The sequence below is a fragment of the Indicator indicator genome, chromosome 4, assembly GCF_027791375.1.
Source record: "Indicator indicator isolate 239-I01 chromosome 4, UM_Iind_1.1, whole genome shotgun sequence".
NCBI lineage: Eukaryota > Metazoa > Chordata > Aves > Piciformes > Indicatoridae > Indicator > Indicator indicator.
The window spans coordinates 44341002-44413090 of NC_072013.1; the positions used below are offsets into that span (position 1 = coordinate 44341002).

The window sequence follows — 72089 nt, forward strand, 5'->3', positions numbered from 1 at the left end:
TTCTTTACCAGGATTAAACAAAAGAAACACCAAGTTTTGGGTTTTGTGGGAAGACAATAGCAAGGTGGTTATTAATCCCATGCTTCATCTCCAAAACTTGAGCAATAAGAGGAGTCACCTATGAAATTAGTCAGCTTCTCACCGTTGAAACACCCCCAACCTAATCCATCTCATGAAACTTATTGCTGTGACAAGACTGGTATCAGAGACAGCACACACCCTTCAAGGATAAGAAGGAGCACCAACAGACAAAAGAAAGAAAAAAAGTCTTCTGTTACCCTATAAAAGTGCATTTTAGCCAGTAACAGATTACCACCATGACCCTGCCAACACGGAGGATGGCTTGTTCCCTGCACAGGCACACCACCTTTTCCAAGCTGCTTACATTCAGTTTGCAGCTGAAACTGGCAGGTCCTATATCCAATTTAGTGATTACTGCTCCGTGATTATTTCTGCAACTGGCACATCCTATCTCCAATTTAGAGATTACAGCTCCGTGATTATCTGTCTAGCTCAAGAGAGGTGTTGAGGCTGCAGGGTTTTCCATCGGTTTATTTCATCAAAAGATCCCTTTACAAGATATAACAGCAAAGTCTTTAGGATGATTATTTGTTCTCCACCTCTCCAAACCTTTAAATAACAAAAAAGAAAAAAAATAACTCATGGTCACATCCTACTTACCAGTGCTAGCCAGCGTCTTTACAGCATGAAGGATCTCCAACCCAGGTGAATCCAGAGCGTCCACACATTCCAACCACACAATCTTAGTTACACAGTCACATTGTAGTTGTGGCCAATGGCTTGAAGTCCAGATGGAGACTGGTGACAAGTGGTGTCCCTCAGGGGTCCACACTGCAACCAGTACTGCTTTAATATTTTTATCAATGATATAGACAGTGAGATCAAGTGCACCACCAGGAATTTTGAAGATGACACCAAGCTGAGTGGTGCTGTCCATATGCAAGAGGGAGGGGATGTCATCCAGAAGGACCTGGACAAGCTGGAGAGGTTGGCCCAGGTGACCCTCATGAGGTTCAATAAGGCACCAGCTGAACCTCATGGGGTTCACTAAGGCAAAGTGTTAAGGTCCTACATCTAGGTTGGTGCATTCCTAGATATCAGTAGAGGCTGGGGGATGATGAAATTGAGAGCAGCACAGCATAAAAGGACCTGGGGGTGCTGATGCACTAGAAGCTGAACACGAGCAACAGTGTGAGCTTGCAGCTCAGAAGGCCAATCACATCCTGGGCTGCATAAAAAGAAGCATGGCCAGCAGATCCAGAAAGGTGATTCTGCCACTTTGCTCTGGTGAGACCTCACCTGGATTACTGCATCCAGCTCTGGAGCTTCCTCAACACAGGAAGGACATAGACTTGATGGAGCAGGTCCAGAGGACAGCCACAGAGATGATCAGGGGGTTGGAGCACCTCTGCTACAAGGACAGGCTGAGGGACTTGGGGTTGCTCTGCCTGGAGAAGAGAAGGCTCCAAGGAGATCTAATAGCAGCCTTCCAGTATCTGAAGGAGACCTAGAAGAAGGCTGGAGAGGGCCTGTTTCCAAAGGCCTGTAGTGATAGGACAAGGGGCAATGGTTTGAAACTAGAGAAGTGTAGATTTAGATTGGATGTTAGAAGGAAGTTCTTTACCATGAGGGTGATGGAACACTGAAATAGGTTGCCCAGGAAGGTAGTTGGGGCCCCATTCTTCAAGATGGGCCAGGCTCTTTTCGGTGGTTCACAGTGATAAGACAAGGAACAATGGGTTCAAACTTTCAAACCATCACAAACTTGAACATAGAAGGTTTCACCTTAACATGAGGAGAAACTTCTTTACAGTGAGGGTGACAGAGCACTGGAACAGGCTGCCCAGGGGGGTTGTGGAGTCTCCTTCTCTGCAGACTTTCCAAACCCACCTGGATGCATTCCTGTGCAGACTACCCTAAGTGATCCTGCTCTGGCAGGGGGGTTGGACCTGATGATCTCCTGAGGTCCCTTCCAACCTCTGATATACTGTGATATTCAAGGTCAGGTCAACAAGGCTCTGAGCAACCTATCTAGTGGAGGATGTCCCTGCTGACGGCAGGGGGGATGGACTAGATGATCTTTGGAGGTCCCCTCAAACCATTCTTTGACTCCATGATTAACAGGGCAGTACTATCACCCCTTAAACCAATTCCACAACATAAGGCTCCTAGCTTGGTAACTGCCACATTTACATTAAATATTTTACTTTTGTTTACTATGTTTTGGACTTCAGCACAGGCATCAGCTTCAAATTTGAACACAAGTCTATATTTCCTGTAAATAACTCCTACATTTAAAAAAAAAATAGAAAACACCATTTCATAGAGGTCTGAGTTTCACAGAAACCAGAGACTTTGTAAAAGACTTTTCATCCCTCAGTTCATACCAGTGCTTCTCCAAAGACAAATCATAGAATCAGTCAGGGTTGGAAGGGACCACAAGGATCATCCAGTTCCAACCCCCCTGCCATGGGCAGGGACACCTCACACTACATCAGGCTGGACAGAGCCTCATCCAGCCTGGCTGCAAACACCTCCAGGGATGGAGCCTCAACCACCTCCCTGGAAACCCATTCCAGGCTCTCACCACTCTCATGGTGAAGAACTTCTCCCTCACGTCCAGCCTGAATCTCCCCACTTCCAGCTTTATTCCATTCCCCCTAGTCCTGTCACTACCTGATATCCTAAAAAGTCCTTCCCCAGCTTTCTTGTAGGCAGTAAAACACAGGGAAATGTCTAGGTGTAAACAAGGGTCTCCAATACTTGGCAGGGCTCTTTCCAAAGTATAGCATGCTTCTCTACATTCATATTATAAAGTCTAAGTACCTGATCCATACAGATGTAACTTACATGTAGATCACCACCTTATTTCCTATGAAAATATGCAGTACTACCTACAAAATAAAGTTCAAGCCAGTGCCAAAATCAGTTTGGGTTTGGAGCTGTGTTTTAATCCAACAAGAAGTTCACACGTGGAAAAGATAATGCTAGATGTCTCAGACCTCTCAGAACACTACAAGGTGCAGCAGCAAAGCAACCTGAGCACAATCTTTCAGCCGAGGTCACCTCCCTTCTTTTGTACATTGTGTCAAGCATTTACTGATAAGTTATTGCACAATGTAATTTTCCAATGTACTGAACTCTAAGTAATGGTCACATATGAGACACCTGCTGACACTACAAATAATTGTGAAGAAAAATCTCAGCTTTAATGATAAGCAGATCAGCATCTGAAACAGGTTTGAATCAAGGCCTGTTCAACTTCTACCCAGCTAACTCTGAGGGAGAATGGATATTCATAATTTCTTAATCTTCAATCCTAGAATGACATTTAGGATGGATTGAGAATCTTGTCATCATATACCAAAGGTTGCAAAAAGTACTGGGGCTTCTGATGAAATCCCACATGGGATCTAGCTAAGATCTAGAATCCCATCTCTCCCCATACCATGGTGGTGTAGGTTTAAGAGCCATAGTTCCTTAAGGTCCTCCAGAAGGGGCTAGGTCACCCAGGAAGTGGACACCAGGGAAGAGTAATCTTTTGTTACTTCATACCCATCACATCTGCATCTCCCCTTTATAAACAAACAGCACAGCCTCTTTTGGCCTTCTTCACAGAATCACAGAAACAGTCAGGTTGGAAAAGACCCTCAGGATCACCAAGTCCAACCCCAAACCCTACTCTACAAGGTTCACCCCTAAACCATAGCCCCAAGCTCTACATCCAAACCACCTTTAAACACATCCAGGGCTGGTGACTCTACCACCTCCCTGGGCAGTCCATTCCAATGCCTGACCACTCTTGCTGGGAAAAATGTTTTTCCTAATGTCCAGTCTAAACCTGCCCAGTCACACCTTGAGGCCATTCCCTCTTGTTCTATCACTAATTACCTGTGAGAAGAGACCAGCACCAACCTCTCTACAGTGTCCTTTCAGGTAGTTGTAGAGAGCAGTGAGGTCTCTCTTCAGCCTCCTCTTTTCCAAACTAGACAGCCCCAGCTCCCTCAGTTGCTCTTCATCAGATTCATTCTCCAGGCCCTTCACAGCTTCATTGCCCTCCTCTGCACTGGCTCCAGCACCTCCACATCTCTCTTGTATTGAGGTGCCCAGAACTGGATGCAGTACTGAAGGTGTGGCCTCACCAGAGCTGAGTACAAGGGGACAATCACCTCCCTACTCAGGCTGGACACAGCATTTCTGATACAAGCCAGGATGCCACTGGCTTCCTTCTCTCTCTCCCTTCTCTGCTGTGCAGGGGAAGGTCTGTGGTCTGACCAGGCCTTCGCAGAGGTGTTTTTCACTGTCATTCGCACCTGTGTAGGGAGGTATGGGGGGAGGGGGTGCAGGGCCTGGTTTTGGGAGGGAGGTTGTGGAAAACTTTGGCTTAATGAGTTGCTTTGATAAGCCAAGATTAGAGAACTGGGCTGAGGTTGGCTATGGATTTGTGTATTTTGTTTTGGTGTAAATACCAGTGCATAGTACTTCCATTTAAACTTCCGGTTCTTTCCAATCCTCTGTGGAGCATTTTCTTTTACTCCTTTGGGAAGAGGTAAAGTGCATCTGTTCGCTCCCCAAGCACAAGACATGGAGATGAAGGTGGATCCAGCTCTGGACTGTGATGCCAGATTTTCTCCTTAAACCATCATTACACAGACAAAAGGCAGGAAAGACAGTGACTCTTGTGCTGAGTGATGACTGTTGTTCAAAGCTGGCCTAGCAGATCAAACATAGAAACAACACAAACCACATGGAAAGCTTCAAAATTTTGCCTTTAAATAACTAAAAAACTACCACATCAGCAAGAGGGGAAAATTGGTTTCCTACAATAGCACTTGTAGAAAACATAGGAAAATTAGCAGGTGAAAGGAACTTCTCCCACTCAAAAGCTTTATTAGGGTCTCTACTCCCAGAGCAGAGGATGCTGCTCTGATATTTCAGAGGATGGTTGCTGTCTCCAAAGCTTTGTGCACATTGTCAGATCTCCTTAAGCTGTCTCTCCACTTCAGTATGACCTTTATTTGTTGTTAGCCAACCGCAGGTCCTTCTTCTTCAGTATTTATAAAGCACAGTTCAGTACTGCCCCAAATGAAACAGGGTAATGCTTCACAACATCACATCAGTTGCACCCATTTGCAGTAACACAATGCACATCTATCACACAAGAATCACCTTTACAGTGCTATGATCCTTTCACACCTATTTCTTTCTAAAACTGAAGATTTACACAAATCAGCAAACAAATGGTTTTCTTGCTAAATTTTGCCCAGAAAGTCTCAATTTAGGATTCTCTGTTTTCCTCCCAAAACAACCAAACCACCTACCCACAGCCTTTATCTCCAACCTAACTGCTATGTAATAATTTCTGGCAAGAAATACACAAGGATTTTATATTATCTGCATACACATACACGTGCATATATATATACACACAGACATATATATATGCACACATATAAAATAAATAAACAAGGTGATCCATTTCTGAGTCCAGACTTCTTGCAATACTGTGCCTCAGTTCCCTCTTTTGGTTATGGCAGCTTCCACTGTAAAGGTTTTTAGTGATATTTATCTAGCACCCAGCCCTCATGACAGCTTAAGTGCCTATGCAGAGCCAGCTCTGGAAGCTGCCACAGCTGCATGAGCTCCTGCCAAGGCGACCAGCACAGCAAGTCACCCCACCCAGGGTGGGATGCCCCAGCCACACCTTTTGGCAGCCCCAGGCAGGGCTGGCTGATGGAGCTGGTATTATCAGTTCTCTGTAAGACAGTGAATGCATTTTTAAATGCTTATTTCGGATGACTCACTCTAAACCCCAAGAGCTATCATTATTCAGACTAACAAAAAGCTCCTTAAAGGGCTCTCAGATTTTTTTTTTCTCACAATTATTTCTTCGACTTTCCCTAAATTACTGCTTCAATTATTATCACCCTGTTTAAACAGAAGCATAGCTGACCTTCTACCCCCAAACAATATTTAAACTGCTTTCAATCTCCAGCTTGCACAGAAAAAGCTTATGGTTCCATCACAAGGAGGATATGATCCCCCAACTGTCATGACATTAAAGCAGACTGCAGTAGGAAATCAACTTGGTGGCTTTATGATTTATTATTCAAATTTAAAGATTAATTAAATCCCTACCAATACCTTTATTTCAAAAAATACAACTTACTCTGCTCCATAATCATTGTCCCTTGACTCCTCTCTTCACTATCAACTACACAAGGACGCGTTGCAGAAACGTTCTTCTAGAAATTCAAATTCTAGTAATAGATGGTACTTTATTAATAATATTATTCCATCATTAACAACGGATCCAGAATCAAATAGAACAGTCCAGGACTATGATATTCTTGATTTATAATTAAAATAAGAAATGCTGAAAAAGACTGCACTTAAATCAGAAAATTGACTTCAAGTATGGTATCTATCAAGTCCACTCCAATGTAATGCAAGTGACTGGAGATTATGGTTACTCTTTTATTCCTCAATAAAAAGCAGACAGCTAATAAAAGTCAGTATATCAAAGCCCTTTATAAAAATCTTTCACAATTAAAAGTCATGCTTCACATTCCTAATTGTCACTGCACAGAAAGGCTTCCATGCCCCCATACCACTAAACCCCCTTTTTCAGCAGTGAATGTGTATTAATCACGGTAGTAGCTCAGGAAGAAACATCACAGTACAAATCTAATCCATGGACAGCACGAATTTATGCTACATCACTTCAAAAAGAGAATGTTAGCTTATCGTTATCTCCATGTATACTTAAAACACCTACCACCCTGGATACTAAAAACAGAAACACAACACTACTACCACCCCCAAAAACCTACCTATGTTTACACAGCCAGTTATTAACAACCAAAGGCACTAATTTAGTAGGAGATTGCTACCAACTTCAGTAAAGCCAGGGCTCACCTAAGAAGTGTATGGCCCACTGTTTATAGCTCCAAGATGACAGTGGAGTTTTTAATCAAATCCACTACAAAGTTCTTAAAAACAGGAGTGTTCAATTGAGAAAATTAAATAAATCTAAAAGACAACAATTTAGCTGTAGAACTTAGGTATACTCCCTGATTTCAATAAAAGCTGCATAAAAGTACTTATTATTACTAGGCCATAAAAAAAAAAAATCACAATTCCTTGGTAATTTTTTGCCTTTTGGAAAGTTTTGAGAAAAGCAAGCAGCATTCAGAAACAACTTCTCAAAGAAAGTTCTGCATCAAAGCCCTGCATTTAAACTTTTATTTTTTTTTAAACAACAACAACAGCAAAAACTCCTCCACTTAGGAAAGTCAGGTTATCACCATCTTATATTTTGGAATACAAAACTGAAAACAAAATCCCTATTAAAAAAAAAAAAAAAAACAAAACACAGGACTTCAGCCAAGTACTCAGCTACTTATTGCTGTAGTTGTAGCTCCAGTCCATTTAAACCCCTATATTTTGGTCACTTGTAGCAAGAACATGTTTGGAACACTAGCAGCAATAGAAAACCCCTTTAAAACCTACACATAATTACACTGTTGAGTGAAAAATAACAGAAATCATAACCATTGGAACGTAATAAAGCATCCTGGAAAAGTACAGTTGAATCAATAGCTAGAAAAAGGGTTGATTTAAAGTGCTTATGTGGGCCTACATCAGTAAAGTCCTTTCCCCCTTCCTCATCCCCCCGACTAAATAAAGCCCAGAACCACAGCACTACTCCAAACGCAGCCTTCACTCCACCTCAACGCATCTCCCCCACCCTGCTCCAACAGGCAGAATACAGAAACTTGAAACGATTGCTGATTCCTAAAACTTAGGTCATATGCACAGACTGTTGAGCAAAGGGCTGGACAGCAAAGAGTGACACCTGAGTTTAGTCATACAAACTAACTTTTGTAAATAGTGTCAGACAGATAGATCCACGTCTCTGAACAGGAATCTAAATGTACTTTCTTACAAAAAAAGCATTAATAGAAATATCCAGCAAATACATACCATACCATAGCAAAAGCTTTAAAGCCCCATTTAATAAGATGACTTTTTCCGATTAAAAATAGAAGGCAATTAAGATTCACTCGAAATTACAATTAAGAAAAGCTTTCACAGTGCAATATTGAAACTGTCACAAAGTTAAGAAAATACTGATATCAAAGAACAATCACAATGTTAAAGTAGACAAAACTACTATACAAGGGCGTATCTTGTAAAATTAAAAGGAATGAACACAACATAGGGAACACCTCACGTCCCTGCACTACATAGCTTGTTTCTTGTCTTGAGAGTCATAATTGTGTCTTTCTGACATCAGCAGAAGTCTCGTTAAAACTAAGAGGTTCGTTCTTCTTTGCAGACCAGACCTCAGAGCCAAATCACTTCTTGAAAACACGTTCTTCATCACTGCACGATTTCAAAGTAGTGCAATATTGCCATGATGTGCTGAGGCATGAACACGTAGCCCGTGTACAGTGCCATTCCCACAATGGAAACTAGCATGGAATCTGAATTACAGTTGAGGAAAAAAGCATTTGAAACAGAAGGCATGTTTCACATCACATAACTGTAGCATCAAAGTTTCCCTGCTAACTACCTTATAACATCACATTTTTTAATCAGACAAGATCAACTGTTTCAGTAATTACAGCCACAGGAAGAACTGACTAAACACTGAATAACAGAACACTGGTAGGACTATGGAAGGATGCTTTGCCAGTTATCCACTGCCTTGTCACAGACAGGAGAGGACAGGACAGAGCATGGGAAGGGTGAAGGAGGAACAGAAAACAGACACTGAGCATATACATGCTTTTACATGCATCTTCCCAGGTGTTGTTAAGCAAGTCTTGCAGAAGCCAGCCCCATTCAGCCAAGCAGAAAAACGTCAACCACCACAACAACAAACTAAGGAAAAAACAAACCAAACAAAAACCCCACAACAATAATAGAAGTAGCTGTACCGAATAAGAGTTCTTATTTGTGGATGACCTACTAATTTTTAAGCACACAGCATTGGATGCTGACCTCGACTTCTTGCAGTACTATGGCCTAATAGACTTCATTTATGATGTATGGAATACATCTGGTATGAAAGTTATACTGTTACCATGATAAAGTTAGGAAACCTCAAATTCATTTCTAGCTGCCAGTGTCTTCTATGCTCTAAGTCACTACATTATTTGGTTCATTTCTCCATCTGTGTGTCACTTTCAGACCCTTCCTTATGGGCAAGCAGCTCAATTTATGTGTTGTTTGTCAGTACTCTGGAAAAAGAAACCTTAGAGGAAGTGAAAAGTGTAACATTGTGACATCCACCTCTCTATTTCACTCACAATATGCATCAGTATAGCTGCAAGTTGTGTACTTAAGTAAACATATACCCATCAGTGTAAAACAAACTTCAGTGTAAAACAAACTTCACATCAAGCCAACAGCTAAACAATCTTAAGATGGCTGCTTTATTAACTGAACTCCCAATAGGCACCTTTTGTAAAGCTTATACAGAGGTGAGACAAGATCTTTGTCAAGCTCTACCAGTTCTTGAAGTTTTATCAGGGTCAGACTCAACGATCTCTGGAAGGTCCCTTCCAACCCCTACCATTCTGGGCTTCCGTGATCTACAGAAGGTATGACACCACATTACTGCAAAATTATGACATTCAAAGTTTAAGGTTTCAGAAATTCTAAAGTACTCTGCTGATTTCACCTGCGGAGATTTAGTAAACTTAGACAGAGAGACTATAAAAAGCAGTGGAGATTTACAAGCATGATAACATTGGACAGCAGTACTCAAGTTCCCACAAGTGAAACCAGACAACTTACACTTGCTCTGCATCTTCATGAAGTCACCACAGCACACGTGTAACAACTGCTCTATGACTGCCCCATGGCAGAGGTATTAGTTGTGCCTATTAGAGCATACCATGCTGCTTGCTGTATTTTTAGTCCCAGAAGATTATACAGTACAAGATAAAATGAAGGTCAACAGATGCCTTCATATAAGCATCTACCAAGTTCTTCCACTCCCAGAAAGCCAAGCAAAATTACCAGCTCGGGGTTAAACACTCACCTCATAAAAACCATTTGACAAATGCAAACATGCTTAAGCTTGCAAGGCATTGCAGTGTGCACGTTTATTTTCCACTACACAAAACCACGAAAGAATTCGTGAAAGATATCGATAACACAAAGCTCGAGATTTCTGCGCAAAAGAGAGGAGAAAGAGCCACCCTAACTCTACAGATGAAAACTTAAAGGAGAAATAACTTCGAGAGATAAACTTATGCCCGAGGGGAAACAGACTAGACTGCCAGACGTCCAGTGACAGGATGCGGAACCCCAGCAGGAGAATTCTTTCCCCAGCTTGGGCAGCATGTTAGTTTGTGAAGGTGCGGAACTTTGCCCCTGCCCGCGAAGAGGACATGCCTCAGCCCCGGGCGGAGGCTGCTGCTTCCCTGCCTGCCGCGGGCATCGGCCGCTGCTCGGTGCCCTGGGCCAGCTGTTCCCGGCACGGCCCGGTCCAGCTCTCCTCCTGCCGCCGCTCGGCCCTCACCCCCGAAAAGCCCCGCCAGCTGCCCTCAGCACGGCCACGGCCCAGGCGCCGTGCACGGGGTCGCCGGCCCGGTACTGCACCCTGCAGGGCCGCCATACCGGGCGGCGGCCTCGGGGCAACCCCGGAGCCACCGCCGAGCACAACGCGGCAGGGGGAGGCAGCTCCCGGCCCCCAACGCCACGCGCACTCCCTCCCGCTCCGCCAGGCCCCGCGGGCAGCGTCCAGCCGGCAGAAGGATACTGAAGACGGTGCGCTCCCAGGGCTCCAGCATGTAGAGCGCGGTGACCAGCAGGTACTGGTAGTACAGCCACGACATCTGCTTCCAAGCCGAGCCCAGAGCCATGGCGCACCACACGCTCTCCCCGCCCGGCAGCGGCCCTCCACCGGGCCCAGGCCAAGTGTAGACGGGGGGCGGTGGCAAGCTGGGGCCCACCCTCCGCCGCCGGGCGCGGCCCGGCCCGGCCCCAGCCCCGCCCCGCGCCCGGGCGGCCGCAGCCCCCAGCCATGCAGGAGCGGAGGGACTGTAGGCCTGGCGCAGCGCCTGTGTCTCGTTGCGCGCCCACAGCAGGGCGCCGTCGGGTGCTGCGTGCTGGGGCATGGCGGAGGGGCGCAGCCCCACAGTGGTCCCGTCGCACCCTGCGTTACACGTTAAAGCCCAGCGGTGCGTGACGCTTGGGTGTCCGATCGGATTAGAGTACGTGGAGCTCGGACGAAACTGCCAGTCTGAGCCGTACCAAGGAGATGGTGCTGCAGCCTATTTTCTTTCATCCTATTCGAGTCTAAATGGGCGTTCAGGGAATTAGAGACGGCCCAAAAACTGTGCTTGGCAGGGCCCATGGGAAGTGTACCATGTACCAGTATAGGTTGGGGACTGACCTGTTGGAGCACAGCGTAGGGAAAAGGGACTTGGGAGGCCTGGTGGACATAAGGATAACCATGAGCCAGCAATGTGCCCTTGTGGCCAAGAAAGCCAATGGCATCCTGGGGTGGATTAGAAGGGCTGTAGTTAGCAGGTCGAGAGAGGCTCTCCTCCCCCTCTGCCCTGGTGAGGCCACATCTAGGACATTGTGGGTTCTAGGCCCCTCAGTTTAAGAAGGGCCTCAGGGAACTGCTTGAAAGAGTCCAACACAAAGACACAAAGATGATGAAGGGAGTGGAACATCTCCATTAGGAGGAAAGGCTGAGGGAGCTGGGTCACTTTAGCTTGGAAGAGACTGAGGGGTGACCTCATGTTTATAAATGTGAAAGGTGAGTGCTGGGAGGAGGGAGACAGACTCTTCTCAGTAATGTCCAATGATAGGACATGGGGTGCAAGCTGGACCATAGGAGGTTCCATAGGAACATAAGGAAAAACTTTTTCACTATGAGGGTGGCAGAACACTGGAACAGGCTGCCCAGAGAGGTTGTAGAGTCTTCATCTCTAGACACACTCAAAATCTGCCTGGATGCATTCCTGTGTGACCTTCCCTAGGTGATCCTGCTCTGGCAGCAGGGTTGGACTAGATGATCTTTCAAGGCTTGTGTCTTCCAACCCTTAACATTCTGTGATTCTGTAACAAATGCTCTGGAGTCATCAGTGGCTTCGGCTGTCAGAGGGTAAGGCCCACAGAAAAGCATGGCTCAGATAAACGAGACCTTAACATCAGCCAACTCTGACTAGATTAATCCTGTATGAATGGGAAAAATAAAGAGGCAATAGATCATTTACTGTGACAATTGCAAATTTTGCACTTCCTTAATGCACTTGGGGTTAGAAACCAGAGGGTGTGGGACACCTCGGCCCTGACTGCTAACTGGCCTAGGATACGGAGATTAATTCCCACAGACTAGCCTGGGACTGCATGATTAGAAAGGCTGAATGGCAGCTTATACTGGCAATCTAGTTCAGAAGGCACTAGTTGAAAGCCTGTTGGAAGGGGATGTATGCAGCAATCAGGCACTAAGTGGAGTATAAGGTGCAGCCATGAGGCACTGGGGCCAGGCCACCAGCCAGGACCTCAAATGCCAAGTGTGCACAGTATGGATTAGGAACTGGTATTGACCCAGTAGACTCACCCTGCTCAGTAAATCACTTTGCAATTATGTCACCGAGCACAGTGTGATTCTGTTCTTGCAGCGACCCTGCCCCTACCTTCACCTGTGCTACCAGTACAATAAAAAAATGAGGAAATACAGTAACAGGAGGGTACACATATGAATTATGTACACAGATGCACAATACAACTACACTACCAAACTATAACTGGGGGAAAAAAAGAAAATAATAATAAAAAAACCCAACCAGCTGGAAGAGACAGCTGACTACTGTACTATCAGAAAAAAAAAAGACAGAAGTCCAGTATTCTCTTAGTATACCTACACACATTAAAGATTAAATGTATTACTAAGAATTAATATGCTGATTTAAATGATCCTTGCAGCAAACCTGATAGCTTATCTTCTATTCTGTATAAAAGTTTCCATTTTTGAGGATTTAATGGGCCAAAAAATTTAACCATGACAATTCCTTGTCTGTCAAACCTACCAGTCTGCAATCTACCAAGAATACCTGCCTGAAGAAGCCAAACATCCCAACTCAAGAGCTGCTACCATGTGCCACAGAAACGACCAATGCAGTTATAGAGAACCAATTACTATACAACATTTATTCTTAAGCAGCAGTTCTAATACACATTAAGGTAATGGAGAGTATATACACAGGGAATGATCATAATGCACAGATCTTACCTTATATTTACAAAGTTTAAAACCCTCACACCTGATGCTGTGAAAGAACATTGCTCTCAAACGCAGGCAGTTAACTGAATTAATTTCATAAACTTTGCAGAAGTCCAACCATTATAAAGCTATCTGATGAAAATGTACATTTTAAGAGGCCTTATTTTAAAAAAGGCCAACCTGCCTGCATTTTTGATACTTCACAGTCTGAAAACAGTGCAGGGTATTTTTTTCCCCTGCTTTTGCATGTTAGCAGTGGCTGGCTAGAACATTGAAGAAGTGAAAAACTTCATCTTTATCCATTACTGCCACTTCAGTTGAGCATTCAGTACATAATACTGGATGATACACTTCCTCCTCTTCTTGATTTGATTGTACAGAGGTAGTTTCTTTGCTGGGCTTCATTTTCTTACTTCTTTTCTTTGGCTTTGCTCTGTATTTCAGAATCTCCTCTTTGTTAACAGCGCAGTTCATCACAAACATCGCTCTATACTGTGTTTTGTAAGATTCATGTCTACAGAGAAAGGGAGAAAAATGACAAGTCATTCAACTGGTAAAACCAAGAAATCAGTGTATCATGACTCAAAAAAGGATTAAAGATAGGAAGAACCATGCCAAAAGGCTGAAAGCCAAAAACCTACAAAGACTTTGTAAACAGAACAAAAGTCACAACTACAAAAATCATTTAAAAAATAGAACTGTAGCCATCTGTCTTGTTTTTAAGGTATTTTGAAAACCACACTGGATCTTGCTAAATAAACACCCAGGAATACAATAGTATTGTTACTGCAGAATTATGTACTGCTGCTTATAAACTGATGATAGGCAAAAGATCACAAAGTTCTGAGTGAAAATGGCTCAACTACAGGCGTTTACATCCTAAAATGTCTTTCTTGCAAGCCTGAAATTTCTAATTTCACAAACACTGGCAGACCATAGTTGAAAAAGTATGTCTATAATAAAATGGTCTATATTCAGCTATTATTATACTCTATAGCTGGAGTATGGACCAAAATTCAGGACCACAGTTTAATTCAATTCAAGACAATGTCCCTCATCTGCAGCTTTACAGAAGCCTAACAGGTGGCTTCAGAAGTTCTATTTTGAGTTCTGCGTGGCTTTCCTGCTTGTATAATGCTGTGCTGAGCTGTTTCAGTTTATAAAACCTACAAAAGACCAGTCTGACAATAAAAATGGATCATTTTCTGTCAGGTTAGCAAACTCAAATACTTAATGATAGAACAGGGTCAAGGAATACCAGAGCCAGCAAAGCGAAGTGAGAAACAGCACTCAGTATTTCAGAGATGATTTTAGGCTGCTGTGGAATTTCATCCTCGTAAATGGGAGGTAGTTTATTCCTCATTTCACAAGATTTCTATCTCCTTCATTCTAAATTCCAGAGACTTCTCCTTAGTAGGGGCTAACAATACTAACTAGGTTTGCAGTGCAGTCAGATACTGCAGAGCTGCAAAACACACTATGGACTCTCACCTGAATGCTTTATAAGGCACTTTTAAATGTAACTGTATTCAAACCCACACTTCTAAGACTCAAACCAAGTAACAATATATTGTCTTCATTTTGCTTAATCCTCCCCTAAACAAGGCACTTTTACACAAAAACAACTTGGAATAATTTTATGCCTCTAAACATCAAGCCAATGTACTATTAAAAAAAAAAAAGAAATTAAAAAAACAAACAAAAAAACCTACAAACCCCCAAAAAACCCAGCAGCCTGCACTTCTTGTTTAGTGTCAACAGTATTTTTATTTATTAATTGTTTACTTTCTCAACTATGCTAAAGTTCTACCCTGTTCTTCATCTCCATGTCACAGGTTCACAGATCACAGGATGTTAGGGGTTGGAAGGGACCACCAGAGATCTTCGAGTCCAACCCCCCTGCCAGAGCAAGATCACAGAATCTAGCACAGGTCGCACAGGAACACATCCAGATGGGTCTTGAAAGTTTCCAGAGAAGGAGACTCCACAACCTCTCTGGGGAGCCTGTTCCAGTGCTCTGTGACCCCCACAGTGAAGAAGCTGCTGCTCATGTTGAGGTGGAACCTCCTGTGCTGTAGTTTGTATCCATTACCCCTCTTCCTATCACAGGTTAAACTGATCATCATTCTTACAAACCTGCATTCACTTCTAAACCTGATGCACGCGTACCTGCCATCTCTTCATGAGCACCACCTCCCAAGACAAACTGCCATCAATTGAGTTTCTGGCTGATAAAGAAAAAAGACATCACAAAAAGACCCCTTATTATTCAGTAATTACCTCTGGCAGTCCAGGCACAAGGTTGTCATGCAAGCAGGGCAGTTCAAAACAGCATCACTGTTTGGAACAGCTGAAGGTTTTGCCTGCTGCTGCTGTGGCAGAGCTCTTCTTTGATTACGGTACCTACCAGTTCAGGACAGGTGAAAAGAGAGACAACAAAGTGAAATTGCATGCCCCTGCATATCAGTTCAGCTGTCAAACTTCTTTTTTCCTGTTAATATTAAAACACCAATTTTATAGTTAAAAAAACAATTTATACTTGGTTTCTTCCAGACACCATTTTCAGTAACTCAAAGCACATAAATAAGTAGAAGGGAAAACACGCACCATTATCTTTTCATTTACTATGTACAGAGAATTTTAATTTTGTGAGAAAATACATCTGGAATGAGAACGCACACCTAACACCCCTCTCCTCTGACAAGGCAGATGTCTCAAGCACAGTCTCTGCAGGTAACATACATTAATATTACCCTTTTCAACAGATTTCACACATAGAATTTTAGTTCTGCTGCAACAACCATTCTTCTACTTCACCACTCAAAAAATCCTCAGTAAAGCAGCTTTGTGTTGTTCCTATTTTATCTGAGTATTTTGTGGCTTGCTAAACTCAAGGTTTTTCAAAACTAGAAATACAATATTTAGTAGCAACAGATCTTAATTTAGCAATCAAAGTATCTGCCAACCTTTTCATGAAAGGAGGCTGGAGCCAGGTGAGAGTTGGTCTTTGCTCCCAGGGAACTAGGGATAGGAAACAGCCTCAAGTTGCACCAGGGGAGGTTTAGGTGGAGGACATGAGGAACAATTTCTTCCTCTTGAGGGCTGTGAAGGCCTGTCCCAGGCTCCCCAGGGCAGTGGTAGAGTCTCCATGTCTGGAGGGCTTTCAAATAGAGATATGTAGAGATATGATGCTAAAGAACATGGTTTAAATGGTGACTTGGCACTGCTGCGTTAACACTTGGACTTGATGTTCTTGAAGGTCTCTTCCAACCAAAATGATTCTGTGGTTCTGTGATTCACAGCATATTGATTTAGATGAGATCTCCAGACAAAACTGGCTTACAGAACTAAGAAGCTTTTATTTTAAAAAACTGCAAGTTTGAGAATTGTGTAATTTTGAAGACTCAACTTCCATTCCTTAAAAATTTTATGGCCATCCAAGCTTCCTATGCTGCAAATTCTAAATAAAAATTATCACTGCATGGACTTGACAGCATCAACTTTTTCTCTATATTCATCACTTTCATTTAAATTTTTCAGCTTATGCTAAGTATCACAGAATCACAGAATGTTAGGGACTGGAAGGGACCTCAAAAGATCATCTAGTCCAACCCCACTGCCAGAGCAGGATCACCTAGGGTAGGTCACACAGGAATGCATCCAGACAGGTTTTGAATGAAAAGGAGACTCCACCAACTCTCTGGGCAGCCTGTTCCAGTGCTCTGTGACCCTCAAAGTAAAGAAGCTGCTGCTCATGTTGAGACGGAACCTCCTGTGCTGTAGTTTGTATCCACTACCCCTCAAACCCTCACAGTGAAAAAGTTTTTCCTCATGTTTCCATGGAACTTCCTATGCATCAACTTTCACCCAATGCCTCTTGTCCTGTCATTGGGCATGACTGAGAAGAGCCTGATTTCATCCTACAGTTCAAATCTTTCTGGTTGCTTACCCCCTCCTCTGTGAGTCTACCCACTCTTGGTCTCTGCTGTCTTCTTCTGGGTCATAGAGCAGTTCATCATTGGAAGGAATCCGACGCTGCTGATGTTTTCTGTTTTTCCGGACATCCTGTGTAACTGGAACGATTTGTGCAAGCACCTGTTACATCCATCAGACACAAGATGATTCTCTACTTCAAAAATTTCAGTACTCATTTTTTTAGTTTCCCTTTTATATACTCACAATAAATGTGAACTGTAACAGAAAGGTCTAACTCAGGTCCACTCCAAAGCATTAACACACCTTACACATACTGGGATACATCAGAAAGTTACAGGAACTACACTGAGATGATGCAGGCTGGTAATTCCCCCCAAAAGGATGCCTTCAGGAACAGCCCCTTGATCTCACTAGAAGATTCTACAGGATGCAAGAGAAAGAATACTACTGTAAAGATGTTCTCCTCTCCTCAGCCATTTACCTAGTTTATCTTCATCCTCTGAATCAGAATCAAAGTAAATGTCATCGTAGTATTTTGAAGTGGTGGCAGATCCAGTCTGCCCAGTATTTGAGGAAGTACCTGCAAGGGAAATTAGAGAGAAGTGGTAAGAACACCCCACTGAAAGGTCACCAAGCATACAGCCCAGAACAAACCTTCATTTCCAAGGTGAATCTATCCAGAAGTGCTCTGCTTTATATGAATGTGCTAAGTTCCATCTCTCCCAGTTTATTCCCACACTGATCCACTTGTGGTATTTGTTTTACGGGCACTCTTCAGAGCAAAGCTGCTCACTCCCTCTAAGATGAACCACAGGTACAGATCAAAGCAACGTTTCTCCCAAGATACACTCCCTCTTTAGGCACAGAGAATATCGCATCAAATATACCTGCCTCTGCCCTATGTAATCCACACAGCCTGAGATGCTCCACAGATCTTCAGTCAAATGAAAAAAATGCAGGTGTGGCACACTTTCACAAACTCTGATTACAACAATGCTCACTAAAAAAATGCCCCCAAATTTCAGGGCCACAGAAGTTAAAAAAAAACCCTCAATTAATTCCCAAGCAGATGTGCCACAGCCAGTCTGCCCCAAAAATCCCATTCTGTGCACAGTTCTTGTAAAAACAGTGCTACAACTTCCTAACTGCATGACCAAAACCTAGAGCTCAGATTTGTCCACTAACACAAATGAAACTAACAAACCCACTGAATGCAGTGAAGCCTCTACATTAAAGCAAACATTATACTGATTCTCCAGAAAATAAAGACACCTCATTAAGTGTTTTCTAAAAGGTAAAAAGCATACATGCTCTTAAATGCCAAAGCAATCCATCTCTTGTACCTGTAGTACACCAACTCCAGAACACACAGGTTTAATACAGTTTTACTGTTTGAAGTAATAATTATAAGCAGGCAAGAGAAGAAGAGAAAAACATTTTTCCTGAATTTTCCCCCCAGATGATTTGGGATTTCAATCTACTATTCCTTTCTTCAACAAAGGCACATATTTTGATAGCCACCCAGCACAAAGTACAAGAGACTGCAAACTGCAACTTAAAAACAAAGAGATATGAGGAAAAAAAGGGACTGTTCCAATAAAGAGAAATCATATTAAAGCAGGAAAATAGTTCAGAAACACCAAATTCAAAGTCTTAAAGCTTAAACAAGTGACATTCACTGAAATGGCACCTGGTGACCGTTTCTGTTGAAGCAATCAGCCATTTAACAATTTTGTGTAGGCTTCACACAGCAGCTGATTGTTACCAGACTCATCTCTAGCCACAATAATAATAAACTTCACATCTTAACTGAACACTATTTAGTTCACCATTTCATATGTGAGCAGCAGTTAAAATTTACCCATTTCTGGCGATTTCCATTTGCCTTCCATAGTCCTCATGGTGGTGGTCAGTTCTGCTTCCATCTCCTTTTGGAACTCATCGTCACTGGAAGACTCGCTTTCACCAGTCAAGCACTCCCGTATCAGCTTACGCTTCTGGTCAGGAGTGCCATGTAAGAGCACATCCACCTCGTCTTCTGAGCTACAGTATTAAGTGGTACACACTTAATTATGATAACGGGCTCAAAACACTGACTCAGTCACTCAGAGAATGAACCTCTGAGTCGTGTGGATGCACTGGAAAGCACTTACTCGCGTTCATAGGATACGTATTTACAAAAATCTTTCGTTAGGTTGTTGGTGTTAAACCTCTGGTTTTAATGCAAAGGCGCTTCAGCTGACTGGCTGCAGCTCTGCTCAGGGAGGCTCCGTGCAGGAGCCTCACGCTGTTACACACTAGCATTTCTAAGGTTAGAAATGTGAAATACGCCCCTTACAAGGCCCCCTTCTGCAACCCCGCGGGCAGAACCCCACTTGCCTGGCCCAGCGCCCGGACCCTGCGGGAGCCCCACCGCACAGGGCAGGGGTCTGACAGCCTCGCCCCCCGCAGACAGCACCCGGACCCGCCGGGCCTCCTCGGACCCCGACCAGAAGACGCCAGCCAACAGCGGAGGAGCGGTTGGTGGCGCAGGTCTCTGGCCCGACCGCCCCAGTGAACGCAGCCACTCAATCGCCCCGGGCCTGCCCACAGCGGAGGCTCTCCAGCACCTGCTGAGCGCCCGCTCCTCATCGCTGGGCTCCTCCACCACGTACGGATCGTCCTCCTCCCGCAAGCAGCTCATGGCAACACTGGGCGGCCTGCGCGCTGCCTCGGGCGGCACAGCTCCTTCGCTTCCGCTCTCCCCGCCGGCTTCCGGTAGCCGCGCTCCTCCCCCCGCAGCGCAGCGCAGCCCAGCCCTCTGTTCCCGGCCTGTCCCGCGGCTCGCCCCCCCACGAAGGGGAGGGAGGGTAGCCCCGCCGTGGTGAGGTGGAACCCGGTCGCACGGCCTCTTCTTTTACCCTCGGAGCTGCAAGTCTTCGGGTCGGGTTATCACGTACCTTTCCGCACAGCTCCAGAGGCAAGAGTTAGAGCTTTAAGAGACACACCCAATACCAACAGGCTTGAAAAAGTTTAATGAACTAGTAACACTGCACACCGAGGACTAATCTAAAAACGGTTCCCACATCCTACTTAAAATATTTACAATGTTGGTAGCTGTATATACATTGTAATCTTTGTGCCTTGTAGTCTATTTTTAGACGAGTTCCTTAGGAATTATAGCTGCTATATCTGCAAGATGAACAACAGCGCAGTATTACCGTATGAGCCTTTGCTGGAACGTGTTACGTACAGGAGATGAGTTGCTGCAAGCCGTTGGGCAGTGGTAATCAAAGTCTGAGGGAAGCTATGTGTGTGCAACTCAACACACAATGCAAAGAGCATGCTTGCTCAGCTAAGAAGCTTCTCTGCTTTTGAAATGTTCCAATGCACCAGGCAGCAGCATAGGGATGCTACACTGTGCATGTTACCCTCTTAAAGACAACCAAATCCACACACCTCTGCAGCAGTACAGGGAGTCTGCAATCACAGCAGCTTTGACTTAGATTGGTCTGCATCTCCAAATATTTCATTCACCAAAAATTAGGCTGCTCCACTGAAGCTCTACAAACCCGTATAAAGCAGCAATCCACCGATGAAGAGCAATTAATCAAGTAAAGCCTCATTTTATGACATCCTGAAATTACACAATAGAACAGCACCTCTTCGAAAAGTTTCATGGTTCAAGTAGAAGAGACAAAGCAATACAACAAATAAAACTGGATTCATAAGGTTTAAGTCCAGCAAGCAGAATAAGGTCCTTTTCAGGCACTCCTTTATTGGGGATACCTTTACTTTTTATTTTCTGAAGCAAAGCTTCTTATCTGTATGAAAGTGGGGCAGTACTCCTACCTTTCATTGATATTTTATACATTTTCTGATCTCCCTTCTGCTAATTTATTTTCCCTTTTTGGAAAGAAACCCGAAAAAGTTCTCTGCAAAGCATTTCTGCCAAAGAAATTGCAAAGTTGGCCACCAAGCTCAAAACAATTTAAGTGCACTGGATAGGAAAAGTCACAGACAAACAGACAGGCAAACAGATAAACCTGAGAATGCAAGTGAAAAATTACTGTGTGAGTATTTAGTGTCAGACCAATCCAATACTCAATGGTTTTATAGGATGAATAGAGAAAAAGCTAATTAAATCGATTTACTAGAAAATATGAAGCTTACAGATGATACAATGTCTGCATAATTTTAGAAAAATCATTGATTTCATGGTTTATTTTACAATAATTGGATTAGTCTACAAGTTAAGGCAAACATACTAATGCATTTGCTTTTCTTTTTAAATCATAGTTATAAAGGTTACACAAAGTTCTCAAAAATTTCTAAGAAATGTTCACAATTGAGAAAAAAAAAAAAAGATTTAAGTTTCTGGATATCAGTACATGGAAAAAAAAAACCCCAAACCAAACCAAAACTAAGACAGTGTATACAATGCCATTATAGTAACAATATACTAATATCTAATGGTAATATTTAAGCCATTTGAACAATGTGCTTCAAATGGTGAACTTGAGAAATGGTGAACTTTACAAAGGTAAATAAGATTGGTAGCGTATCGTAGTATTCATAAGATGAACATAATTATATTGGCTATTTTCACAAAAACAGAGCATTTCTGAACATGAAAGCATCATGATTAAATAAACATGAGTATGTATGTATAACAAGTATGCTGTTGCTTCATATAGTCTTGGAGCTACTTTCAGGTGTTGGGCTTAATTCTTTTGAAAGGAGCTGGCTTATATGCACGTTGTCAAATGTTTTCTCCAGGAACTGTAAATGCCTATTTAAAGTCATGAAAAGAAAATCCAGAGGAGGGCAGCCCTTGTTAGTGGGAGGACAGAGCGTAGCTTATGTGTCACCATTTAACACTGCCAGGCAGCTCTGCAGCAGCTGTAAGTTACCCTGTAAAAAAAAAAAAAAAAAAAAAAGAAAAATATGACCACATTTCCCTGCTTTATTTTATATTTGTGGCAAAACCAAACCAAACCAAACCATTTTTTAAATAGCAACACCACCACTGAGGAAGAATAGGCAGGTATTTTGCTTATGTAAAAATATTTATGTAAGTAACTTTTATCTTAAAGAATTATTTGGACTGTAGGAGCATTGTGTCATGGAACTAAAGGGAGCCAAGTTGAGATTAAAAAAAAATAAGCATTTAATACCGTTTTCATGTTTCTTCACAAGTTTCTCATTAAAGATTTAGTCTGGGCCACAAAAACTATTCACTGCAGAGCACTGTCTTAAAAATAAATTTCCAGTGATAGTCACTGGCATCTAATTCCCAAAGCAGAAGTATTAAAATATTATATTGAATACTGCAGTCACCAAGAAGCGTTAACCAATTCACAGCACTCAGTACCTCCAGGTTATAGCAGCCAGCTAAGCTCAGAGCTCTGTTCAAGGACAGGCCTTGCTTCACAGAGAGCAGAATGGTTTACCTGCTTAGAGCTATAGAAGTGATTAGCAGAACACTAAGCAAGCTTCATCTCTGGTGTCAAGTTTTGTCCTTCTTTCCAAACACAAAGGTGTTTTAGATTTTATTTAAAGCATTGTAACCCTACCATAAAAACCATCCAGGTTGACTTTCAGATTCTTGTATGAATTTACAGAACTGACACTTTAAAAAGGTACCCTTGTGAACTAAAGGCAATGTGGAAAAGCAAGCCAGGATTTACTTTCTAGGAAAAAAAACACCTTGATCAGTAGTCACAGTATTCAGGTTGGTTTGTGTATTAACTTATGCTCGGATTACTTTGAACTACTGGCTATTTGCTATTCAATAGCTGTACTAGATTTGTTCCCAAATATGAAATCACTGTTTAAGAAACAATATGAAGTTGTTGATAGTGTTAGGAGTAATTCCCAGTAGGCTCAGATAAAATGGAAGAAGAAAACAACCTGAATGTCCAGTTATAAACATAGGAGAAACTGTTGCTTTTTTTAAAAGTTTGGTATCCAAAAAGAAGCCTGAAAAGTTCAAACAAACAAAAGCACATAAATAAACAGCACCAGTAGCTGTGATTTGAATGTCCTTGATAAATAGCCCACACAAGTACTAAAGAATTTGTAAGTCTTACTTTGTCACTTGGAATGCTTTCAGCTGAGCTCTGGCAGACAGACAGGACAGTAGTCTTCAGCCCAGAAAGGTAAGAAACCTTAATTATATCCCCCACTAAGGTTCTAACAATCCACTTTAGGCAATTAACTAAATTAAAGGCCCCGAAGTAAAAGATTCCCAGCTGTGTCTACTGAATCCTTTGCAGCCATCTCCAGAAGGCAGTTACATCTTCAACAGTTTTTTGTCTTTGTATGCGTCTACTAGCAAAGGACAGTCACACACTATTTAAAAGCCTCTGATACATTCTGTGACATGAAGTAGCTCACTACACATGAGATGCATGGGGACTTGGTGGTCCATCTTTGCAGTGTACAAGATCCATAAATCTACAGTCTCTGTTACTGAACAGATAATTTTTAGCTGTCATGAAGTAAAGAAGGAAAAGGAGTACTTCAGTCCTCAACCCTAATACTTCAGTCTGAAGTGTTCTTTGTGGACTGTGTGCATGCTACGTATTACAAAAGTGTGACAGTGATCTTTTGTCCATCTCTTTACAACTGATTAGCAGCATGAAGTATTCTTGCAATTCACAGGCCACTATGTAGCACTCAAAAGATGGTCCCAAGATGCCTTTTATACATGAGCCATTTCCAGACTCAGCCACCCAGTCTACTGAAATTTTCCAAATAGATGAATCATTCATTTTCATTAGATCAAATGGACAAACATTCATGAGAACAACCTTACTCAAACTGTAATAAATCAAGCACAATAGGGGCTGTGAGCCATTACTCCTCCCGGCTGCAACATCTGACATTTGACTTGCATCAGCATAACTGAAGAAATTCCTACAAATTCAGATTCAGAAACGTATTCCTTGCCAGCTATTAGTTACTGGCAGAACCACGCTGACAGAAACATCCTTTTCAGGCAAGAAGGAATTACTGACATTTAACCAAATCCCTTGGCTCTGGATTTCACTTACTCCCCTCGGTCCATTCCAAACCAGACATCTGCTGCTAGTAATGCAACAGATTCTTTTGCCACAAAAACCCAGAGGCAAGAGCATACATATTAGTATTTGTAGAAAGAGATGTTTAGATATTCTATTTTTTTTATAACTTGAAGGAAGTGGCTATCTAGCTACAATTTTTATGTCAAAAGCCTCTAGAAGTATAGCCAAGGCTGTAAACGCCTTAAGTATATGCTTATAACCTTAGCAGTTTCATCAGCTATCAAACTTCCCTTTTTCATCTCAAAATCCAGCTGTTTAAAACCAAGCACTTAATCGGGTCTTACATTACCTACAGGTGCATGAAGTCATGAAGAAACACAAAACTACTAAAACAAAAGTTAAACATGACCTAGAGGGATAGTCAGACAGAATGGCCACAGAAAAAGAAACACCAATCTGTCTAGTACAGGTCAGAGACCAAGCAGAACCTAAAGCTGCAGTTTGGCACCTATTTTAAGTGTATCTAGGATACACGCTGCTGCTAAGACCTCAGCTCTCTCTCATTCCCAGCCAAAGCTGTGTGTTTTGACACAAAGGAATGCTGTGAAACAAGACTGAAAAATAAAGCTTTGAAAAACCCAGAGCAAATTTTAGCTTCATCTTAATCCACAGCTGCACACAAAATAGGGCCAGCATAAGGGAAAGGAAGAGAGTCATGTATCATCATCCTTCCTGGCACTTGCATCAGCTTAAAGCAATCTAACACAGTTTGGTTTTTAGCTTTTTCAAACATCTGGAGCTGCAACCAGGAAAGAGAAAGAGAATATTAGCAGATTAAAACAGGTATTTCCTAAGGAAGTGGTATAAACATAACTGGGCAGAGAGAGTGCACTTTGTATCTATATGGTGTCCTTGATTTACTAAAAGCTTGATTTCCCTATCACCCTCCAGCCTTCAGAGCCACACAGACAAATACAGCTTAGGAAATGCAACCCGTCTCTCAGAACCTTCTCTTGATACTTTGTCCTTCACTGCTATCTCTGTTTGGGAACTTCTGTTTCTCTCTCTGCACAGAGCAAATAACTTTTAACAGTAAATCACACAGCAACTTTCATTGTGGCTAAATTCCTTTCAAAGACAAATGAGCTCAGGTGAATTCCAGCATCCATGGCTGCATTGTATTTCAGCTCCATGCTTTCTGTGCCAGGAAACTCCAAGTTCAGAAGACACATAACTAGACCAATTCAGAAACAGGCATCTGTATGACACCTAGTTCAGCATCCCTTTCAGGAAAAAAAAGAAAAAAAAAGGAAAACAAACGAACAAAACAAAACAAAAAAAAAAAAACCAAACCAACCCCTCAACACAAGACTTGGAGCAAAAGCCTGCAACAGTGTTACCTGTTGCTTGCCTCTCCCCAGTTAGTTTATTTGGCTGGAAAGAGCACTTAAACCTTTATTGTCTACATGAAAAAGCAAGTAGATTTTTTTAATTCTACCAGCCCTCTTTTGGCAATACTACAAAAGGAATTAGGCATTTATAAACACCCCAGTTTAGCCCAGCTGAAACCAGAGCTACTTAGCCTCCCTGAAATGGAAGCATTGTTCTTGATTTGTGTGGTAACAAGTATAGAAATGTCCCCCTTTGGGACAAGGAGAGACTTTCATATTCCCCTAACATCAGGGCACATGCTATCTTAAAAAAAAATCCCTGAGTCTTCATGTATCTTCTTTCTTCCTTTTATGCAACTACTTCAGAAGGCTTCCACCAGACCATTTCATCCTTCAATACTCTATATGATTAAAAACCTATCTATAAGATTATCCTCAAATATGCTGGTCATAGTGTTCATAGGAAAATTCCCCATTATATAAAATGGAAACATATGATCTGTTTCACTTGTAAATTCTGTCATAATCCAACTCAATCTGTAGAAATAAAAGCACAGCAATCAAACTGACCCATCTGTAGTAGCTTGTTTTGAATGAATATGAAAAAACAGAACTTTCAAACCCAGTAAGAAACAAAATATCCTTTCATTCAAAGAGTGACACCTGTCAACATCTCAAGAAGTGTCACCCTTAGTCAAAAGGGCCTTTTATACTGAAAAACTTTAAATATTCAAAGTTGTCTAGAGACTCTTACAGTGCTCCAGGATAAAATAGGTGGAAAGGTCAGCAAAAATAAAAGTTCACCTTCAAAAACAATGCTGCAGTTCAAAGTTTCTATTACAGCCTGACACACTCCTTGTTAGTAATTCCACTAAGACAAAGTATCCCACAGATTGAGACAAACTACCTGAAGAACTCTACCTTAAACAAGGTGTGGTGCCAAATTAAAAACTGCTAAAAAAATTTAAGCTCTTCCAGGTAAACTGAGAAAGTCAAGGAAGTTAAAAGCTAAAGAATTTAAGGACTTTTCTCTGGCCTTCCACAGTTACCAGCTCTCAAAATTCAAGAGAATATAACTACAAGATTTTGACTTGCACAGAGAGTTAATACAAGTGATTCTTTATGGATACTTTACAGGGTAGAGACATTTTTAAGCACTCCACTCCAAGGCATGCAAGGACTTAGGCAAGGGTCAGTTAGAAGAAATGATGAAAGAGTCAATGACAGAAGCAGGCCGGAAGTGCTGGAGATCAATTCCCTTATTAAAGCGTGACATGGCAAATCAAAAAAAAAAAAAAAAAAAAACCTGTTGCAAGTATGACTTGCAGCAGGACTATCTTGAGGACATTGTCAGGACTATTCATTTCACTGAGACCCATGACCAGTACATTCATGACCAGCACATTCATGACTCAACATGGATTTCTGGGCTGGATATAGACAGTGGTTATACACAGAGAAGCAGGATGGTTGAATAGGGGCCAAGTACTATGAGAAGTTTTAAGACTTTAGTGGAAATACAGCTGAATTTGTGATAGAGCATATTGAAAAAGGAGTATTGCACACCTTACTGATTGCCAACTAAAGATCTCATCAACCTCACTTATACCTACATAGGTATTTTTTTTTTTAAATCAAAAAGTCCCCAGAATAACCCTTTTACAGTGCACTGCTTTTACAAACAAGGGGTTTGACAGAGTGAAGATTGACACTGTCAACACTACTGAAAAAGAGTCTCTCAGTAACACTACATACCTCTTAACTAGTCCTTTCAACACACATATTCCAAGTTCATTTAAATCTTGGTAGCCGATGCACTTTCAGATTTGTGATGAGAATGAGAAGTGTTAAAAAGCTGCATTTTAAAACAAAGCTGCCTCCTGCTATAGGATTGTTGAAGACACCGTTGTACTTGTCTATGAAATCAGAGCAGCTAACTTAACATTGAGTTCATATTTAAAAGGATCAAATACATTGTGAAATTTAAATTTTTCTCTTGCAAAAATTTATTCTATTGAAAAGGTTTTGTGCAACAATTCTCTTTTGCTAGCACCTTATAAGTTTAAAAGCAAAAATATTCAAAAAGCATATTCAGAGTACCACTGATCTGACTTCAGACAAACGATCTCATGCTCAATAGTTTGCCTATCCTATACACCAAGTCCCCAACATCTGGATAACAGAAGAAACCACTTCCTGTCTCACAGTGAAATAAAATGGTGCAATGAGGTTTTAAAAATAGGCAGATATTCAAACTCTGCAGCTATAAAATATCAAACAGCTACAGAAACATAAAACTGAAACCAAAATTATCTTCAAGGAGATGAGTCTTCCAAAGGCATCTAAAGCACACCAGTCCAACAGAGATATTTCACCTATGCTTTGTTTTTCCCTTTATTATTCAAGGAAGTTCATCTTTCTGGATGATGTCTACCTTCAAATTCCCTTTCCTGAATCTGAAGTGTATCACATAACAAATGTAGCCATTGTGGGTTTTCAAGCATATAACAGCTAAAATCTGTTTAAATACAGGCCAGAAAGGATCACAGTTACCTTAGCGTGCTTTAATTCCAGTTCTGCTAGTTCCACCAGATTTTTCCTGAATGCTGCAACTCTTCTTGTCTTAAAGTCTATCAGTTCTACAAAAAGTAAAAATGGGTAATTAACAGTATTACTGAAAGGGCCTTCAACTGTTCACAGATTTCCTTCAGGAAGAAAGAGATAAAAGGATGAGAAAAGGCAACAGGAAAAAGCTCAAGTTTAATATCAGCACATTTCAGGTTCAGAGATCATTCTACACTGTTGGATGAAAGCAAACCATCACTGGAGCTCCTCATCTCTAGCTAACCTTTTGTGGATGCAAAGCTCTTTTGAAAAAAAGGCTGCAATACAGATGGTTTTAAACAATTCTCTTATTCCATGTGCACTGTTCTTTCAAGGCTGATATGTGAAAGTCTTTAGGGAAGATACTAAGCTAGAACTAGCATGAAGAAAGGAAAAAGCAAGTATGCTTTATGCATATACCTCTGTGGCTAATAGGATCACTCATTCTCCACTGTCTGATTTATAGAAATCATCAAATTCTTAAATGATAAAACCAGAGAGCATGGTGTTTAAACCTTGAAAAAATCTGCCCCAAATCATGTCAGATGACTATTAGGTCAGAACAATCTTAGCCTAAAAAAACCCTAAGTTTCCAGAAGAAACACTTATTAAAAGATAACAGTTCTTTTTAAGACACAGAACAAAAATCTAGTCTCATTAATAACATTCTAAAATCTGTTAATTTTCAAGTGGTAAGACAAGATCAAAGACCACTCAAATACCTTGTTTTGCTGATTCAGAAATCTTCTCAAACTTCTGACAGCATATTTGCTGAGTAGTTTCAGCTTGTAACACATCTTTGTTCTTTGCTCTTGCTTTATCCAATGCCTTATTAGCATTTTCATAATCCACTAGTGACCTAGATCTTCTATATAGGAGATCCTATAAAAAAAAGTATAAAATATGTACGGTGTTTACAAAAATCTAACCAAGGATTTTAGTGTATATCAAACAAGAAAGAGAAAGAGAGAGAAATAATTTCAGATTTAGTCTTTTTGTTGTTGTATTTCAATTCTTAATAAGTTATTTGCATTCACATTACTTCATTCTGCAGGTCACAGGAACATCCATACTGGATCAGACACACAATTTAATAGTCTGGTCTGCATCTTGTCTGACAGGGGCTAGTAGCAGATGGCTTAGATGATACTCAAAAAAAACCCCAAACAAACAACAAAACCAACCCAAGAAGAGGGTTCCCAATCATGGGAAATTTCACAGCTACTAAGATTAGCAACAGACTACATTTATGTTATATATTTGAAATACACACAGGCTCCAAGAAACAGATAGCAGTTTTTGTGCTGTCATCTTCTAAGCACAGACATTTTCTGTCATATGCTTCCTCATTCTATCATATTACATCCAACAACACTAAGAATGAAAAGTTCATAGGTATAGAACACTAAATCTGGCCCATGTGTTTTTACATCAGTACTCGCAGACCATCCAGAACATTCCATTTTAATATTTAAAAAACAAGAATTGCTTGCAGTCTACAAGCAGCAGACACATGAACAACTGAGGAAGAACTCTACCACTGTTTTTAATTATACTGCACAATCTGGCCTTAGTAAGTGGATCACAGATTTCCAAAGAGTCAGTCCCATGATCAGCAACTGCATTGTTGCTTCTTACCTACAACAGAGATCCAGGTTTTACAGTTGAGGGAGAGATTGCAGGCCAGAGGTGGCAGCATTTTAACCTATCTACTGCATACTTCTCAAGATGATCCTTTATTTTCTTTTTTTTTTTTTTTTCTCTTAAGAAATACTGAACAAAACCCCCATAAATTCACCTTAGCAGCTTGAGATTCCCTTAGGTAGTATTTCAGAAGATCAGAAAGCTTAAGATCTTCATCAGCAGACACCCGGGCCTCTATTTTCTGGAGAAACAGTAAGTAAAAGCATCAACAAAAACCCCACTCATACTTTAGGTATTCAATTGCATGACGTAAAGACAAGATAAAATATACAACAGACCATGACAGATTGTCTTTTTCAAAATCTAAGATTGTGCATTTCTAACAGAATATTTAAAGCTGCATCACGAGAAGCACTATTCGGATTTTGTAGTAAGACGTAAGCAATAACCTGCTGTGTGAGTAGGCAATAGGCTTTCTATTTTAACAAATGCTTTCTTCTCAGCTTCAGTCATACACCAGAAAAACAGCAGAGAAATAAAATCTTATCTAGCACAAAGAGCCACACGAGAAGTTTTGTGTTGCTTTTGAGATCAAAGGAAAACTAATTTTTAAGGCACTTTTGCAGGCTAGCTCTGTACCTGCATTTATTGAACGGTCCAAGAGACCCATACACTTATTTGCTTGTATCTGAAACAGACATTTATGTGTATTTAGAAACACAGTGCATTAAATCCTACTTTAAAAAGGAAAAAATAAATTTAAAAAAGCAACATTTTGTGTTAAATTTCATTCATTTTCTTCGCAGTATGTACTCATGCAGAGACAGCTGTGTTTGGGAAATGCACGCATTTGTCATTCGAAAGTTTTCCTGATATAAGGTATGCATCTTCTGCTCTACCAAGCCAAACATGTCAGGCAGAAGAGACAAGATCTTTTAAAATATGGTTAAAAGCATCAGCAATAGTATTTCTGAATCAAATTACTGCAGAAACAGATCTTAGCTCCAAGAAAAAACCCAAACAAACAAGCAAAAAAACCCACACAACAAATAGCGTGACCACCATTTTTTGGATTAAGGTTTACATTTCTTCATCCCAAGAAGGAAGGCCTCTAAGCATTTTAGAGCTTTACCAGCATCTTACACAGAAGACAGGAAGACTGCCTAGAAATGTTTAGCAGACTGAAGACTCCTAAGGATCAATTATTTCACAAAACAGATGAATGAAATCTTACTCTTTTTCACAGAATGGTACAACAGTTTGGGTTGGAAAGGACCTTACAGATCTTCTAGTTATAAGCCCCTTGCCATGGGGTCACCATCCATTAGATCAAGTTGCTCAAGGCCCCATCCAGCCTGGCCTTGAATGCTTCCAGAGATGGGGCATTCACAACCTCTCTGGACCACCTGTTCTAGTGCCTCACAACCCTTCACAGTGCAGAACTTTTTCCTTACATCTAATCTAAATCTACCCTCTTTCGCTTTAAAGCCATTACCCCTTGGTCCTATCACTGCATGTCCTTGAAAAAAGTTCTTCTCCAGCTTTCTTGTAAGCCTCCTTTAGGTACTGGAAGGCTGCTATAAGGTCTCCCTGGAGTCTTCCCTTCTCCAGGCTGACCAATCCCAATTTCTTCAGCCTGTCTTTACAGGAGAGGTCCTACAGCCCTCCTGATCATCTTCACAGCCCTCCTCTGGACTTGCTCCAACAAGTTCATGCCCTTCTTATATTGTGGACCTCAGAACTCAACACAGTACTCCAGGTGGAGTCTCACAAGAGCAGAGTAGAGGCAGTGAATCACATCCCTGCTAACCACGCTTCTTTTGGTACTGCTCAGGATAAAGTTGACTTTCTGGGCTGCAAACACACGCTGACAGGCCACACTGAGCTTTTCATCACCAACACTCCCAAGTCCTTCTTCTCAGGGCTGCTATCAATACATTCTCCACACAGCCTGCATTTGTGCTTTGGATTGCCTTGACCCAGGTGCTGGGCCTTGTTGAACTTCATAAGGTTTCCACCTGTCAAGCCTGTCACCTCTGGATGGCACTCCCTTCCCTCCAGCATGTCAACTATGCCACACAGCTTAGTGTCATTAGCCAACTTGCTGAGGGTGCCTCAATCCTACTGTCCACATCACCAACAACAAAGATGTGAAATAGAGCCAGTCCCAATACCGACCCCTGAAGAACGCCACCCATCACTGGTCTCTATCTGGACATAAGCCATTGACCACAACTCTGAGTAAATTGAGCCAACTCCTTATTCATTGAACGATCCATCCATCAAAACCCATGTCTCTCCAATTCAGAGACAAGAATGTCTTGCAGGATAGTGTCAAATGCCAAGTACAGGTATATGACGTCAGTTGCTCTTTCCTTATCCACCAACACTGTAACCCTGTCAAAGGCAGACACCAGATCTGTCAGGCACAAGCTGTTCTTCTCAAGTCAGGTTGGCTGTCACAAGTCACCTCCTTAGTTTTCATATGCTTTAGCAGTTTCCAGGAGGATCCACTCCATGATCTTGCTAGGCACAGGTGTGAGACTGACTGGCCTTTTTAAAAATGGGAGTTACACACCCCCTTTTCCACTCAGCAGGAACTTCACCAGACTGCCACAACTTCTCAAATATGATGGACAGTGGCTTCACCACTTCATCCACCAGTTCCTTCAGGACCCATGGATGCACGTCATGAGGTCCTACGGACTTGTGCACCTTCAGGTTTCTCAGCTGGTCTTGAGGACGATCTTGGCATACAGTGTGTGGTTCTTCATTCCCCTGGTCCTTGCCTTTACCTTCTGTCACTTGAGCAGTGTGGCTGGACCACTTGCTGGTGAAGACTGAAGCAAGAATGTCATTAAGTACCTCAGCCTTCTCCACATCCCAAGTAATCAAGTCTCCTGTTTCCTTCCAGAAAAGGCCTACATTTTCCTTAGTCTTGTTTTAGTCACCAACATACCTATAGAAGCTTTTCTTGCTGCACTTGGTGTCCCCAGACAGATTTAATTCTAGTCAACTTTGACTTTCCTAACCTGATCCCTGCCTGCTTAGACAATTTCTCAGTATTCCTCCCTGGCTACCTGTCCTTGCTTTTACCCTCTACAGGCTTCATTTTTGTGCTTGAGTTGGGCTATTCCCTACCACACCTTGCTTATACACTTCATACAGAAGCATGCATAAAACACCCAAATATTAATGCCTAGTTGACACAAGATGTCCAGCCACTTCCAGGATGTACACAAAGAATATAAGTAGAAAGGTTTCATAGTACATACCCTCGTTTTGTCAAATAACTCTGATACCTTCAGAAAAAACCTGCACAAAGGAAACAGCTTATATTACAAAATTAAATTTGAACAGTCTGATTATTTTCTAGAGCTCAAAACATAATTTGTGTCTGGTAATGTAAGACCTTAAAAGCACTGCTTAGAACTGTGATTCACAGAACTTAGAGGACTTAATAGTTTCAAATTAAAGCACTTCAAATGTTAGGGAATTGTACAACTTAAGAAAAGGTAAGGGATAAGCAAAGCATAACAAATGGATGATTTTTACTAAAGAATAATTGCACAGCTTCTCAGGGATTCTTTCTGCTTCTGTGAATTAAACTCCAAACACCACCACCCTGGGTAACAGTTCTATGCAATTATCAAGTGTCCTTCACTCAAATTTGAATGCACTTCTTTTTTTCCATACAGTAAACATGACGCATGCCCTACTTGGAATTTAGGGAGGCTGAACAACCATGTAGCACATTTTCATCAGAGGAGACAATACAGAGGTTCAGTGTAACAGCAGGCTGAATTCAAGTGCAATCATGCTATTCTGACAGAAGACAGACATGATTCCTGACAGACTTGAAACAGACTATATCAGATCTCAACACTACAATCAAAATAATCAATATGTAAGCTATCACCAGGTAAACTAATAAAAACTTTCACACTCATCTCCCACATGCCATCACACTAATAAGTGTACATATTCAAACGGATCAAGATTGATTAGCTAATTAGCTATGTTTTGCTTTCAGATACACAAAACTTCCTATCAGGCAAATCACTGAAAGATTAAACATCTGTACACAGAGACCCTTTCCTATTTCAAGGGTTTAGAGACCTCTGTAGATTCCTTTATTTCCTAAGGGCAGTAAAATTGCCAGAAGAGCAAAACTATTTTTCAAGATGTTGGTACAGGGAACACCCACAAAAATCAGTACACTCAGACTGAGACTTGTTCTTGCAGCACGTCAGAGCACTTAAAACACTTTAAAAAAATAGCATAGGAGTTTTTTTTCTTATTCTATGAGGACTTCTTTTCATCTGCTTAATTTTCTACAAACCGCAGAAACCAGCATTTTTTTCCACACAAGTATCAGAGGAGAAGTATTAAATGAGCCTACTGCAGAAATGAAATACTAGAGAAGAAAATCTCTTTATGTGATAGAACTTTGGTGTTCTCATAGCAAGAGAGCTACTGATCTCAACAGGTCATCATTAAGACTGCTATTTAATTTCTCCTTAAGTTATTAACAGTATCTTACTTGCATATATCTGTGGAGTCCTGTGTTCCTAATGCATATAATGAAGAACCAATTCTATTATAGTCATCTGCCACACCTAGAAAAAGAAATAAGCACTTCTTTTACTATTTTATTCCTCTTCTTTCCAAAACTTCAGAATTTTCTTCAAAAGTAAGTATTTTTCTGAAAGGAACATAATTTAACACAAAACCAGTAATAAAACTTCAATCCCGTGACTTATTATGAAGGAAAACTTCACGCAAGCCTGGTGCTCTCACCAAATCACAATTTATCTAGGAATATTTAATACAATTAGCAACTGCTGGGTAAATTTATTGTGCAACTGTGTTCGGTTTTGATTTGGTGGAAGATGTACAAACTCGATGGCTAATGTCTGAATTTAAATCTGAGTCTAAAAGTTTAAAACCATTTGAAAAAAGTATATTAAAAAAATCCCAGTCTGTGCTTGAGAGCAGTAAATTGGAAACAAGCTCCAATCTACTGGAGCACAGCACTATGTGTGCACACCTAATTTTCAGAAAGCCCTCACCTTTTCAACAAGCACTCACTGATTGAGATACCATTGGTGTTAAAGCATTTTAAAAAATGAAATTAAAAGCAGAGTTTGTAAAGAAGGATGCAGAGTTTGACTAGTGAGGTGCTGCTATGTATTAATCATAAAGACCAAATATTTGCACATTTGCTTTCGGTATAAACTCAGTGGAAGATTGAAATGCTAATGGATTCAAGCAATGAACAGAAAAGGAGGGTTTTGAAGTTTATAGGCCTTTAAGCAGAAATTTTATTTTTTTTTTTTTTAAATAACACAACCTCATTTTAACTGATAGAGTCACTTTCCACTCAATTCATTATTCCATACATCCCCAAGGGAATCACTGCAGTTGGTTACAGTAGTATTAGGAAGACATTAACCCCCCTCCATTTCCTCTTGTTAAAATGTAAAAATAGACTTTTTGCTGGAAACAGCAAGTCAGTATCTTTGCAAGTCCTGCAGCTCTCTGTCCATCATAAGTTATCCGTAAACTACAGATTGCCCATTTCCAAAACAGGCTTCCCAGGTCATTGCTCTACTCCTCTAACCAAAATTTCATGTCCCAATTTATAGTCTGATAACAGCTGTCAATACACATCCTAGGCAATTTCAGTTTGATAACCAGTGAAGCATTGTCAGGAGTTTGACCAACCCTCTGTAACATAATTTCTAACAATTTTCCTGTTTCTACAGCCAACATAAAAAGCTCTCTCACTGCCTAAAGTTTAGCACCTTACTAACAGGAACGAAGTTTTAAAGTCAGACCGACATTCTTTAGACTGTCCAAAGACTACAGTTTGAGAAAATAATTCACTTTTTGCATACAAAAAGAAAACTAACAATTACTGCCCCAAACAAACCACTTCTGTGCGCTCTAAAAACTAGTACTATTCTCACCCTGGAAAAAAAAGCAACTCACTTTTATGTGATCTTGTCATTTTATCAGATTTGGCAGAGGCATCTTTGACTCGGTTGTGGTATTCTACGAGGAATGTTCTTTCATGTTCAAAGAAGTCATCCACATCCTACAAAAAACCAACAATTTTAAAACCAGGATTTCACTCACTGAACAGAGTGACTGCAGAGTAAATTTGCATACACTGTTGTTGCTGTGACATGAAATACAACGTTTCTATTGTCTAAAACAACATATGTAAACTGATTCCTTCACTTATCACAATCTTAAGTTTTATTAAGAATTTATAACAAAAGCATATTAGAAGGTGTAGATAATTAACTCTGAAGTGAAGGAAATAATTTAGTTACTAACTACCACTTTAGTGACAGAAAAATAGAGTATCTAGAGAAAGGGGGAGGGGAAGACAGACACCCAGTTGTACAGATACTGTGGTCACAGCAGAGACAATATCAACTCCTAGCTCAGGAATGCTGATCTTGATGATAGACTTCTTTCAAGTTGGGAAACGTAAGTAAATTTTAATATTTTCTGTTTTACAGTTTGAGATGTTTGGTTTACGACTACTTTAAAAACCCCTCTAAAATAGCACAAATAAATGCTCAATACCAAGCTGTAACAAGAGCTTTGAACAATGTAGCTATGAAAACTGCTGGTTATTTGACTTCAAATGAGATCAAAATCATCTTCTGCAGAATGTATGTTTGTTATAAAACTAATCTTTCAACTTTTGGAAAAGTCAAAATGAAACTGGGTTTTTTGGTGGTGTGATTTTTTTTTTTTTAATCTCAGTTACATCCTTGTATCTACTGGGAAAATCAGCAGCACCTGTATTGCATAGCTCTCAAACAGCAGAAGGATGTTACAAGGCTGGTGAAATTCACACTGCATCAGAAACTTCTGAACTGCAGAAGCTGTCAAAGCTAATGTGCCTTCCCACTATATAAATTGACAAGCCTGAACAAAAAAGCAGATTATCAATTATCTATGGATTAAAAAAATGCTTAATTCCCTAAAACAGAGGTAAGAGTACAGTAGGCCTACTTTCACAGAAGCAATCAGATCAATCCCAGTTATCTTGATTCCAGAGCAACAGGTTCCCTGCCATGCTCTAATTCTTAAGTTAGATACAGAACTATACTTAGCTTCTTTGGAGCTAAGTAAATATTTGCTTCATTAAAAAGTTGACAACAATGTTAATATATTTTAAATCTTGATATGTCCAGCAGTTATCACCTTTACTCCTGAAACAATGACACCATCTGCTGATTTAACCATGTTCTTAAAGAAGTCTTCAAGTTTCTCTTTCTTGTTTTTCCCACGAACACTCAGCTGAAAATAAAATTAATTTATCAAGTCAGTTCATTTTCTGGCGGCAATAAAAGCTTTAAAATAATTTTTTTAAAAATAAAATTACATAGCACAACTTGCTACTCCTAAACCAGTTTTCTTGCTCTCTGCTTAGTCTTTTATTTTGCATTAATGAGGATAGGACACCATCCACCCAGAATGACAAACTACCTCACCTCCTAGACTGTTGTTTATGATCTAAAATACTATTCCAGGGAAAAAAAAAACAAAGAAACAAACAAACAAAAAATCTAGCACCTAAAGATAATGCCAAATACACATGCTATACATTTCAGTTATTAATAATACAGTATTTATCACACTCAGTATAGATGTTAACCTAAGAAAGCAAACTGTGATTATATTAAGTGTAGAATGGCAAATCTTCACTATCAGAAACTGCAGAAGCAACTACCCCTCACTGCACTGAGGATAATCATGATTTCAGCCTCCTCACACTTCTGCTGTCCATCCACATTTGTACCATTTAGGTAAACTGAGTTCCTGAATCACTAAGCATTTCTGCATCAAGCAGCAATAGGATCCTCAGTAACATACTCAGCCGAGCCAGTCTTAGGACTGAATGTTGAAGAAATCATTGCAAATTCCTGCATTTTTGAAAAGCAACTGAAAACTGTTTGCAGAACACACATAACCACCAACTCCAACACTGATGCTCAAATTGAGTAACTCATTAGACATCACTGTGCATACGAAGCAGCATTTCTTTATTCAGTGCTGGGGGCACGGGGGGGTGTTCCAAAACCCATGAGCACTGGTGAAAATTTCCTGTGGTTATTTACACATAAACTCTTACTAAGTCAAGCCTATCTAATGCAATTATGCCTCCTGTCTACTACATATTCATGGGGCATGATTCAGTGAAATATTTGGGTATCTGCACCTGCTTGAATCATTCGAGGGTCTCCAAATCCCCTCCTCATATTACCTTTTATAGCACTATAGGCACTTTGACGTTTTTCCCAGCCACTTTAGTCACCAACAAATAAAATGTTCAATAAACATCCTTTCTTATCTAGCTTCTAGATTGATTAGGAGGCAAAGTAAGAGTTTGAAAACAACTTGCATCAAAAACAGTAGGTTTCAATAATTGATGAAAAACACGTGAAAAACATCCCGTGACCAAGTGATGCAATAAGAAACTCAAAGTCCCCATGAAAACAAAGAAAAAACAACCCAGTGCTGCTCAGGCTTTGCTCTTTGAAATGAGGACAGGCATAAGGCCCAGCCTTTCAAATTGCAAGCCTAGAATGATAACATCAAAGAGTTATTATGAATCCAGAAAGTCCTCTCCATTAATTCAAAAGTAGATAGCAAATCAGCATGTAACATGCAGATAGCCACATTAGTCCAGTATCTAGAAAAAAAATAACCAAATTCTGACTTAACATTACTAACAAGAAGGTTTTAGTTATCAGAAGATTTAATTGAAAAACCTCTCTAGGTTTGTTAGTAACAGAATTTAAACCACGGTTCCAAATCTTGGAAATTAGCATTCCGTCTTTGTTGCATCATCCTTCCCCACAAAAAAAAGGAAAAAAACCAACAAGCCCCTCCCCCCTCCAAAAAAAGCCCAAAGGAAAAAAAAAAAAAAAAACAAATATCCACCCCAAAGAATGGACAAGTGGAACCTCAAATGAAATCACCATCAAAAGTTAATCTTTATAATTCAAAAAAATATTGGATTCCCATTCATATTTTCGATGCTGAGGCTAGAGCACATAGTGCATCTGGCTCCCCAGGTGGCAAGAAAATTAATTCCTACAGACTAAGTTAATTTTTAACTTTTAAAATACAAATATGCCTGGTATGAAGGAACTGATGCAATTTGCTTCAGGAGGTAAAGCCCTCTTAATCAATTTTCCATCCTACCATAAAAGTACATCTTGATTTCTCTTGCCAGCAATTCAGTTTTCAATACTCACATCCTGATTATATTCCAAGAACACATGGAAATTTAAATCCTTTCTCAAAATAGGATGTGCTGCCACGCGACACAAAAACACTTCATGCATTGCAACTGTCTTCTTGAAAATTGCCAAATACTCACTAAAAACAAAAAAACAAGACAGACATAAGAATTTCACAGGAAGCAATTAAGCTTGAGATTAGTCTGCTGAGCAGATTTAAGAGATCCTCAGTAAAGATACAAAATTATAAGCTGACACAGAAGAGGTCAAGACTCCAATATTTCATATATGCATAAATAAATACTGTAATGTTAATTCTACAGGGAAATTTGAAGCCCTAACATATTTCAGAGAGACTTTTAATGAAGATTCAACAAATACCTTCTAATTTTTAAGGCTAGCTAACACAGACTGATTTGCTGAAAATGTGACCTTCTTTAATTGTCCTTTTCCCAACTCCCCAAGCATCAAGAAATTGAGATAGACTACAGTCACTAGGTACCATGTAGCTGATGTGTAAATTCCTTCCTCCCCATCTCCATCCCCTTGCCTATTTGCACCCTCCTTACTTATTTAAACATTCATGTAGTTTTGTAAGATGTTTAGATAGCAGTCTTTTTATTCCATGTTAAAGCATCTAGCCTTTTGGGGTCAAAGCTTACATGGATGTCTTGCTTCATAGTGGTTCTAAAAGTGAAATTCAGTGCTGCATTTGGTAGGTAAAACAAAACAAAAAAAAAATTGTTTAACTGTGACAATTGCATAGTTGCCCAGTTCAGCCAACTTAACTTTAAAGAAGTTACTGATTTGTGACTTAAAGGAAGGCATTCTTACCAAGATAAGTTTGCTAGAATTAATTTTGCTTTGCAAATTCAATTAGTAAGATGTAACATGTCTGAAAATGAGGGAGGGGCTCTTTTCCCCGTTCTGAGGTCAGATGGTGAAATGATAATCAACACTTTTGCTTCCACTATGTGCAAGGAGGTTAAGATTTACATACCAGCAAACCAGCAGGGTCAGTGTTGGGAGATGTTTGATCTCAGTGAGAGTAGTAGTCATTCAGTGAAGACAAAAAAGGAGGATGCAGAGGATGGAGGTGGCAGTAGAAGAAACCCAAAGTTTTCTGTGTTATCCAACCCCTAACCAGACCACAAGAGAATCATGATCAGGGCCGCTGGAAAACCACAGATTCTTTAAAATCTATAGTGTTTTGCTAATTTCCAGTTTTCTGCATATGAAGTGTATATCTACTCTGCTATAAGGTATGTTGTACGTAACACTAATACAGAGCTTTTTAAGACATTTGCTCACAGCAGCTGAAGTTCGAAGAGAAAGCAGCAGTTCTAAGAGTTCTATGTACTTTTCTTGCCAATTCAGAGCTCTTGATAGAAGCAGTCTAGAAGCAGCGTAAATATACACTTGAAAACTGAAACCAATGACAGGAAAAAGATCAAAGAAGTGAATGCATGATAAGGAAAGTGGATGAAGCAAGGCGAAACTTCACTGTGTAACTCAGTATGGAACAAAAAGCCTTAGAGCACATATTTCAACACACATTAAAATTCACAGTAAAGGAAACCACTATTTTCAGGAAGTATATTCTCCTTGCAGAAAAAAAATAGGTGGAAAAAAAAATCTTCTAGTAATCTCCGTATTTCTTGGGCATCAGAAGATTGGCATCTATGTTTACAATGCCAACCACATGCAATCACTACATGTATAAAAACCTTAGTCTTGTTATGCTTATAAAATGTGGAACATCACAACTAAAAAAGACAGAGGCTACCTCCTCCCTTTGCAGGTGTTCTGTGAAGAAGAAGAAGATCCAGCTATCTTTTTTCCTTATAAAACAATGCTCATTAACAAGTTGTTGGGTTTTGTTTCTGCTTCAGATCTTCCTCTAAAGTATTTCTACAATTTTCCTAATGGCTCTGATCATGATCACCAAAATAACCCTGATTATGTAGCACCTGGATTCCCAAGTCTATATCTTAGTGAGAACCATTACAGTGAAATCAGAAACATGGGACAGCAAATAGCATTAAAAGTTGAGGGACATATATATATATTTTTATATATATATATAAAAAAAAGTAGCACTGAATTCTACATACGCTTCCAGTTCTTGTTTCATCTTGGTGAATTCTTCTTTCGTCATTGATCCTTCCCCTTCCCCAAGTTTCTGCAATTTCTCCCTTGAGGCATCAAAGTCAGGCCTGGGGGGTGCTGGTGGAATCTGGAATTGAATCAGGGGTGGGGTTTAATTGCTCATCCTCTCAGCCAAAAAACATCCATTCAGTACAGGAACTGTAGACTGCCTGAAGCTTTTTAATATGTGGCTTCCTCTTTCATGATTCATTAGAGAATTTATGGATAAAGTCTCTCATTCACAAGTTGTATTCACATGCTGTATTACTACACCAATTTTAGCCAAGCGTCCTTGAAGATTACTAAAATATTAACTAATGGCTTCAGTAGTTTAACTATAACAGAAACCAAATAACACATAGCTTTCCCATGACAAGGAATTAAAACAAAACTAATTATAAAATAAAGATTTTGAGTTCTAACTTCTTTGGTAAGCATTATTTCTTGTTTAAAGAAAAAAAAAAAGGAACTGTTTTCACACCATCCATTTATAACTCCACAAAACATTAAACTAAAAACCCCATTCCATATTGTTTGCAGGCACTAGTTCTTTATTGCAGTACTGTTGACATTAAAGATACATCTGTTGAAACAACAAAGCACACAGTAAACAAGTTTCTGGGTTAATCTTGTAATAAAGTCTATTAACCTTGAAAAAGAAAACACTGCAAACTAACCCTGAATTGTTGTCAGTAAAGGGACACAGAACAAAGCTAAACTATGCTTAAATTATAGTTCATCAATATTGGCCCACTACATTATTGCATTACAAAAAAGAAAACTCTAGCATCTACGCAGTCAACTGCCTGAAAGTAGTACCAAATTGTGGGTCTAGTCCCTTCAAGTAGCTTTTCTGAGTAAAATAAGACTAGCTCAAGAACAGCATGACACACATTATATTCATTGTCCTGTAGCCAACTAGTCCACTTCAAAATACAGGCTTACTTCCTGAATCAGCAGACACCCACACACACACGAAAGAAAAATGAATACTTAACTTTCACACCAAGATGTCAAATATACATAACTGTAATTAAAGTATGAACAGCAGCAACATCATAAGGTGACTATTTTAGGACCTCTACTCCTGAAACAAACTTCCGAACTTAAGTGTATTAAGGTTCTCTATATTTCTAGATGGTATTGGCATTGTTTTTTCCCCTTCAAGTGGATTACGGTAAAATCGTTCTGATCTTCATAACAAAAACTGGAAAAGTCTAATTCTTAGAGCCCAGTTACTGCACTCTGCCATCCCAGCTAAAACAAAAGCAACATGAAACTTGTAGCTAAGTTAAACATTAAACTGCAAGAACAATACCATCAAGTTATACAGTTCACCTATCTCCCACACTTAACATGGTGGACTTAAAACCTGCTTGGATATAGTTTAAACTACTCACTCATTAGGAGTGAAAGACAACAAAGCGTGAGAACTGCAGTAATTTTCCTCCAAGCTTTGCTTCAACCATTAACTAGGAGTAATTGCATAAAACGAGACATTAAAGCATCTGATTTGATAAGGAATGGACATCTGCCATTTCAACTGCATTTAAAAAACAGTCACAAGTACTTTTGATACAGCTCACAGAAAACAGCGCCCCTACACCAAAAGGGCTGTAATGCTTACAATATAGCCAGCGTAGTCCTCATTCTCAACAAAAGAATCATGAAGCCAAATAAACTCTTCATGTTGCCGGACAACAGAAAATTCATTTTGCTTGAAATTTGGTAAGGAACTCTAGAAGGTGAAAACGAAGAATTATGAAATAAAAACCCAAACAAAACAAACTACATACAAAAAAAACCTTAATTATATGAAACACACTTTGAAGAAACAACAAAAATATCCCTGTTATAATAATGGAATCATCAAAAAAAAAGTTTGTATAGCAATAATTACCCCTTCTTAATTAGTACAGCAATCAATTGGAACAAGCTGCCCAAAGAGGTTGTGGAGTCTCCACTGTCAAAACCCAAACAGACAAGTCCTTAACAATGTGCTTCACCCCAATTTAATGGTATGAGCGAAGGTCGAAATGGAACTAAGTACCTCCAGAAATTTTGTTCAGCCTCAACTATTCAGTGATTCTGCCATCAATAAACATCCAAATGTAAAAAATTAAGAAAAGTCATTAACAAGCAGTAACAAAAAATTATTCTTCAATGCAATTCCACTAGGAAATACATGTTTAGAATCTGAAACCATAGCTAATCTAATTAAAAAACTATACTGAAGAATATTGAAGTATATTAAAGATTCTACGTGCAAACAGGCCAATTAATAAACATGGGAATGGTGTGACAACACATCAGTACCAAAAATGAATGTTACATTTTTTGTGAAGTTTTGTAACCTCAACTGTTTGGTCATCTGTTTCTTAAGCACTGTAGCTACACAGTCTCTTAAGCATGAGACAATGCTATTTTCTCATTTCCTTTGGATTGTGTTATGCTTGTTTCAATAAACAGTTTAAGCAAACTTTCTTTTCTATGTAATTGAGAAGAATGTTCAGTGTACAAACTCAGGCACTTACCTTTGTATGGACAGTGAATTTCACTTTGTCCCTCTCACTGAGCGCGTCTGAGATATCCACTTGCAGAGCAGCATCAGTCTGGAGATCTACATTTATTTGTCTAAGCTAAAGAAAGAAAAATCTATTTAGCTTAAATAATAATAATAAAAAATTATATTTCCCTCATTTTTCCCTTGAGAATAACCCTGATTCTGCAATGATGAACATCCTTAGAACACTAGGGACACATTACAAAAATACCCATCATTAAAAGATTATTTCTAGCAGAAAAAGAAATTCCAGAGTTCTGATTCATGGCACCAACAATCATACAAATAATTTTATTTATCATGCTTATTACTGCATTATTTTCATTACTGTATATTGTTATCTTGCTAATAATTGAGATGCTCAAGACAAAGTACATTTACAGACAGCAGCAAATTTGGTAGGTTTTTCCTCCTCATTTTTCCTTTCACTCCCCATCCTAATCTACAACCTGTTCCAAGTGAATGTACTGGTAAAAGTAATAAAAGTAAAAACATTTAGGAGAAAAATGGTCCTATAATTCAAGGACACAAGAGCTATTAAGAGATCTAGTTTACTCACATTCCTTTGTTTGACATTTCCCGTCATACAAGGAAAAAGCTTAAAAAAAAACCCAAAACCCAAACCTAAGATTTCAATCTCCTCAAAAATCAGCAGAAGAAATGGCAAAAGTGCAAGGAATACTTTTTTTTTTCCCCACAAGACATAAAGCTTGAGCTCTCTCACAAAATAGCTCCAAAGCCATACTGAAAATAAAGTAAGACCATGATCAAATATAGAAAAATTGGAAGATTATCTGAGCACTGCAACATTGGTCAGAAACTGGACTGAAGGCTTCAACACTACTGGTGAAACTAACTTCATCTAGATCCCAACTGGAAATTCCCCTTGCACCCTTGTTCTAGAGCAATGTGTCCCATAACAATTTCATCATCACAAACATTCAGACTATCTTTACAAGTACTAAGGCTAACTTTGCAATGTTCTCTAATCACACTGTCAAAAAAATATTTCAACATCATGTTCTAAGGCTTAATTTTTTTTTACTGTTTTCTTTGATGCTGTTTTTTCCTCTACATTCTATAGTATAAAAATGTTCTGCCATACAAAGATACAGACTTTCTCCCCACAAAATTTTTCAGATTGCATTTTGAAGTCTGTACTCAAGTACAAAAACACTTTAAAGTATCAGCCACACAGTACAAAGGTTACTCGTGAGAAGATTTTGAAGGTAACGCTGCAAGGCACTGGAAGAGCACTAGGAGAAAAGCATCAACTGACACATCTTGTTTTCCACCAGTTATCTTGATCCTAAGTCACAACGGTCAACACTCACCCTAGTTTTCTTGTTAACCTCAATAAATGGACAACTTTGCTGCTTACATAGACCAATTTATCTTAGAATTAGTGTGTTAAAGTAAACCAAAATCACATAGTCTAGCATATTCTGCTAGGCTAGCAAAACAGCTCAATAACTATTACACAAACGGTAATATTTTTTCCTTACAGCAAAGTTGGAAATCATTAAAACCACTGCACAGTAACATATTCACACATGTGACTCAGGCATTGCTTTTCACTTTGTTTTCCCAAGGTTTAGGGGGTCACTGCCTCACACAAAGGCATATTATCATGCAACAATCCATTGCGGATCACTTCTGAGAGGCAGAATCTCTTAGCTCCTACTGAGTTTCCCAAGTGCTTAACATCTAATTTAGGAAAGAAAAATATAATCTGACATACCAGTATCTGCCTTATGTCATGACACCACATTCTTCAGTTTTCAGTGGTTACACCGTCTGGAGTACTGTTTTTCTCCAGTGCCCTACAATACCTTAATACACACAATCTCTGCAAATGATCTGGATATCCAAACAGTATTTCTGTAGTCTTCCATAAGTCAAAAAATTTTCTACTAATTTCCTCCATTAAAAAAAAAAAAATGGTACAGTACAAAAAAATCTACAATTCAGGAGAATGGTACAACACAAGTCTAAAATTCAAGTTAGTCACTAATGCACATTTGGTCTCTAGTGCTGCACATCTTGGGCACACACTACTCAACTTTAGAAACAAAATGCTTATCTGTTCTGAAAAAAAATAAGAACTACTTAAACATGACAACTTCACTCATGACACACAACTGCACAGGACAATTTGTTTGATGTATAGCGAGTTAAGTTTGTAACAGTTTTGAAGAGTTTAATCATATGTTAAATTATGCTTTGTAGCCTGACTGCCAACAGGGAATGTTTTCATCTGCAATGGTAATGAAGCTTTTATGAAAGATGTCAAAGACAATCAGAAAATTGAAGCACTTCAAAATGTATTCATGTGACACTATGGTTCGCATGGCATTACTGGGAGTTACAATCACAAACATCATCACACAACAAACTTAAGCCATATCTTCATCATTACTTCCAAAAGAAAACTGCTATTAATACATGGTTTTCTAGTCATGAAGTAAGTAGAAAATGGGAAGGAAAAAAAAAAGGCTACAAAACCAGATTTGGATGAAAACTGAAAGTACCTTGAATTCTAGAAAATATGGAGGGGAGGATATAGTCCCTTTGTATCTTACCCCACCTCCCTCCAGTCTAACATGTGCAACATAGTATATTAAATTTATGCTTGGATACATGTTCTACACCCAGGCTGAAAAAAAGCTAACCTAATTTAGCTGCTTTAGTTTCCTATGCTATATCAAGAAAGTCCCTCTTTTATTCAAAGGGTCTAGAAAATACCAGAAGCCAAAGGAAGGGCTAAGGGACGTTACAGTACTAAAAGAGAACACAATGCAATGAGAGGATTTAGTACCTAAGCTCTGGCTTAAAGATCAATTATACTTCAAATGCTAATGGAAGGAAGCCGGTAGAGACAACAGAAACAACCAAACCTTACATTCCTAGGTAAGGTCATCTGTTAACAACAGTAGCTTCTATAATCTAAGCTCTTCCAAAAGCCTTAGAGAAAAAGGATTCTTTCTTCAGTGGGTTCTTTACAGGCAGATACAGAGTAAAGGAAACAAACAACAGTTTTACAATAAAAGATTAGAAAGTGTCATCACAGAATTAAGTTTCTAGCAGACCTGATCTAAGGGATAGTTCACTTCCCCCAAACCAGTAGACAATAGCACTAGCCAAGTACTCTAAAGTTTATATAGGTACAAGATACACAAGACAGTACTAGTAAAGCAATGCTATACCACCTTTCAAAGCATGTATTGTTTACATTAGAGAGAGAGCACAAGTAACTCCCAACAGGAACTCAGTTCCTCCAAGCAAATTCAATGCTATCTTCCTAAGTTAGGTTTAGAGAAGCAATTCCCACAAGTTCATTTTATGCAGACCATTTATAATAAGTTCCTTCTACAGACCACCCACTGCTACTTCCTCAAAGATGACTTTCAGTGCTGTTTTACAGAGGCTCCATACAGTGTAACACAATTGTCTGAGAATTATTGTTCTATGCGGCACCAGTAAGACCTCTAGCCCTCTTTTTAACCCATCACCTCCACATTAAATCTAACACAACTGTAGCAAATGATGTAGCATGACTCCAGAGAGTTAGAAGTACAGTTGTCATAGCAATATCTGAGTTCTAGAGAGGAAAGAGTACTGAGATCAAAACTAAAAGCTCAATTACTGTAACCAGAAGTTGCCATCCAGGCTTTAAAATAAAGGCTTGACCTACGTATTTTTTTAATCCCAGAGGAAGGTGAGAAATCAGAATGAGGGAACCACGTTATGAAAAGCTGTTTGTTTTCACTACTGCTACTAAGGGGGAAAAAGTTATGGTTTTGAAGATTAAAGCACAGCAAATCCATTCATGAACAGACTGTCAGTATTGGTTTTGATTAGATTTTCTGTATCACAATCAAACTCATGCAGATAACCTGTGTTTTAACCCCAGGGATTTATATAGCAATGAAAAAAATAAGACAACAGTGACTGAAAATAGAAAGCTAAAAAAACAGGGAAAGGAGGAGGACACTGATCTGGTTTAATTGCTCAGTGCTGGAGGAAGATGGGGGAGGAAAGAAAAAAAAAAAAAAAGGGACTGCACTTGGCCAAGTGAGATGATGTAAGTTGTCCAACAGCACAAACAATACGCCTAAGAGATTTCTTAAGGCTTTCGAATTACCTTGTGAACTCTGACTACCTGTAGCCTTAGAACGAAAACTAATAACCAAACAAACAAGTCTGACATGAGATCAGATCTGCATTGTTATGTTCTACCTGCACCTTCAGATAAAGGCAACTTAACTGTGCACTTCAGTGTCTGTTCCTAAATACTAGGTACAACTATATAAAACATGACTACAAAATTAATAAGTTCTTCAGCCCTTGTTCTGAAGACAACTCAAGAGGACAACAATTTCCACCTCTCTCTTTTATCTAGCATTCTTATTTATCTAGCAGTCTAACTAAAGGCAAAAGATCTACAGTGACCAGAACTGGCCTACTACAATCCCTTTTAAAATTTCTGGTCATAAACTGGAACATGAAGCGCAGTGAATTCCTACCACATGCATACAGTCAAAAATCTCTTGGTACTTAGCATTCTATTTGACAATTGAGAATGGCATGGATGATAAAGGGAATACCAACATAGTGCTTTTCAGATTTTTTATTTTTTAGTATTATACTGGACGTAGCCACTTTAATAACCAGCAACAGCCAAGATAACCTCAGCAACCCAGAAGCTGCTGTCCTACCTTGTTTAGAGTCAGTCTGTCATGATACTAACCGACAGGGGTAATCATTCTGAGTAAGTTATACTAGATTAGCTGATCTGTTGATTAAGCAAGGCAGTCGAGTTAAAGAGAGATGGATGCAGCAGTTAGAAGAGAGATGGAGGCCAGAAACAGCAAGGCATAGAGAAAAGATTTTCTCAGTAAGGCACGTAATTGTGGCATCATGTCTCAACAACAGAACTTCTTTTCAACAGTTTATTATGCAGCAATGTAAACGCCTCATTGTTACGTACGGGAGTCTCTAGGGCACTAAGAGAGGAGACAGGCCAGCACGATTTCACTTAGGCCCTGGCTCGGGATTAAAGATGGAATCTAGTGCTCTCCACAAGGCTGGTCAACCTGGTCAGGGCCACAGTACAATCTGGGTGTGTGCGGGAGGAGGGAGGCACGTATCAGAGGAGGGAAGAACACACAGAGAAAATAGGAATCTCTAGCAACATACACAATCTCCTCTTCAAGCTATTCCACCAACCAAAAAAAAAAAAAAAAAATCAGAGCCCTTCCAAAACTTGAGTGCTGAACAATGAAAAATTCAAGGCACAACACACACAGACAAACACTAATTTCAGAGGGAGGCTGTGCCATTTCCAAGACAGCAGATCCCGGCAAACACCCTAAACCCTAACGGCCCGCCGCCCCCCCGGCATCCCGCGTCCCTCCGGTACCTTCGCAGCGGACTGGAGCCAGACGACAGCTAGAGGCCCCCCGAAGGAGTCGGCCAACCCTACCCTCCCCCACTCACCCCAACCCCGGGGCGCCGGGGTCCCTAACGCCTCCCTGCGGCACTTACACCTCGGTCCTCCTCCGACAGAAAATCTGGGCCGTCGTCCGAGCCTTCCTGCTAGGGACGAAGAGGAGGAGGCGGAGCGGGCCAGAGGGGCGCCAAGGGGCACAGCCGGCAGCAGGAAGGGTTGTGGGGGGGAGACAAAGCGCACAGGTTAGCGACCCGGCCGCACACGCCCGCCCCGCCCCGGCACCGCGACCGCCTCAAGACCCACCATCATGGCTGCTAGCAGCGCTCCGCGCCCGCCGGCCCGCCCGGAGCCCAGCAGCGAGGCGGAGCTGCGGCGCGCGGGGGCGGGGCGGGGCGCGTGGGGCGGTGGCGGAGGAGGAGGAGGAGGAGGAGGAGGAGGCCTGCACCTCTCGCGAGGGAGCGGCTGGCGCGGGCCGCGCGCGCCTAGCTCTCCCCGCCCCTCCGCCGCCCGGCGCGATCCCGGCGGCTGTCGACGGGAGGGCGCGAGGCGCGGCCGTCCACGGCTAGGGATGGGGAGGCTGTAGCCGCGTGTGGCGCCGCCGCCTGGGTTTTGCCTTCCTCTGTGGGTGTGGCTGGCCCGTGCTGCGCGTCCCGGAGCTTGCCGGTGGGTCTGGCGAGCACCGAGAGGCTGGCGTTCGAGGTGCCGCCGCGGCTTCGTGGTGGATGTTTGCTGTGCGCGGTTCGCAAAGCTGGAGCGACTTTGTCGATGCGCATGAAATTCCGAGTGCTTGGCCACGCTGAGAGCCCGCATGCGAAACCCCTTAAAATGTGCCAAGCAGGCGGAACCGCGGCTGTCCCCGGCTTTAGGCACGCCTGATGGCTTTCGTGCTGCCCTGCTGTCTCCGTCGTTTCTGTGTGGTGGGCTTCGCAGCACCAGCCCTTCACTACGTTAAGTTTTACAAGCGTGTGTGTGTGAAACGGGCCAATGCAATTGCACGGTGCTAGGAATTAAGTGGTTTATAATACGCCTTTGATTTATGGGCAGTTAGGTGACTAAGGTTGCTAACCGCTTGTCATTCGGACGAAGAAAGGAGACGTTAAATGCTCCTTTGATAACGCTGGCAAACAGCAGCATCCGCAGGCTAAACCGAATATAAGCGTGGACGGTAGGGGGTACGTGCCCGAGATAGTATTTGTCTGTGAATCAGAGCTAGAACTGCAAGAAACGACCTCAGGGTAGGGTTTCAAGATCATCACAAACCAAGTGCGTGCAGTTGCTGAGAGATGGTGGCAGGTGGGGACATTGGTGCTCCCATGGGCGTCAGTCAGACAGATGAGGGCATTGATCCAGCTGCAAATTAATTTTGTGGTAAATTATTAGTTTCGATTTGAGTCAGCTCCATAATCCAGCCAAGCCTGTATAAGTTATACAAACACTAGTGGGGGACAGGGCCACTGATTGCCAGAATAGCACCGTGGATTTAGAGGAGACTTTAACCCATCAGGAAAATACACCTTAAGAAATGCATCTCATACAGCCTCAGGTGAAGAGAACGCTTCCTGAGCTTTGTACTGCTTAGAAGTGTGCTTTGGAATTCAGAAATGGCTAGTAGTATGGCTATGGGAAAAGGCCTTTGAATGTGCATTTTGTAAATAATTTTAAAAGCTGGCCTTTTAAACAGTTTTCCTGTATCCAGTCTGTTTGTCTTGACACAGACACAGGCAGCATCATCCAAAGTACTGACTGCTCAAGTAAAAATATTTTACAAGATACTGAGAAAGAGTATGTGATCTCTTATTTAATCACCAGCCTTGTTATGCTGAAGGGATGAAGACAAAGTCACATGGGGAACTGATTTCTGCATGCATTAGCATTCTGTTCAGTGCAGTCTGGGCTCAGTACCATACTATCACTCCACCTAGTAAACATCTATTTTTCTGCAAAAACTGAAATCAGTGACAGAATGAGGTTCTGGGTTTTTTTTTTAAAGTTTCTTATTGATAGTACATTTCTGTAGGACCAAACAACCCATGTCAAAGACTTAAGAAAAGGCTTCACGAATAATAAAGAGGCAATTCCCTCTTCCAGGGGACAGCTAAGTAGTCGGGTAGGATGACTCTCTGAGGCGCATCTGCACAAAATACGGTTGTATATCTTTCTAGTGTAGCTGTGGAGCAATGTAGTCATGTTTTGGAGGGTCATGAGGGACATATTTCCAAGCAACAGCAGTACTATAGCTCTGAAGATGCTCTGTACCAAATGATACTGAAAACACTAAGCAGCAATACTACCCATGATACTAATCTTTCATCCTGCCCTGATCAGCTTTGTTCTGTGTCTTGCCCTATTTTTGTCCCCTCACCACTGGCAGAGCAATGCTTGCTATGCACCATTTCACAGAATCATTCAGGTTGGAAAAGACCCTCAGGATCACCAAGTCCAACCAATAACCTCACTCTACAAGGTTCAGTCCTAAACTGTATCTCCAAGGCACCACATCCAAATGACCTTTAAACACATCCAGGGTTGGTGACTCAACCACATCCCTGGGCAGCTTATTCCGATGCCTGACCACTCTTGCTGTGAAAAATTTTTTCCTAATGTCCAGTCAATACCTACCCAGTCGCAGTTTGAGGCCATTCCCTCTTGTCCTATCACTAATTAGCTGTGAGAAGAGACCAGCACCAGCCTCTCTACAGCATCCTTTCAGGTAGTTCTGCTTCAGTGGCTGACAGACAGATTGTAAATGCCACAGGACACCTGCTGCAGGATCACATTCCATCTAAGGAGTTTCCATCTTGGTTATTTGCAAGCATTATTATGTCCACATAATAGTGATAAACCAAGTCAATAAACTAAACATAACATAGCAAAAATGAAACTACATGCTGTAATCGAGGCAATCTGGCAGCCTTTAGTACCATCACATTGTTTCCCTCCATCTCCACACACTTGACTGTCTGCTTTTCACCAACTCTAGTCTTCAGCTAGCACAAACTCCAATCAACCTGTCTCACCAGCAGAAAAATGACATGGGATAAGAAAGAAAATCCATTTTGTCAGGTGAATTGCATTGACTCTGGTAAACTGTAGATGACCCAGAGAAGGATGCAGGAGTTTAAAGCCAGAAAAAAGGGCTCTCAAATGACATCTTGAGAAATTCCTCCCTTTACCAATTATTCCCTAACCCTTTACCAACAACATCTCACCTTTGCTCCAGAACTCCAGTGCTTCAACTCACTCAGCTGCTCATTTTTTGTCTCATTCTACTTGCCTTTTCTTCCTCATTTTCTTCTATTTGGTTAGTGTGTTTTATTATTTTTAGCTGCTAACCTCTTGATGTAATTTTAACCTCCATTTTACCTTAACTGAGGTAATTGATAGTCTGGAAAGAGGGCACCGATCCAGCTCCAGTTTGGGCAAAACTGGTGCACTGCTGTAACCCGTAGATAGGTCTTCATAATTTCCAAAACACTCCCATGCAAAGACTGAAAAAATCAGTAGATGGTGCTATATACATATTTTTAGCAATGATTTCGGCGCAGGTTTACTCCATCAACATTTCCTTTGTGTTCGAGGGTGATATCCCTGGAAGCCACATAGTTTAAGAAATATTTGGCTTTTATCAGGGAATCATTACAGAAATCTAAAGACTTTCTACTCCATGGTGTCATGTCCTGTACTGTATGACTAATCATGGAGTGATTCAATGAATGCAAGCGTTTCATGTATGGAAGTGCTGTAGTTCTGGTATTTCAGTAGCTGGTTTTTGTTTGGTTGGTTGGTTTTTTAAGTGTGAGGAACTATTCTTCATGAGCTTTTCTCTTCTGAGAAGTCTCTTGACTTGCCTCTCTAAACATCATTGCTTTCAGTTTCCTTCAAGCAACCTCAGGTATTGTTCATGTGGAGCTCAAATTCAACATCTTGCAGACAAACCATGGTCATTAGGACCAGCTTTTGTGTATCTCAGTGCCAGATTGATTCCTGCTTTTGTTTCATCTTTGAGATGAAAATACTTTATTCCCTTACATACTTCATTTACATTTTCTCTACTGCTGCTAACTGAAACTATATTAAGGAACCACATCATTAAATGGTATGGCAAGGCTTTTTTTTTTTTTTTTTTTTTTGTGGCAGAGCACATAATTACATATTAAAAAGATGTATCATATTTACCTTTTATTCCTGTGGCAAACTAGAGCTTTTAAGAGTAATGTTTTCAGAAGATTAAGGCTGAAAAAGGCTTCAAAATCTTGCAATAAAACCAGCCTTTAAATCTCAGTTAGCAACAGAATCTTTTTACCTGTTCTGGAGATAGATTATATTACAGTAAAAAAATTACTATCAAACTGATCATAGTCCTTTAGGAACACAAAGAGGATGTAAGATGTAGGATTAAAAGAACAGACGGGGGGGAATTATCACATTCTAGAGAAGAAAGTAAAATATAGCTTAGTACACTATGTGCCTAGTAACTTCTAGCCATTCTGAAGATTAATAATTTCCATCAGAAAAAAAGAAAAAAAAATTCTGTTCTCAGTGTGGAGTAGACTTCTGTGAATTCCAAAGCATAATGGAGCCATGTGCAAATAATAAGGATGTGTGGGTTTCTGTTCAGGCTGCAGGGACCCTGAAAAGGCTCATTCTGCAGTTTGAAAAATCCTGCCCTCCTTGTGCCAGATGCTGATGAGATGTATGCGTATACATTGTAATGCAATTCAGCACACTTCTTCCCTAGGAAAGAAACAGATTTTTCCTTTTTTGGCTTTTCAAAATCCTTTTATGTGGTGTTCTGTCTTTGCCACAAATCACTTTGTGCTCATACACAGCTATGGCAAGGCAGAAAGTTGAACTATCTAAAGATCCCTATTTCAGCAGCACCATGTACTAGTGCCAGGAAGCTGTAAGGGGGAGAATATATTATCCAGTAAATAGAAATAAAAATCACTTATTCTGAGCCCTGAACCTTTTGAAGGTTTGTGAGGGGTTTTTTTTCTTCTTTGGGTTGCATATTATTATTAACCTAATTATCTTATTTCTGTAACAGATTGTAGGCAATCATTGCTCTGCACAAGTACTTCATTGCAAATGGATGCACAAAAAGATTACATCTCCCATACTTCCTATAGGATTGCCTAGGAAAGAGTCTACAGGCACATAGGGGTGCATGGAAATACTTATAAACTCACATATTGATCAGCATTTCAGCTGCCTACTCAGGATTTAAAGCCATTGAACTCATCTCTTTTCCTAAACTCCAGTTCCTTCTTCCTTATAAACCAGCTGAAACATGAAGCACTTCAGAGACCATTCTGAGAGAATCCCTTTTTTCACTCTTTTCAATTCTTAGTATGCATTTCTTTAAGAGAAAGCCAGAATTTTGGGCCTCACCTTTGCTCCAGACTAAGGGTTTTACTTGCCACAAGTACTAGCACACAATTGTTTAAATTATCGTAACAGAATTTATTATCATGACAGAAACAGAAACACACACAACCCTTTTTTTTTTTTTTGACATCACAGGTAAAATCTTTTTCCATGTTGTTTCTCAGATTTTTTAATTTTAGAGCTGCCTGCTTTAATCCCTGGGTTGTGGAGGGCAGTGGGAATGCTTTGAGGTATCAGCCTCATAGTAAAGTCTTAACTTTATCAACCAGTAACTGCAATGGTAGGAGCATTATGGAAGTCTTCTCTGACCCAGTTTCACTACTCTTTTCACGTCAGATGTTGATGAGTCTGAGGTAGAAAAACCAGAAGGCCATTTACAGTAATGCTTTCATCAAGGCTAGCACTGATGATTCTTGTCAGGGATGGAGAGTAGTAAAACAGATTCAGGAAAAAAAAAACCAAAACCAAACACCTCAAACCCCAGTATAAGTAAGGCTTTGTTGATAAAAGTGTGACCAAGAGGGATAAAAAGCAGATTTGCTAACACTGACCTCATGCATGTCGTTCCTCAAAGGCCAGCTCTGCCCCAGCAGAGCAGCACCAGGCAGGGCAGACAAAGCAGCTCTTGTCATGTCTTGTCACTGGTACAATAATGGGTATCAGGAAGGACTGAACAATGCTGCTTATTTTGCCAGAACAGGCTGAATGACACTTTCTGCCTAATTCAGTAGATACCTATTGTTTGGCACTCTTTCTCATTATTCTTTGTCTTTTGCTCCTTGTTATCTTATTTCCCTCTCTCCTAATACTTCTTCATTTGCTTTCCAATCATTTTCTCCTCTTTTTTTTCTAATAATATTTAGAGTTTTTCCTTCCTAACTTCATTCTCCTTGCAACCTGTTTCTTCTTTTCTCTTGGTTAGACCAACCCATTCTGTGCTCCCATTTCCTTTCACCTTGCTTAAGGGCAACTGTGTGTTCTGTCCAGCTCATTGCAAAATGACACCTCTCCCCTCACTCCCAAGCCTTCAGGTCCTCTCTGTAATCAGTCCCAGCTTAGTCTATTTTGTTTCTTCTTACTCCCAGTCTTCCATTCAGTCTTGTGTTCTAATGTGCTTCTCACTGGCTTCTTGCTCACTTGAATTTATCATTGTCCTCCCTCATGTCTGGCAGATAGACACACTCAACTGAGTTCTGTCCCCTGAAAGCCTTGGATGTCTTCTAGTACGTCCTATGAATGTCAGGAGCATTAGACCATCACTTGCAGCATGAGAGAATGTGATGGCCACTAGCCTGCTCTGCTTGATGCAGTATTCACAAGCTCACCAAATATCAGCCAAGTGTCTTTTGTCCTTCTACACACATCAGGTGAGCCTTACCTGATCAGCATTCTGAAGACTTTCTGACCAAAGGGGTCTGATCCAAAATGAGCAAAGATAAGCCAAGAACAAAAGACCACCACCCATGTTATCTCTGATATGTGTTTACCAGAGAAAAAGCTGAGTTTGGTAGATGTCATCAACCAGGATTAAAACAACAATCAGTCAAGGCATTATGTAATGGCCTGGGGCAGCTCTCCAAATGTGATGATCTCTGACTCAAAACCAAAGCTGCTTTCATCTCCAGGTGAATCTCTTGTAACTCTCATATTACAGCACAGCTGCAAGGGAGCAGCTACACTAAGACACCCTATGATTCCTATGTTTCCTTCACAGTCTCATATGCCTGCTTGCCCAGTAGTCCAACCTAAAAAAAAAAAATAAAAAACAACAAACAACAAAACCCCAAGAATTTTATGCTGCATCCAGATGTGTTCCTCTCTGTTTAGCATCTCAAGAGCCAGAGGCTTTATGACTGACTTGAGAGGTAGTCAGGAAACAAAAAGTAGAATCAGGCCACATGGGCATTGGCTGGCCAATTCTATTACCCTCTTGATTCTCTTTTCCTGACTGAACAGCTACAGAGATGCAGATGCTTGCTTATTGTAAATTGCCTTGGTTAACTTGGATAGGCAGTTGCAGTAAGAGGCAGGGGCTAAGATGCAGCCACACAAAGCACTCACTGTTAGGCTTCACTGTAGTTTTACTTCCAGCTGTCTGCTTTGGAGTTAACATCTCCTGAGACAGCTTGACTTGACTACTGGTGCTCACTGCAGAAGTGCCAGGATGTGCAGAGCGATCCTAACAGCTACCCTGAGTAACTGATTCCCACCCTGTGACTGCCAGCTCTCGAGCTGCAGCCCATGCTGCCAGGCAGGCCAGTTCTGTCTGGTTTATCAAACCATCTTTTCAGAGCTGGAGAATGTGAAACAACCATAGAGTGCAGTTTGGATTAAGCCCATCAAAGGCCATGCTGCTGTTTGAGGTGAAGTCACACTTCCCTCTGTGCCCTTTGATGTTCCAGCATTGCCTTGGTGTGGCCCCAGCAGCAGGCAGATGAGAGAGCTGACCCAAGTTACCCAGTTTTCAGTTCCTAGCCAGCTCACTTGAGCCAGAATGATAGGAATGTAGGGGCAGTGTGAAGGGTAGCACCCTGCTTTTTGGCAGCAGTGCAGTTTTAGACTGGCTTAAACCAGTCAGGAAACCTCTTGTGGCATTACTAATGGATTATTTCAACCTACACTTCAGCGAAGAGGAGCCCACATCTACATTACAGTAAAGCAACCCAGGAGAGACACCAGGAAAAAGTCATGAGGCTCCTGCTATGGTGGTTTAGAGTAGTGTGGTGGTTTTCACTGATGGACAGAACATGCTATCAAGGAAATGCACAGAGCCTGTCTCAGCACAAATTCAGCTGGGATAGCTTCCATCACAACAGAGGTCTGCACAAAGCATGCATGGCAACAGATAACAAAAGGACTCGCACATTAGCCTCTAGCCAGGCTACAATCTGGAATGAAGGCTAACGGAATAGCATTTGGAATAGCATTTGCATCTCCATTAGCCCTTTATTGAGTTGCAATAGTCCCACAGTCAAGGCAAAGATATGATACTATGAGAGGTTATAGCTCTCTAGGCAAAAGGAGAACTGTAGTTCTGTATTTGAGAGCAAACCAGCCTTGTGCTGTAATGTGGCAAACTGAAACGTTCAGCATTTGAGACACTGACCTGTCTGCAGGTGATCAGAAAGAGACATGCTTGTAACCTTCATGAGCAGGTCCAGGATCAGGTCTTCAAAGAACTGAGCACTCTTACAGATCCTTTTTGTCCCAGCTGATCAATGTACAGCAGAGAGAAGAAAGGAAAGCACTAGTGCTTTGCCTTTTCCTTTTTCCACACCTGTGCCTTTTGACTTGCAGATTTTTGGTTGTGAGTGGGTGGATCTGATGGTGAGCAGGTGAACCTGCCTCACTGAGAATTTTACAGGTGGCCAAAGGGAATGCAGGCCATATGGCTCTGCAAGTGGGAACTGAGCAATGGGAACCAGCCTAGGAAATGCTTCCAGTCCTCCCACTGAGATCAAATTCTCTCCTTCCCAAGGTACAAAACCAAATCTGGAACATTAGTTTGGGTTTGGAAAGGTCAGCTATGTTATCATAATTGCTGTGTTTGGATCTGTCCACAATTAGCATAGCAATTGTGACATGTAGGGCCAAATCCTGCTGATATATGGAATAACATTGGCATTAAAAACTCTTCTATCAGGGCAGTGTTTAACTCCATGCAAAAGGCAGGGGGTTCAGTGTCTGGTTCATTGCTGCTGAGTTTCCAGGCTTCTCCTAGCTCTCTGCCCCTGTGGTGGACACAGTACAAGTTCACAAAGCAATACAAACCAGGAATGGAGCTGGAAGTTATGACACAGGACTGGTGAGGCATCCTTATCCAGGCCAGGGTGGAAAAAGGGAATAAATGCAGCCCCTTCTCTGAAGTGGGTTCCTTGCACTCTGTGTGCACTAGGGCTGGTAAAGATGGCTTTGGCACTGAAAGTATAAGGACTTGCAGAACAGCCCTACAACAGAAACACAAACCCTTAATGGTCTTTACTTTGGGGAATTATTTCAGGGAGATTACCCACATGAGCAAGACAGTCAGGAATGTACCTCCTTCCACTCAGCTCATCTGAGAGTGCAAATTGATATTTTTTTCCATTAAAGTCAATGGAGCCTTGCTGATTACACGAAGTCAAGATCATTATGTACAATTTATTTGCCCTAGTAATTTGATAATACACCACAAGGGGAAATCTTTTACCTCTGCTTCCTTTATAAAACAGAAAGGGCCCATACAGTTTCAGATCCCTGTATTTTGAAGGATCCATACAGTTTCAGATCACTGTATTTTGAAGGGCCCATACAGTTTCAGATCACTGTATTTTGAAGGGTCCATACAGTTTCAGATCACTGTATTTTGAAGGGCCCATACAGTTTCAGATCACTGTATTTTGAAGGGCCCATACAGTTTCAGATCACTGTATTTTGAAGGATCCATACAGTTTCAGATCACTGTATTTTGAAGGGCCCATACAGTTTCAGATCACTGTATTTTGCTCTAGTCCCACCTTCTCAAAAAAAAAAAAAAATCCTTTTGTTCTTTTTCACTTGAGGGGGCAGCTATGACTAAGTGGCTGAACAAAACCTTCAGATTTACCAAACCTGCAGTGCAGCTCATTTCCCACCATTTAAGGTAGTGCTATTCTTGGAATCTGCACTTTGAAATTTCCTCACCCAGAGAATCAGTGCTTTAGGACAAAGGTAGGTGCCAGTGTAAAGCCCAATTGCATATGCACCAAATGAAAGTTTCATGTTAAAATGTTGCCTTTCACATCTCACAGAAAAAGAGTTTCTTTGCTGTATTTCTTATTTTACATCTCCATGTGATCACCCAGCTGCAGCACTGAAGGTTGAGGAGATTCAGTAATACACTCTGGCAATGGATTCCCCCTCTCATCTGGGCTGACCTTTCTTAGCTCTGCCTTTTGTGTGATCCTGTCTTGCAGTCATGCAGCCACCACATCAGCTCGGAGCCCCCAACAGCTACAACTTTTGCTTAAGCATAACTGTTTCCTCTTAGAATACACAATTATTTCTGCTCCATAAAACACCCCAGTGTGCTGTAGTGGTACAATGCTGTATCAAATCCTGCGAGTACAACAGAATTGAGTTACACCAAGTCTGTACCTTATGGGAAAGGACAGCAAAAAATGTCATATTGGCAATTCATTAGGTGATGCTCTTGCCTCTGCAATGATTCTGAACCAATGCCCTGAGGTGTACAGGGCTCTGACTTCTACATGAATCATAAAGTGTTTTGTCTGCCTGAGAGATGATTGTGCATGACGTGCATAAGCTCTTTGATGAGCCAAAGCAAATAACAGCAGCAAGGAAGGTTCAGTCAGGCTCTTTGTTAAATCTACACATTTTTAGCTGTAATAAAAATGTATATTTCCACATATTTTATAATTAATATTTCCTGGTGGCAGTATCTTCAAACACCACCATAACTTATTGACAAAATTTTCACAGTTTCACAGTTATTCACAGGTTCAATTATTTGGCTGTGGGTTTTACACTCTACATATAAAGACAGTTAAATGATTTAAGCACAGCTCTAAAATTTCCAATACAGCAATTCATATTGGAAATACAGGTGCTGTGATCTGCGGGTTTCCCACAAATGGGATTCTGTGGCAGACTGGCTGGGTACTCATGACTTGCTCCTCTGTCTGGTATCTTCCCAGATGCTGTGACTATAATTTGAGCAGTCCTTGGCTCGGAGAGGGCTAAGGATCCTCTCTCTTGTCATGCCCAGTCGCTGGGCTGTAGCCTCTACTGGGATTCAATTCCCTTGGAGCTTTTCCCCTTTCTGCCTTGGTCCAGGTGCAAGGCCTGGGTGCAGTTGTTGGTCTGCTGGAGCAGATTCTTCAGCTGCTACTTGGGCAGCACTTGGCTCTTCTCTCTGTGGTAAGCAGGCTCTCAGCTGCTACTCATGCATTTGGCTCTGGTTGCTCGCTGGGTGAGACCAAGGCAAGTTGCCTGACTTCTTGGCTGGTTTAAATACTGCCCCAAGGGAGTTAATGCCCTTTGGTCACACAGAACCCTGATAACTGGACCTGTGGGATGGGGCATATCCAAACATGGCCAGGGGCACAGGCAGTTCCCAGCTGTGTCACAAAGTTAATCACACCTGGTACATGTTTATCTGGACCCCAGGAAGTGTCCAGGTTTGCACATTCAGGGGTGTTACAATGTTAATTACACCTGCTAGACGTTTGCCTTGGCCATCTGGACCCCAGGAAGTGACCAGGTTTGCACATTTGCAGGTGCTTAGCCATTGTCTGGGGTGGAGCACATCTGGGGGTTTGACCCTTCAGGACATCAGCTCAAATCCCCTACTAGCTTTCTAGGAATTGTTCTGATCCCCTCCTCTTCAGATCACCTGCAGTTCACACCTGATTCTGAATCCAAAGCATATCAATGCTTACATTTATTTTAAGGATGTGCATCATCATAGCTTAGTCTGAAGTGCTGCCAGCTACTCAGTCATGTTGGGCAACAAGGCTACCATATACGGCTCCATAGCAAAGTAACAGCATGCACCAGAGCTGAAAGTTGGCTAAATGATGGTTATAGAATTTGTAAATGCCACCCACTATGAAGTTTACAGCTGCTTCATTGTGTTCATATTTCCCCTCTTTTGTGCATTTCTGAGGCACCATTTTATAATTATTGGGGGGGAGGGGAGGAATCTCTTCGTTTGTTCTAAAGTTCTTAGCATTTTCATTTTGTATGAAGTACCAAATATTTGGGTCTTAATTAAATTAATATTTTGCTAAAAGTGAGATACTCTCCTAATACTAGTTTTTAAGAAAGGGAATAAGTGAAGTAGGCAGCTGGCAAAGCATGTATGTCTGAGCTGAATAATAATCAGGATTTTATGACACACTTGAAAGGAAAACGTAATCCAACATAAAGAGGGATTACAGAATCACAGAATTATTGAGGCTGGAAAAGACCTCTGAGATCATCAAGTCCAGCCTATGAACACCATGACATCAGCTAAACCATGCCACCAAGTGCCACATCCAATCTTTTCTTAAAGACCTCCAGGGATGGCAACTCCATCACCCCCCTGGGCAGTCCATTATTGAATATTGAAGTGGGATAAAAATATCCACTTACTGATAAATTATTCTAGATGTGTTTGGGTTTTTTTAAGTTACTATTAATTGATATAAAACTATTGCCTGTTCTTTACAGAAACAGACACTAGAACTAAACTATCTGGACTTCTGAATGTATTTTGTATAACATTAATTAAGATGAAAATCAAGACGAGTATCTGAATCGTAAAGCATAGAACTGACTGAAGAAGAGCCTTCTGTCAGGAGAAAAGGGAACTATTAATGGAGTTTCCTAAATTCACTCTGGGAACAATCTTATTTAATTTTCTCAATAGTGACCTTGGCACCAAAAAAAAAAAAAAAATCAGAAGTAAATGAGCTAATGAAATTTGCTGACAACACAAACCAGGAAGGTACTACTGATACAGAAGAAGGAGTATCATGCAGGAAGACTTTCATGACCTTGAGGACTGCAACAAAAAAACCAGGAGAGAATTGCATAGCAAACAATGCAAAGTGATGATTTTAAGGGGCAAAATAAATTTCTATAAGCATGAGGAAAGAGAAAAGAAAGAAGCAGATGTATCCGTCTCATGATGCATACCAAACTTTAATGGAAGAAGCAATGCAGAAAAAGCAATGCATTAATATCACTATAACATGTACTGATAAGGCCTGGCCAAACATGTTCAAGAAAGATAGATTCAAACTGGACCAGGTACCAAGAGGTGCTCCTAAGATAATTGAGGGGATGAAGAAGGCTACCTTACCAGAAAAATCTTGCCATAAACAAATAAAAAGAGAATATAACATCAGGAGATTAAAAAAAAAAATAAGGGGGGGTGGGTGGTGGAAAGAAAAGGCTATTAAAGAACAATACAGCTACAAAATAAAATGCCCAAGAATATATTTAGGCTGTAATTTAAAGGTTTCAAAACATGGAAGCAGGATTCTGGGACTTCAGCATCATAGAAGCAAAATGAAAAAAAAAAATAATGTGAACTTGCTAAACTGGGAAGAAAAAAAAAAGGAGGTGGGGAGGCAATATGACTTGATAGCTGCCAATAGCAAATGGTTGGAATGAAAGCCACAAAACACTGATGAAATATTTGTCTTCATATACTGTACCCCCAGAGTACTCCCCTGCTGCCGTTAAGATCACACCGTACTGTTCCAATGATTCCAGACACTAATGAACTTGTACTAAGCATTTCCAACTTCCACTGATTTTAAGGAAGCTATCCCTAATTAAGCCTGGATTACATCAATCCTGACCAAAAAAACCCCAAACCACTGTCATATATACACAGCACACACATGCACAGGTTGAATTCCAAATGCACATCAGGTGAGCTACTTTGCCTATCATTCTTATTTTCTAGCTAGCCTTTAGTAAACTCATAGTTTATTTTTCCCCTCACAATACCACTAGATACAATTCCCCTGGAATGCTAACAGAAAGCTGAAACTGACCAAAGTTTGTCTCACCAACCAAACAAAGCAAACCCCAAACTCTGTAGAATTGCTGGCCCTTGGATACTCAAAGCTGTAAGAACGGAGCATGCTTGCCTGTATACAACCTTAGGAACAGTATGGCATGGCAGGACTCCCAGACTCTGAAATGCTTGTAGTCAGGACTTCAGAATCTGAGGAATTCAATTAATTCATATCACAAATCTTCATGGGGGGAGGGTGGCCAGAACACTGTTAAAAAAAAAAAGTAATAAAAGGAAGCAAGAGCTGGAGTCTGGCATGGACAAGTCTGATACAGCTTAACTCCAAGTTTTATCTGAAGTTAAACATTACAATGCCTTTACGTGTCTTGTGTGGCATCAGCAGCAGCTGAGGTTTGATGGACCAAATGTCACCACTGCTGTAGATCTCTACAGGAGTCAGAATACTGAAAAATATGCAGTTTAAAGCACATACCTGACAAGAAGCTGAGATGCAAGTGACCACCTTTTCCCCAAGATTTGCTAGCAAAGACACATATGACTGTCATCATTCACCACCTGCCAGAGACCCAGACATCTGAGGCTTCTGGTCTGTGTGCATATTTGAAATCAGAGAAGAGCAGATTTAGATTGGATGTAAGGAAAAAGTTCTTTACAATGAGGGTGGCTGAGCACTGGAACAGGTTGCCCAGAGAGGTGGTTCAGATATCCCTGAAGATATTCAGGGGAGGCTCAACGGGACTCTGGGTGACCTGATGTAGTTGAGGATGTCCCTGCTCAGTGTAGGGGGGTTGGACTAGATGACTTTAGAGGCCCCTTCCAACCTGGGTGATTCTATGAATCTATGCTATCTGCTGTGTAATATGCATTCAGAGAGCATCCAACTTCAGCTGGGAGAGCTGGACTTGCTGTACAAGCTGTATGGAATACAATAGCCCAGTGTTGCCTGGACATGCAGAGAGCAACAGGCAGGAGCACAGTGGCTGTCATGACCACAAAGGAAGTTCAGCTTCTCCACAGACACCCTGCCTTCCATAGACTGAACTACTAAGGCTGAGGCAATTCTCAGAAACATTTGAAACATTTCAGGCATGGTGCCTTCCTAAACATGAAAAAAAACCCCACCAACAAAACCTTTCCCAAAAGAAGTGAGAAGTGTAGATTCCTAAATTCACTGCCTGGTGAGGCACTGGTAGAAAAGAAGGGGAACATTCAGCCCAGCTTCTGCAGGAATCCCCCTCTCATCCCACATCTCATTCAACTGTCTTCCTTGTGTTGTCAAACAGCACCCTCAGATGGTCTGCTTCATACAGCTCTTCATCACAGACTTTATGTCTTTTTAAGATCAGGAAAAGGAAAGAAATCCTCACTGCTGTACCATCAGTTTCTACTGCTTGAGGCTGCAGGGGAAACCTCACGGAGATGAATTAAGCATTACATGAGGTTTCAGAAAAGGAAGCAGTTTACAACTGTTGAAAGATATTATATTAATAGAACTCTTAGACTATTAAAAGCCTGCTTTGTGTCTCCTTTATATATTTTTTAAAATATATACATATTTTTATATATATAGAAATTATTTTCTGTACATGTAAATTCAGTAATAATGCCTGTAATCCTTGTGGCAGTTTTCTACACATTTTAGAATGCAGAAAATTTCTTGGTTTGACTGTGAAGTCTTAACCAAGGAGCCATGCAATTAATTTTAGTCTCTCTATGTTGATGCACAGTTTATTTTCATACTATTCCTACAGCTTCAGTTTTCAGTATACCATAACTTAGTGCATCCTTAGCATCTCCTCAAGGTCCTCATTTAACCCATATCTGGGGCTAAACTATAGCAGTGGCTTTAGAGAAGCAGGAACTGGGAAAAGGAGGGAAGACCTGAGGGTTGAAATGAAAACAGGTTTAATGAAACAGCCAAACTCATACTAATGCAAATATAAAGTATACAAAGTTATACTCAGCCCAGTGATTGCAATAAACAGGAAAGCAGTCTCTAAGAGAAGGAAAAGGAACAGGGTCAGGAAGAGACCAAGCAGCAACACATCTCACACTCCCCCTCCTCTTCAGCAAACTTCCCCCTTTGTACTCAGCTGATTATTATTGTCTGGGATACACCTGCAGCCCATGGCTGGTCTAGACTTCTGTCCCAGCAAAACTAGAACACCCACACTGTAAGTACTTATCCTCTTTGTGGAAGTCAACAGCTGAAACCAGATGTTTTAATGATTGTTAAAAAAAAAAAAAAAAAAAAAAGGAGAGTTTAGGCTACTGGCACTGAGAAAGGCATAAAATAACCCAACACAGCAATTCCACAGCTAAATGGTGGAGCCTGGATTTCCTCTCCTCCATGAGAGGAATGGAACTGTTCCAACATAGTAAGAGAATATTTCAAACTCTTTGTCACTTTGCTAAGATATAACCAAGTTTTTTCTTTTTTTCTTTTTCTTTAATTTTTAACCAATTTTGAAGAAGGTAAACTGGTAAGTGGACCAAAAGTGGTTTGGTTCTTCTTATTTGCTCCTGCTTAGTTTTTAGTTTGTTTGTGATAAAGATTGAGCATGCTGCTGATTTGAGGGAAAAAGATCAGAGGAGAACCAAAGCTAGCAGGGAATGAAAAGGATGGTGATGAGAGGAGGTGAAACTAAGGTAACTGAAATAAACAAAAGGATTGGAGAAAGCAGGTGAGCAATTTCTGCATGTAGGCCAGAGGGGGGGGGAAAAGGCTTTGGAGGAGAAGTGAGACACAAAGCAAGTCAAAGGGAGGGGGAACACTCCATTTTTTGTCATTTTCCTCTTTAGGGAAACAAAGACAGACCAGGATGCTATACCTGTTCAAAGAGAACCAAGTGTTACTGTCTGGGAAGATGACAAATTCTGATCTGAGAATAATTTTTCTTTGCATACAGTATGACTTGTAACTTCACTACCATTAAATGCATTTCATTTCAGTGCTAAGAGATACTATGGCACCACAACACCCTTCCTTTGTACTCTTTCACACTGTGCCAAGCAGATGGGAAAAGCAAGCCTGATAACTTTATCCCAAATGTGTTAAGTGAACTCTTTGTTTCTATAACCTTTAATTTTCAACCCCTTATAAGACATTGGAGAACTACATTTCCACTCATTCTGAATCATCTTTTTAAAAACATTACACATGTGAAAACATCTAAACATTCGTCACAAGGATAAATTCTATTCTATTCTATATTTACCCAGAGAGCTCCAGGTTTATAACAATGGAAAATTATCTCAGACTAATAGCATAAAGTATCAAGAATATTCATCTCTCCCAGATGCTGGTGCATGCTTAATGAGATGGTCGCTGATTATTTCAGGATTAAGCACTCCGTTAATAATCTCATTCCCACTGAGTGCTCCTAAATACCCTCAGCAAACCCATTTGTCCCTTTCTCTTGACTGTGATTCCATCCCTGTAGAAACAGCTCTATAAAACTGGGTCAAGCAAACAGTTTACTCTTTCCTAGAGTAACTGTGTATTTTCTATACCTCCTTCCTTTGATAACAGTTTCATCCTGTCTGTGTTACACAAAAACATGATGCAGTGCGGGGAGAGTGAGAACACCAAACCCAAGTATAACTAACAACAGAGAAAGGAGAGATCTGCATGGGCAACTTACAGGACAAAAACCTGTTAACAGAGCAAAATACAAGCTTTAAGAAGTTACTCATTTCTTTTTCCCCCCTCAAATATGTCCTTTAATAATTAAAAGTTTTTACCTCGTACCTCAAAAAATATGGATGTGTTCATATTAATGCTGTAAAATGTGACTGAAGAAAAAGCCTGCATTCTTGTCCTTTAACCACTGAATGTGGTCCAAACACTATTTTAAGAAGAAACTGGGAAAATTTGTATTTGCACACAACCTAAGGTGCTGATGCAAAGAGAAACAACTCTTCTCAACTACCCACAATTTGCTATTACAGCAGAAAAACTGATTATTAACACCATTTCTGGGGAAAAAAAAAACAAACTAAAGGATGAAAAAGAGAGGTAAAAGCAGGAAATTCCAGGTTCCTTAAATATCTAGACAGAAAGTATTTAAAGCACAAACATAAAATCCTATTATTCCATTTCCTGGATGTAAGTAGATTTCCAAATTAAAGCTGTTAAAGTAAGATTCTGAATTACTGTGGATGCTAAATATATTTTAATGTATCGTTATGGCTCTGTGCAGAGGAGAACTGCAGACAAACACAGGGCCACGTGCTTCTCGAATCTGATGTGCACAAAGCTGTCTACTGGGAATGCCTCAACTTTGTGTTTCACTATTACAGCAACTGCTTCAGTGCTGTGAGAAGAATGCTTTTCTCCCTTCTGGTAATTGGGAAAAAATCACATTTCATAGCTCAGATGGTTGACTGGATGACCATAAGAAAAAGCTATAATTGCACTCTGCCCTTTCTATTGTTGCTCAGCCTGGAGAAGAGAAGGCTTCAGGGAAACCTTATAGCAGAGTGCCAGTACCTAAATGGGGGCCTACAGGAACCTGGAAGGGGACTCTGCAAGGGCATGTCATGATAGGACAAGGGGTAATGGCTTTAAACTGAAAAAGACTAGATTTAGGTTAGATGTAAGGAAGAAATTCTTCACTGGCCAGGGTGTGAGGCATTGGAACAGGCTGCCCAGAGGAACTATGGATATCCCCTCCCTGGAAGCATTCAAGGATAGATGAATGGGGCTTTGAGCAACCTGGTCTAGTAAAAGGTGTCCCTGCCCATAGCAAGGGGGTTGGAACCAGATGATCTTTTAAAGTTCCTTACAACCTAAACCATCCTGTGATTCTACTCAGAATGAAAAAGGATGTGAAATGGTTTAGATGTTGATATCACAGTAACCTCAACATATCCTGGGCAGGAAGTTTATCTAGCTCTGCAAGGAAGGAAAGCGAACCGCTCCCACGTGGATGTTCCAACACTTCTTCAACCCTATCACGAAGATTTAGGGCATCTGTTCAGTCAGAAGCTCAATGGAAGACCACTTGGATTTAAGAGGGTTATCATCTTCCTTGCAAAACTGAGACCAGGGTACAGAAATAAAATTGGTTTAAATTATTACTAATATTGATGACTTTGAGATGTTTTTTATGATGCGTTGTGAGCATTACGCTGGCAGTGCTGAACTTCAGGCAGTTAAAATCATAATGAAGTGATTGAATTAAAATAATAATGAAATCAAAACAACTGCCAGAATTGCCAAAAGGTTGTATACCTAAATATAGCTTGTCCTGAATATACCTCTGACCATTGCACCTGTCAAAATAAATCTATAAAACTGTTTAGAATCAAAGCCAGATGTTTTTGTCACAACAGGTAAGAAAAAATAAATCATAGGTGATTATCATTGTGACCCTGAGAGCTGTTTCACTCAGCCTTACCAGTGAACAAGGCATTCAGCCAGCTTGTAAAGTCTTTGTCTAAGAATAATTAAGACATTCTTTTCTGTTTTCACAGATTTTCCAGGTTGGAACTGTTGAACATGAACCCGGATGGGCTGACATTCTCATCAGAATAACCCAACAGTCACAAATGGCATTCAGGGCTAAACATGTTTAGTGGCCACAGAGGCTAATGCCATGCATTTGTTTCCTATGGGTGTTCTACAAGATGCCTTTCCACTTCAGTCACACAGAATAAATATTGTTTAGAGATTCTTGTTACTCGGAAGGAGAGTTCTGGGAAGCGATTTTGAAATGTGGATGCTGGGGAATAATGCAGCACTACAAAGGGAATTCACCAGCCCAGAAAAAATAAAAACCTTCAGGTGACTGATCCTGCATCAGTGTGGCCAAGGAAGAGCTAAAATTATGCTACTGCTTCGTGAAAGAATTTATGCATGCAATGAATTCTGTGGACTGGGAAGTGTTTCATCTTTAAGTCACGCTTAAAAAACAGAGCTAAGACTATAATATATGACCATGAATTATATTTGTCACTTGCAGTCACCTAATTAAGAATGACACCATCCTCACTCCTGATGTAATAGCTTAATTACTGTATTCAGTGTAATCACACAATACACATTTTTAAAGGGTTGTTCAAATGTAGCTTAGGTGCATCCCCTATATGATATTGATAGCCAAGAGCCCCATCATAGCGTGGCTTCATGGTTGTAGGAATAAACTAATTTCACCGGTACAGAGCTGTATGTTCACATTTCATTGCATAGTTGACACTGTGGAATCAGTACATTCAGGCAGAGCAAAAGATAACATAAGCTCAGTCTTTACAGCTGCAAGCTCACGCTGAAACCAGAAGCAAATCCTTTGCTGTAACCCTTCCACCCCCCCTGCCTTTGCCAGATGTACAGGTCTGTGTGAAAAACTGCTCCTTCTAAACCTCCCTCTGCTTCTCTGCACCTTATTTGCTACATGCACATTCAGTTTTCTGTTGAGGCAGCCAAGATGGAAGAAAAGCTTAGCTCTCACATTAGCCTTAATAGAAGGTCACAGATGAAAGCAGTGCTGCCACTAAGAGGAAGCAGACACAAATAAGGCTCTCTAAACTGGTTCTCAAAAATCACATCTCCTTTTTCAAGCCAGTGTATACCCTGCAGCTGTGCTCACCAGAGAGTAACTGATGCTTTTAACTTCCTGCATAATGGAAAAAGCTTTTGAGGAGCATAATATTACAGCATTTAGTTTTTCTAAATCAAACCCCTACAATCACAAACAAGAGAGTGGAAAAATAGATACTAAAAGGTACAAGTGGAGATTGTCTGTAAAGCTTTAAAGAAGATGGCAGGCAGATGGTAGGGATTTGCAGTGACACAGCTGTTTTTAAAAATAAAGAGGTGGAAGAGGAGAGGCATGATTACAGCTACACACACACACATTCCTAAGCCTGTTCACACACACACACACAAAAAAAAAAAAGCTAGCAGCAGGAAATTGAGGTTTGGGGGTAGGGGGTGGGTTGTTGTTTTGTTTTTATAATCTGAATTGACATTTAGAAACTTTTCCAAAATAACCAGCAGGACCTTCAGGTTTCTTTTCCAATCATTAATTTCCTGAGTCACTACAAAGTAAAGCTGACAACAGAAAGATTACCCTACAGTGAGATATTAAACAATGTCAGAATTACTTTCAGTGCCACCAGTTTTTTTTGCTGCAAGCCTTAAACAATACAAAAAGACAATTCTATCAAGTAACATAAATTATATTACCTGTTTGAATTTCCTCTGCAAGGCTTTAATTTTTCACTCTAGTGGGTTTTTTTCAGGTGTTATTAGTAGATTCCATAGGTAAGCAACAAAAGAAATAGGAAAATGTATGGGGGCTATTCTAGATTTAACAGCGTGGGAGGGGAGGCAGGGAAATGCCCAAATTCAACAGGGTATAAACAAGCACAGAGTATGAATCTAGTGAGAAAAGAACATTTTTTTTAGCTGAACGGTAATTTGTATAAAAACAGTTTCATAGAGAGAGCTTTCCAAAGGTTGTTAGGTAAACAGTAAGAAGACTGTTCATCTACAGGGTAAAAAGCCTCTCTTCTCTAGGGTACCCAATGAAGCAGTCTCTTGACAGCTTTGTTTACAAAATTAACTCCCTTCCAGTTAAGCTATTCCTAGACCCAAGAAATTTTACATTAAAAGGAGATCTATCACTTCTAGCAAAAGAATCATTTTTTGATCTCCATGATTCTTCACCTTTTTCACACCTCATCAGCTGCCTTTCTTCCAAGCATTAAAAATGACTTGTCCATTTAAACACACTTTTTGCTTTTTTAAAAAAATGCACCTGATTATCTGGACAAAACAAGGCCCAAAACAAAGAAAAAGGTTCTCCAGCACCAACACAGTAAAAACTCCTCGATACCTACCCCAGAGCCACCAGTGCTGTGTATTGAACTGAACTGGAGGTGAAACCCTGTAACGAAAATGCATTTACTCCACAATCTCTTCTTTCACAGCATCTGGGCTGATCCCAGTCCAAAGGCAACAGGGAAGTGCAGGTGCCGCATAGCACACACAAACAAAAACTCGACATGTGAAGACATTTAAATTAATTTTATTGATGCCAGGTTTTCAAAATCGGAAATATCTCAAAGAAATTCAATACTTATAGACAGGTGCTACATTTGATGTTCTTTCATCCACCGTTAGTGCCGCGTTTGTCACTCTACAGTCGTTAACTCACCACCACAAAACTAAAGGGAATTTAACATAACTTTATTAAAAAAAAAAAAGAAAGGCAGATATGAAAATTTGGTTTATACTGGAATTGGCATAAGAGAGTAAAGCTTATTATGAGGTTGTGGCAATTGCTGTACTCCATCTCCCGTTTGGAGGGAACGGTACAGAAGAGTCATCTTCCACTTACAAGAGAAACACTTTGGGTTCCATTTAATGACCTGACTAGGAGTGATTCTTCCACTCAAGTCTATATAAATTTAAGCTTTGCATTTCTAAAAATTGCCACAAGCATAAACATCACCTACTCACCCCAGTCTTTTGGGACTGATTTCCCTCTCCAGAGAAATCAAACCCGTCTGTCTGCACCTCTTCCAGGATTTACCAAATCAAACAAAACCTCTGGGTGTAAAGTACTGGTTTTAGAAGAAAAATGCCATTTCTGCACAAGCTACTACTCTCAGGAAAATTTTATTTAAACATTTATCGATAACTGAAGCCAAGATACCCAAAAGTCACATCTACATGGAGATACACAGAAGATACTCAACTTGAGAGGATTTTCCTCCACTTCTCAATCACAATGAGGCCCTCACCATTTTTGCATAATGACAGAAAACAACAGCTGACAAACCATTTTGGAACAGATGCCAGCTGTCTCTCATTCATTTAATAATTCAAACAGTAACAGTTCTGTAGCACTATATTGTGTTGGGTTTTGTTCAGGTTTTTTCTTTC

General features: G+C 40.6%; 3 protein-coding genes across 3 annotated transcripts; all 3 read right to left on the reverse strand.

Moving 5' to 3' along the window:
- Positions 1 to 7696: 7696 nt before the first annotated feature.
- On the reverse strand, positions 7697 to 10914 carry SPTSSA (serine palmitoyltransferase small subunit A). Its single transcript, XM_054400480.1, has 2 exons — positions 10799 to 10914; positions 7697 to 8510 (listed from the first exon to the last, which is right to left on the reverse strand). Exons 1-2 carry the CDS (start codon positions 10899 to 10901, stop codon positions 8407 to 8409), a joined length of 207 nt encoding a protein of 68 aa, XP_054256455.1. The 5' UTR covers positions 10902 to 10914; the 3' UTR covers positions 7697 to 8406.
- Positions 10915 to 13259: 2345 nt separating this feature from the next.
- On the reverse strand, positions 13260 to 19901 carry EAPP (E2F associated phosphoprotein). Its single transcript, XM_054400135.1, has 6 exons — positions 19822 to 19901; positions 19074 to 19255; positions 17694 to 17792; positions 17226 to 17349; positions 15557 to 15679; positions 13260 to 13790 (listed from the first exon to the last, which is right to left on the reverse strand). The coding sequence occupies exons 1-6, from the start codon at positions 19893 to 19895 to the stop codon at positions 13526 to 13528; spliced, it is 867 nt and encodes a 288-aa protein (XP_054256110.1). The 5' UTR covers positions 19896 to 19901; the 3' UTR covers positions 13260 to 13525.
- Positions 19902 to 22023: 2122 nt separating this feature from the next.
- Positions 22024 to 50608, reverse strand: SNX6 (sorting nexin 6). The gene is made up of 16 exons (XM_054400704.1): positions 50554 to 50608; positions 50360 to 50489; positions 49597 to 50236; positions 49389 to 49439; positions 43813 to 43917; positions 42906 to 43016; positions 41245 to 41366; positions 39146 to 39269; positions 37086 to 37181; positions 35853 to 35958; positions 34402 to 34477; positions 33134 to 33173; positions 30013 to 30099; positions 28937 to 29096; positions 28164 to 28249; positions 22024 to 22105 (listed from the first exon to the last, which is right to left on the reverse strand). Exons 1-16 carry the CDS (start codon positions 50606 to 50608, stop codon positions 22052 to 22054), a joined length of 2043 nt encoding a protein of 680 aa, XP_054256679.1. The 3' UTR covers positions 22024 to 22051.
- Positions 50609 to 72089: the final 21481 nt, after the last annotated feature.

Excerpts from the sequence above, each read along its gene's own strand:
- SNX6 (XM_054400704.1), bottom strand. The coding sequence starts at position 50,608 with ATGGGAGCACCAATGTCCCCACCTGCCACCATCTCTCAGCAACTGCAC. Across the intron at positions 35,959-37,085 it reads TCATTGTTTCAGGAGTAAAG|GATGTGGATGACTTCTTTGA; the intron begins GTGATAACTGCT and ends GGTTTTTTGTAG. Across the intron at positions 28,250-28,936 it reads TTCTGAATCAGCAAAACAAG|AACTGATAGACTTTAAGACA; the intron begins GTATTTGAGTGG and ends TACTTTTTGTAG.
- EAPP (XM_054400135.1), bottom strand. The coding sequence starts at position 19,895 with ATGAGCTGCTTGCGGGAGGAGGACGATCCGTACGTGGTGGAGGAGCCC. Across the intron at positions 17,793-19,073 it reads ATGGAAATCGCCAGAAATGG|GTACTTCCTCAAATACTGGG; the intron begins GTAAATTTTAAC and ends TTTCCCTTGCAG. Across the intron at positions 15,680-17,225 it reads GTAGACTCACAGAGGAGGGG|GTACCGTAATCAAAGAAGAG; the intron begins GTAAGCAACCAG and ends CTGAACTGGTAG.
- SPTSSA (XM_054400480.1), bottom strand. The coding sequence starts at position 10,901 with ATGGCTCTGGGCTCGGCTTGGAAGCAGATGTCGTGGCTGTACTACCAG. Across the intron at positions 8,511-10,798 it reads CTGGGAGCGCACCGTCTTCA|ATTCCATGCTAGTTTCCATT; the intron begins GTATCCTTCTGC and ends ACTGTAATTCAG.